Genomic DNA, 60,948 nt, shown 5'->3' on the forward strand with positions numbered 1-60,948 from the left:
TTATGGAAAATATTCAAAGAAAATTTATATGTCATCATATATCCGAATGGGTTAGGTTTCGTTTGGTTTAATTTTTTTTGCTGAAACCAAAAATCAAATTGAAGTCACTGTTCAATTCGGTTCAGTTTTTCTTTCTGTTTTCTTTGTTCCCTTTTATTTTGGTTCGGTTTTTTTAATAAACATTTCAAATTTTTAGTACTTAAAAAAATTCAAAGCTTAACAATTCCAACTAGAATCACAATAAAATAAACATTCCAAGGTCAAGTTTTCCACCTTTAAAAGTAAACATTCCAAGTTCAAATGTATTTAAAATAAACATCGAAGTTCAGATCTTCCACCCTTAAAATATACATTCAAATTTCAAGTCTTCCACGCTTAAAATATACATTCTTAAGTCTAAACTTCAAAGAAATATTTATAAACTTAAAAGTAAACATTGCAACTAGAATCATAATTTCAAGTAAACATTCAAAGTTCCATGTCTTGCACATTTCTTCAAGTCCTCAAGCTTAACACTTCAACACCAAACCATTTCAAACTTGAACGAGAGTTTGTTGCTAATGTTAGGCGGCCTAGGGGGCAACATAACACTTTTTGTTTAATTTTCACTTGTCATTTCTACATACAAATAAAAAATATATATAATTAAAACATTATTTTAAAATAATCTACCAAAACCAAATAATTCATGCAATAAATAAGATTACCTTTCTCAACCTCTTCACAAAACTCATTCTCCTCAATGGTTAACCCATGATGTAATGCAACATGGATAAACCTAAGCCAATTTTGGTTTATATCAAATCATCCACCATTTTTGGAATCAACGAACTATTTACGAATCAATTATCCACCCACTTGTGCTGAAGGAGGATTCTGAAGCAATGGTTGATATGTGAATAGTTAAAATATCTCTTGCAACACGTGTCAAAATAGGATATTTAGATACCTCATTCACCCTCCACCAATTCAATGCCTCAAAGTTTGCCTCTTTTTCCCTTTCATTAGGATCTGCAACATACCTATCCACATCATTGTGTATAATTCGGCATTTCTTTACTTTCCTCATTTCACATTTTTCTTTCAACTTTATTTTGGTTTCAGTCATGATTGATGAAAAATCTCTACCTTGTCGTTGCCATTTGAGAACTACAACCACCATACTCATACTTTGTTTTGTAGTGTAAGACACATCTTCATAATCTTGTAAAGATCAATCACGAAATCTTTCGCCGCATTTGTGGCACTTTCAACCTTTTGGTCACCAAATAGTATCTTAAAATAATCAACAACCTTATCCAATTTATGGTGAGGATCAAGCATAAGTGCAACAAAAACATATTGATTCTTATCCTTAATTGAAACCCAATATTTGTCATATTTTTCTTGCATCACCAAGAAGATCATAGACAAAAATTCATTATCTTTCTTTTATGCAAGAGACATTTGATCTTAATCAATTCACCAAAAGTATTATGAATTGTTGGAATATTGGGACAACATAATTTTAAAATGACTTCATAAAAAGGTCTAAAAACGTTGCAAATATCCCCATGTCACTCCAATTATCTGTTGAAGGTGGCCCCTTCCTTATATTATCAAGTCTTTAATAAAATAAGGAAGGTAATGATCATCATCTTTAAATCTATAAAAATAAATAAATAAATAAATAAAAATACCATCTCAAGCTTCAAAGCCGGTTCCAACATAAAAAATGTGGAATTCCACCGAATAGGGACATAAAAAAATCACAAGCCTTTTGATATCTATCCCCACTTTCTAACACACCTTTTAAAGCGCTCGAACCTTCGAGGGGAAGATCTTACATACCTATCCGCATAACGAATGTTTTGTATGGCCATAATCAACAATTTTATCCCAGTATTCACAACTAAATGAAGGATATGAGCAACACACCTCATATGCAAATATTTTTCATCATGCAAAAATGCATTAGGAAGTCTCCATTTATTTGATGCACTAAGTCCCTTAAACTGGAATCATCTGCGGTGGCATTGTCAACCATAATAGTTAACACATTCTTTATTCCCACTCCACCATACATTCCTCCAAAAGTTGAGCAATGGATTCTCCTTTATGATTTTGAGTAACACAAAAATTCAAAAAGAATTTATGTAACATCCAATCATTATCAATAAAATGCGCCGTGAGAACCATGTAATTTGTTTGTTGAATAGAAATCCATGTATACGTTGTTAGTCACACTCTGAATGTCTTCAATTAGCTTTTTAGTTTATCCTTTTCGTAATAAAACAAGCCAAGTACATCCTTAGCAATTGTCTTATGATTAAGCACTCTTCACATATGACATGCTTGCATACAAAAATGGAAAAAAACCTTCTCCCTTGATAAAAAAAAAGGTAAAAACTATCATCTCAACACAAGCTTAGTGACTTCCTCTTGGCAAAACCTATAGCTTCCAAATTATCTTTCTTGGTAGCAGAAGTTAAGATATTTTGCCTATTTGTGGCAAATATTTCCACATTAGAAGGGCAGCTTCTACATCTTGTTAATGATTACTTATAATGGTTGTACCATTTTACTTGGGTCAGCCTTAAATGTTTGGTTGCACTAATTGCACACCCCCTTAACTTTACCAGTTCAATTTTCTTTTCACAGTGCTCCCAAAAGCCTTAGACCTTTCATGACGTGTTAATTATTGTAAGAGAGCTTCTTCTTTACTTACTTGGTCACTTGAGTGACCTTCTTTTGGAGTCCCATCGAAGGTGTTTTCGGATCTCCCATGAGGACTAGGAGTTTGTCGATGGGCCATCGTGGAGAGTTAAGGTGGAGTTGATTCACCAACAATGTCCATATCATTACAATTAATTATTAAACAATTTGAGATATAAGAACCATCTTTTATGAGTTGAAGTAATAGAGATGACTACTTACTTGCGATGATATACTAGAAAAATGAGTTTATTTGATCATGAATTAGAAGGCTATTTGATCTCATTGGATTTGACTCACAAAATTGAACTTGTCTCCAGTTTACTCTTCATTTTTTTTAATATTATAATATTACACCGTAGAGGGGCAGAGTTGTTTTTGGGTAAAACCAAACAATAAATTATCCATAATAAATAAGTATCACACTCGTCATTTTTTAAAATTAAACTTTAGACCTGATACTTTTTTTTTTTTTAACAAATGATATTATCTACATTAAGGGAGGAGGTGATGGGTTTAGCCTCATAATGAGTTAGCAATAATATGGTTCAAACTTGCATTTGGTGAGAATCGAACCTAAAACCTTTCACTTACAAGTGAAAATGAATACCACTAGACCGTAGCAATAAACCATAAATCTTAGTTTCTATTTGACCGAAAAAAATAATTTTTTTTGTCTGAAAGGGCATGAGTAAACTCAAACAATGTTTCCTATGGAAGATAAATATCTCGTAATAATTTTTGTACGTAAAGTCATTTTCATGCTTTTAATCGTACTCGACTTAACAAAACTTTATGATTTTGTATATTCAGCTAGTATAGAGGGTGGATCAGAATAGACAACAACTTATCCATTCAAATTCCTCACGAATAGTAGAATTAGAAGGGAGAACTTTCCTTCAAGTCTAATCCCCTTCAGACCCCTCAACAATCATTCTGCTCTACCTTCAATATACCTCCAATTTGAAGGTAAACAATGAGTCACTCATAAAGAAAATGCGTTCATTCTAATCACTTCAAAGTGATAAGATGATAAGATTTGAAGGGAGAAGTTTCTTTCATGTCTAATCACATCCAAATTCTTCAACATGAATATGAATTCATTTAGGCTATCTTTGGGTGAGGCATTTTCAAGTCCTCATAAGGGATTAAAACCAAGTTAGTAAGAAATAGACTACAAAATGTTAGATGAAGAGGATTACAAGGGCCTTCCATGAGCTTTGCGAAGGCATATAAGAGGAATTTACAAATTACAACCTGAAAAGCGGATAGGGCGTCATAGGCGTGAAGAGAAAGCTTCTTCAATATATTTTCTTAGGAAAAAGAAAGTATTTCAAAATCGTCTCTTGCACAGATAGAAATGGAGGTCAGGGTTCCCACAGCACCGCGGCAATTCAATTAGCCAAAAAAATATGCTTAAGCAGGTTCTTGCTGAGCACGCCTGCTGGGCTTGCTTATCATGAGATTGGGTGAGGGAATCGAAAAGGGGCTCATAAACCGAGCGGGCGGGCTTTTGGCTACACGGAAAGAGCTATCTGAATCTTGGTCCTTCAAATGGACAACTATAAAAACAAATAGGCCGACTCCATTTCTTAATGTTTGTGCAATCTGACTTTTCTTTTTGCTTTTGTTCATCTTATTTTTCACCCAAACGTAATCATCATTTTTTTCCTTCATGTTATGTAATCAGTGGTCTTTGATTGCTGGAAGACTTCCAGGAAGAACAGCGAATGATGTGAAAAATTATTGGAACACTCAATTACGGTTGAACTCTCGGATGAAAACGGTGAAAAATAAATCCCAAGAAATGAGAAAGAACATTGTGATAAGACCTTAACCCCGAAGCGTCACCTAAAGTTCTTATAACTTGAGCACTAAAGAATCAATTCTGGACCATACTCAATCAGTAGAAGATTGAAGTTGTAAACAGAGAGGAAGAAAGAGATAGAGAGAGAGAGGAAGAAAATGTATGTATTATTTCCTTTTCAATTTAACAACATTAACACTGATTACATTGTGTATATATCTAGCTACATTGCTTAGATACTAAGCTAACATAAGACTCTTAAGATGTTGACACTTGTCACAACCTTACACCATAGACTCTTAACCAACTTAACTACCTCACATACATCCTAACCATCTCACACACATGCACATATTATAGTTATTAGAAGTACGCCATCACAAACATCGTTGACAAAGAATGGAAATGATTGGTGGGAGACGTTGTTAAAAGACGAGGATACTTTTGAAAGAACTACATATCCCAGTCTTGAGTTGGAATAACTTTTCACAAGCTTTTGGGTTGATAATATGCAACAGTCGGCAAGATCATGTACAGTCAGTTTTCCTGAAGGACCAAGTAAAAGTGATTTCTCCTTAACATGGAGCTTTGGAATCATTCAAAAGAAGAATAGCTAGAGAAAATGATTCGCACTTCTTTTGTATCATCTAACTTGTGTATAATTATTTTCCTTGCTCGTATTAGTTTAGTATTGTTGTATAAATGATTATAAAAAAATAAATAAATAAAAGCTCCCCACCTTAATTAAACATCTGTAGATTAAATCTTGATATCTTCATTTGAAAAAATAACATCAAATAGAATAAATAAAAGCTCCCCACCTTGCTCGTATTAGTTTAATATTGTTGTATCATCGAACTCAATTCGCTCGCGAAACGTAAAGTATTTGGATTTATCGTTCCTACACCACCATGCGTGAAGCCCGTTGGCTACAAGTGGGTTTTTGTGAGGAAGCATAATGAGAAGATTGAAATAGTGCGATACAAAACACGCCTCGTAGCGCAAGGCTTCTCTCAGCGCCCTGGGATTGATTATGAGGAGACGTATTCCCCCGTAATGGACATTATAACGTTCCGCTACCTAATCAGTTTGGTAGTTTTCGAAAAACTGAATATGCAATTTATGGACGTGACCACCACGCGTGAAGCCCATTGGCTACAAGTGGGTTTTCGTGAGGAAGCGTAATGAGAAGAATGAAATAGTGCGATACAAAGCACGCGTCGTAGCGCAAGGCTTTTCTCAGCGCCCTGGGATTGATTACGAGGAGACGTATTCCACTGTATGGACGTTATAACGTTCCGCTACCTAATCAGTTTGGTAGTTTCTGAAAAAACTGAATATGCAGCTTATGGACATGGTAACTGCATATCTCTATGGGGATCCAGATATAGAAATTTACATGAAAGTTCCAGAATGACTTCCATTGACTGGCTCAAATAGTTCTAGACCACGGAACACTTTTTCAATTAGGCTGAGGAGGTCACTCTACGAATTGAAACAATCCGGGCAGATGTGGTATAACCGTCTGAGTGAATATTTGACAAGTCAGGGTTATGTGAACAACGAACTATGCCTATGCGTGTTAATAAAGAAGTCACATTCCGGATTTGCAATCGTTGCAGTTTATGTCGATGACATGAACCTTATTGGGACTCCCGTAAAGCTTGAGGAAATTGCTGCACACTTGAAATAGGAAATTGAAATGAAGGATCTTGGGAAAACTCGATACTGTCTTGGCCTGGAGATCAAGCATTGTTCGGATGGAATCCTAGTACATCAATCGAACTACACCCAACAGGTGTTGCGTCATTTTAATGAGGATAAAGCGAAGCCTTCGAGTACACCCATGGTCGTTCGGACTTTAGATACTAAACGAGATCCCTTCCGTCCAAAGGAGAATGAGGAAGAGATTTTGGAACTTGAAGTTCCTTACCTAAGTGCAATTAGGGATTTATTGTACTTGGCTCAGTGCATTAGACCTAACATCTCATTCGCTGTGAATCTATTGGCTAGATACATCAATGCGCCCACACGCAAGCACTGGAATGGTGTTAAAGACATTTTCCGTTACCTCAAGGGTACTATGGATTTGGGCTTGTTTTATACCCACGAATCTCCGAGTAATGCCACCCCCTATAGCTCTCAGATTGATTCTCGCCTTGTTGGTTACGCAAATGCTGGATATCTGTCTGACCCACATAGAGCACGTTCTCAAACGGGTTATGTCTTTACCGTTTGAGACACCGCTATATCTTGGAGGTCTACCAAGAAAACGCTAGTTGCAACTTCGTCTAACCATGTTGAGATTCTCGCCCTACATGAAGTATCGCGTGAATGCTTTTGGCTGAGGGAAGTTATGGGACATATTCGAAGCACTAGTGGTCTTACATCAGTCGTTCACCTTCCTACGACGATCTTTGAAGACAATGCAACATGTGTCGAGCAGCTGAAGAAGGGATACATCAAAGGAGACAACACCAAACACATAATGCCAAAGTTCTTTTACTCACACCAATAGCAGAAGCATCAAAACATTGAAGTCAAGCAAATCTCTTCCCAAGACAACCTGACCGATCTCTTCACCAAGTCATTACCCAAGTCTACATTTCAAAAGCTCGTCCAAGGAATCAGTATGTGTAAATTATCTAAGTTGAATTGCTTATAGTTCTCTTATTTAGAAGTTATGTCTAATTCAGGGGGAGTAACTAAAAGCATACTCACATGATCTTAATGTACTTTTTTTCCCTACGATTATGAGCATTTTCCCACTGGGTTTTTGCTACCTAACGAGGTTTTAATGAGGCACCCATCCTGGGATGATCATACTCCATTGAGTTCATTGCCTTCGTCCAGTTTGACGTTCGTTTTTAGACATTATGCATACTTCTCACTTTTCTCCTTAGTGTATGGGTTTTCCCCATGCTTTGGGTTTTACCATAGCGAGGTTTTGTGAGTTTTGCTACAAATGCATACTTCACTTAAATTTGAGACTCGCGATCACCCATTGTACCGATGACTTCATCAATTATTCTATATCTGCTGAAGATCTGATGCGATGGTTTGTTAAGTATTTACATACTTAAGAGGGAGTGTTGCAGTCATATTTAGAATAGGAATGTGATTGTGTAAATCCTAGGGAATCTGAGAATGTATCTTATATTCCTATTAGAATTAGATTACCTATTAAATGTTGTGATTCTAAAGGGAAAGGTTTTACCATTCCTACTACTATAAATAAAGGCATAATGGGGTGAATCAAACACACATCACAATTAAATCAATCTCTCTTCTCTCTAATAATGGCCGGCCCCCTCTCTTTCTAAATCCTAGATTGTTCAATCAAATAGGCCTACATCAGTATTTTCATTTTCTAATAATATCTTTTAAAACGTCGTAATTAACGCAATAAGGCTATAGACGTCGCGATATCCTACACTATTAATTGCCACAACATGAAAAAGTACGCGTTTATATTTCAGCTTTCTTGGGCTCAGGTGAAACGATGGACATGGAAGTGACATGTTAACTAACATAGGGGTTCAGTGCTATTCACGGGTACCCGTTTCAACTTAATATAATATGAAAATACCTATTTAATAATTTTACATATGTTCCTTTAGCAAACTCATTCCGACAATTCTAATCACTCACTTTTTGGATCTTGGAAAGACGAATATTGTTTTTATAATGCACGATAATTAGAAGATTATAACTAGATTTTTTTATTGTTGTAGATTGTTGAGCATTTGACGGGTTGTGTCACCATTATTTTGACAGGTCTGTTTGATTTTGAATTTTTCATTAACTTAATAAGTAAACATGACATAACTCTTTAAGATAATATGTAAATCAAAACATGACATGTGACCCAAATCTAAATAAAGGACCAAAACGTAATTTGCATCAAACTAAAACATGATCTATTTGTTTATCATAAATAGAATATATTGTTTGTATATCACTGTATGGTGGAGGTCATATCACTACTAGAAATTGGCATTTGCCTGACTAAGGTTTGTTCGACTGAGGGGATTTCGTCAGATAAGCAATTTCGCCTGACGAAAATTAACTCTTAGTCTGGCAAATGTGATCAACATTTTGGTTTTTTAAGAGACCTTGGCCGGACGAACAGTATTCGACAGGCAAAGTGACCTTCGTCAGGCCAAGGTTTTGTGTCAAGGGAAACATTTGGTCCGTATAATGTCAACTTTTGCAAGAAAGTTTGCCAGTAGAGGTGTCGTTGCACGACAATATTTTTCGGGCTAAGTCCATGATTCATCGGGCAAATAGCTGTTAATCATGATAAACATATAAGATCTCACCAAGACGATACCTTGTAGAAGAAGATACAGAGAGAAAAGAGAGGGAAAGAATTGTATTGAATCTTTATATATTACTTAAATAAGAAAGTTATTACATGTATGAGTATTTATAGTTCATCTCACAATCTTAACAAACTATGCAACAGAACATGTAATCTTATTACAAGTGTCAACATCTCAACCATTCATTCTATTCTAACATCCCCCCAAAATTTCATGTTCGGATAAACCTAACATGAGATTGAAACAATGTGTAAGAAACAAAAGAGCACTTAAGCCTTTTGTCAGAATATCAGCATACTGTTCCCTAGAATTCACAAACTGCACAAGGAGCTTCTTCTTAGCAATTCTTTCTCGAACAAAGTGAACATCCACTTCTATGTGTTTTGTTCGCTGATGTTGCATTGGATTAAGAGATAATGCAATGGCCAAAAGATTGTCACAAAACAATGTGGAAGGAACTAATATGGGAACTTGCAGAAAAACTAGTAGTTGTTGAATCCAATCCAATTCTGCAACAGTTATGGACAATGCCCTGTACTCAGCCTCTGTCAATAATCTGGAGATAGTTTGTTGTTTCTTTGAACTCTAGGAGATTGGATTTGATCTCAGAAAGACTATAAAGCCAGTGGTAGAACGTCTATCATCCAGATTCCCAGTCCAATATGCATCACAGTATGTAGTAAAACTCAAATCACCCTTAGAGTAAGACATACCAACCTTCATTGTCCCTTTTAAGTATCGTAAGATACGCTTGACTGTAGTAAAATGAGAAACCATAGGTTCTTGCATGAATGGACACACCTGATGCACTAAAAATGCAATATCAGGTCATGTAAAAGTGAGATACTGAAGAGCACCCACCACACTTCTGTATAGAGTTGGATTGTTGTATAATTGTCCATCATCCTTAAGCAACCTGTTATAGGGAAGACATGGAGTATCACAGGACTTTGAGTCAAGCATCTCAGTTTTCTGCAACAAATCTTGTATGTATTTTGTTTGAGATAAAAACAAACCATGGGAAGTCTTTGTAATCTGAATTCCCAGAAAGTAATGTAAATCACCAAGGTCTTTGAGATCAAATTCAGAAGTGAGGGAGTCAATAACTTGTTGAATAACATCAGGACTGCCACCTGTGATGATAATATCATCCACATACAGGAGCAATATCACAATATTAGAACCTGCTATCTTGACAAATAGTGAAGAGTCTGAGTATGTGTCTTTGAACCCTATAGATGGCAAGAAAGCAGTAAATCTCTCATTCCAAGCTCAAGGAGCTTGCTTAAGACCATACAAAGATTTGTGCAGTTTACAAACCATTTCAGGATGATTTGGATCAAGAAATCCGGGAGGTTGGGCCATATAAACTTCCTCTTGAAGAATGCCATATAAAAAGGCATTTTTTACATCTAATTGCCTTAAAGGCCAATCAAATTAAGCAGCTAGGGACAAAATGAGCCTCACTATTGTTGGTTTCACCATTGGGCTAAAAGTTTCTACATAATTCAAGCTAGGTTCTTGACTAAAACCTTGTGCCACAAGTCTAGCTTTATGTCTAGCTATAGAGCCATCAGCATGCTTCTTTATCTTAAAAATTCATTTGCAACCAACCAAGTTCTTGTGTGCTAGTAAAGGCACTAAACTTCATGTTCCTTGTTTAGATAGAGCACTTAATTATTCCTTCATAGCATTCATCCAAATAGGAACCTTAAGGGCAGATTTACAAATGGATGGTTCAGTAAGATTAAAATCAATACCTCCAAAATCTTCCACAGTAGTGAGGAGGACCTTCTTCTTAACAATGCCACTCTTACTCCTTGTTTGCATTGGGTGCATATTCAAAGATGGTATTGAAGAAATTACTTGAAGACTGTCAGGTCTAAAGTCAAGGTCCACAGGGATGTGGGAAGATGAGTGTGCAGCATTAGAGATATTTGGAGAAGTAGGAAGTGGATCTGAGTTAAGGTTTAAATGATTGGACTTTGAGATAGGTGATATAGAAGAAGGAGAACCAATGTCATGAGGTAAAATTATGGGAGACTATGGATGTGTAGAGACATGGGTACTTGGTATTAAGGAAGCTATTTCATTGTCAAAATTCACAACTGGCAAATGTAAAGAAATGGAAGATTGTGTATGTGTCATATCAGTTTGTTTAGTTGCTGTTAATAAAGATATATATGGAAATTCTTGCTCATTGAACATCACATGTCTTGATATATAAAACTTGTGATTTGTGACTGCATAGCATATATAACCCTTATACTTGTATGCATAACCTAAGAAGACACATTTCATGGTTTTAGGTTGCAATTTGGAACTATTGTAAGGTTTAAGTCAAGGAAAACATGCACATCCAAAGATCTTTAAGTGAGATATCAAAGGAACTGCACCAAATAGAATTTCAAAAGGAGATTGGATCTGTAACACAGGGGATGTCATCCTATTAATCAAATAGTTTGCAGTTTGAACAGCAAAAGACCAGAATTAAGATGGTAATTGGGATGATTGCAGCAAAGTCACTGTTGTTTCAACAAGGTGCTTATGTTTTCGTTATGCTAAGCCATTCGGGTCAGGGGTGTAGTGACATGAAATTTGATGTGTAATACCCTTGGTTTTGAGAAAAGATTGAAACATATTCCTCACATATTCCTCACCCCATCACGTTGCAATGTTTTAAGTGATGTAGAAAACTAAGTAAGTATGAAAGAATGAAGGGCACAGAAGATATCAAAAAAATCTGATTTATTCATTAATGGAAAGATCCAAAAATATCTTGTACACTCATCAATGAAAGTGACATAGTATTTAAAACCATCTAAAGAAACACAAGGTGCTGGGCCCCATATATCACTATACAGTACATCAAAAGGTTTTGTAGCTTTATTGACACTTGACTGGAATGCCAGTTTACAAAACTTGCCTTCTAAGCATCTTTGACACATTACAGGTAAATTGTCATGACTATAAGGAATATTAGTTTTTCTAAGTATTAAAGAAACAATAGGTTTGATGGATGACCTAGTCGGTTATGCCAAATACTAGAGTTAACTAGTTGACCAAGCAAAGTTGAGGGTTGAAGTTGAAATGAATTGACAGTAAACAAGGATGGAATTGGGTAGAGACCATTACTACACACTCCTTTGTATAGCATCCTCCCTGTGGCATTGTCCTGAATCCATAAACTGAAAGAATCAAAGATCAGCCAACAATTGTTATCTAAACAGATTAGATTCTGAGATAACTTGGGAACATATAGAACTGAATTGAGTTTAAGTGGTTGAAATAGTGTTCTTATAATAGTGTTACCAATGTCAGAAATGTTCAGACCTTCACCATTTGCAGTTTGTACCATCTCAGCTGATGGATAAAGATTGGCCAAAGAAAGATTACTATACTCAAATGTCATATGATTAGTGGCACCCGAGTCAGTCAACCACATTTGAGGATTAAAGTGATGAGAGGACATGCCAGGAACACTTTGTGAGGACTGAGAAAGAACTGTATTCATTACTTGCATATGATGCGGAGATGATGATTGAGCAACAGTCATTGGGAATTATTGCTGAAACTGTGATTGAAACTGAGGTACTTTGTCTCTGTGAAAACAATGCTGAGCAGTGTGATTTGATCTGCCACAAATGAAACACTTGGGTTTATCTCAAGGGACATTGTTGCAATATGGAGCAGTATGACCATCTTGATTGCATAACTGACATGAAAGATAAGGACCAGGATATCCACCATATGCAGGCATAGGAAACTGACAAAGAAAACCAGGAGTTGGAACTGACAAAACATGAGTTTGAGTAGGCATATTTGGTCTAGAGTAGGCATACTTATTACCATGATAAAGCTTGCCCATTCCTTTGTTTTTTTATGATTATAAGTCTTGAAAGCATAGCTGGATTGACTAGAATTATTGCCTTGGTAATTCCCAGAATTAGTCACATGATAGCTGCCAAGATTATTCCTTTGATACGTGTTACCGTGATAATGATTGCCATGATGATTATTGCCTTGATAGTTGGCGCCCTGAGATGAACTTGCCTGAAAAGATGGACCTTTATCACTGGCATCAACCAACATAGTAGACAGGAATGGTGGAGTAGAATTAGTCTCAAGAATAGCCTCTTCAGCAAGCAATTGTGCCCGAAACTCTTTGAGGGAAATAACACTTTCTTGGTCTCGAATTACGCATCTGAAAGTGTTATACTTAGATGGTAAGCCATTGAGTGCTAAGATAACAATATCTTCATCTTCAAATTGCACTCCTGCAGCAGATAAGTAGTCTATGGATTCTTTAATTTTCTGAAGATACTGTGATACAGTGTTGGTACCTTTCTTGATATTATGTAAATCAGACTTCAACTGAAACACACCAGTCTTGGATACAGTCGAGAAATGTTCCTTCAATCTTGTCCACAAATCTTTGGAACAAGAACTACCAATTGCACATGAAACAGCAATATGAGACAAGGTAGCAGTAATCAATAGCATAATAGCCCTATCATGCATTTTCCACACTTTATACTCATCAGTTTCAAGATTACATGAAGAATTACCAGATTCTACATAAGAATTTGCAGAAATAGACGGTGACAAAACGAGTATGACATGGGTTTAAGCCATTAACAAAATCCATAATTCCATATCCTTCCAACAGTAATTCCATTTGAAAATGTCAATTCAAGTAATTTGCTTCATCCAATTTCACATTCATAGATGAAGAAACAGAAGAAATTAAAGCAGTAATCGGAGATTGTAAAATCTGAAGTTGCGATGCAGTTACCATTTTTGCAGAAGAAAGAGAATTCTTGATTGGAGCAATCAAACAAACACCTGGTGTGCGGCAACGAAACTGATGAAGAAGACGAAGAGTGGTCAGTCGTAGAACCACAGAAACCCCAATTCTTGAAGATGGCAGAAGAAATCAGAAAGTCGCCAGAGAAATAACAACTCAAATGAGAGAAAATGATCGATCAACTTTAAAGAGCAGACGAAGTTAATGAACGGAAGCTTGTTGCGGATCGGTTGTTGCACGAGCAAAAAACGGTGAAGGATACCATGTTAATCGTGATAAACAGATAAGATCTCACCAAGACGATACCTTGTATAAGAAGATACAAAGAGAAAAGAGAGGGAAAGAATTGTATTGAATCTTTGTATATTACTTAAATAAGAAAGTTATTACATGTAGGAGTATTTATAGTTCATCTCACAATCTTAACAAACTATGCAACAGAACATGTAATCTTATTACAAGTGTCAACATCTCAACCATTCATTCTATTCTAACAATAGCCACGATGACCCGCTATAAATCTTACCGACAATTTTTTGCTCGACTACCTCAATTCTTTAAAATAGGCCAGTGAAATACATGTGTAAATCATAAATCCCTTTGTCTTTCTTCTGTTTCAACCCACTCGGTTGGCTTTTTCCTTTTGCCGGTGAACTGCATGTGTAAAAATGGATAAGAAGTTAAAGGGTACACTAAAGACTACTGGGCTATGAAACCATAGTGGGGACTATTGGGTTGTGAAACTGAAATTTAAAAAGGACTGTTTGTTCTTCTGAAATTGTTGGAAGGGCTTCGTGAAGAGTATCCCATGGAAATAAACGCAAAGACTATCCCAAAACGGCGTGTCAAAATCAGATTACATACTTTAGCCTTTGACTTTTGAAGAGTATCCCATGGAAATAAACGCAAAGACTATCCCAAAACGGCGTGTCAAAATCAGATTACGTACTTTGGCCTTTGACTTTTTTGATGATTAAGACTACTCAACCATGTGCAGCGACAAAATCTAAAAATTAAACCTAATCGACCAAGAGAATGAAAAGGGAAAAAGCCTACGTGCAAATAGTACAGACAAGAGTTGGTTGCACTTGCTTGTTTCCTAAAAGCTTGTGAAGCCTGAGCATTAGATCCACTTACTCCTCTGTAAACTCTCATCTCTTGATAATTGGCTTCAAGTAGTTCAACCACCTTATTCTACAACTTTTCCCGCATCTGTATAAGCCTGAACATACAATGCAATATTACACAAGTACGTACATCATGTAACATCTTTTGATCTACACATGCATTGCCAGAAGTACGTTCAAATAGCAAATAGTTTGTTTTGTAGGGAAATATATACATACATATATGTATTTGTTTAAAAAACATTAATACCTACTCTTAGAGGAACCTGGTGCCAGTTTCCTTTTCCGTGCTTTTCAATGCACTGCTTCAGAAGATCATCTTCCTCTTTAGTCCATGCACCTTTCCTCACACCCATGTTACCCTCCATAATGTATTAGCAGTGGCGTATGGCATGCCAGCATAAATATGTTGTGCAACTTTGTGAGAGCCTCAAGAACACCCTATTTGTATAGTTAAATAGACACACAAACGGCTCTCCGACACTAAAGTACAGTACTAGTGTACACGACCGAAAGTTTTTATTAACATGCATTTAATCCCTAACCCCGCCACCTCCATCCATTTAATTTATAGGTGGTTCAGTTATTTTTACATATATATATATATATATATATATATTGGCAAATATTAGTTTACTATTCTAAAGTTTTTAGGTTTTTAACATTTGATACATCAAGTTTTTTTTATCCTAGAGTGGTACATGAAGTCATAATTTTAGGACACTTTCATAGATCCATTAAGGTTTTTGTTAAATCAGCTGATAACTAATGATGCGGTACCCACATGGACAATGACTGGACTCCATGTGTCAATATGGACCCACGTAAATATTAAAAAAAACTAAAAATAAAAAAAAAATTATTTTTTTGGACCATCTCCTACCTCACCCCCTCCTGATCCTCCCTCCCTTCTCCCTCCATTCTCTCATTTGCACCCACCCAACCCTCATCTTCTCTTCGACTCCTTGCACATCCACCCTTCCCCTCCATCTTCGACTCAACCCTAAACCTAACCTTCATCTCCTTATCAACAGCCCCACCTACCAAATTTGACCCAAAACCTAAATTCAAATCCATCTCGTCACCATCCTCAAAACCCCCAATTTCCAATTCGATCACAACCAGATCCAATCGTGGACTCGAATCGATGACTCAATCGATCTTCGACTGTTGCTCCGACCTGCGGTGGTCGAAAAGATCGGTGACAAAACAACTGACGTCATGGTCCGGCATAGGTGACGTCGGAGAACTAGTCTCAATCAGAAGAGCTTTAAGGATCAAGATGATCGACAGTGAAGGGGTTGCAGTTTTGGTCGGCGCCCTGTGGCTCTCCATCGTCGTCAAATCTTGTAGGTGGGTCTCAGAAGTTCTAGCTCACGAGGTCGTCGAAGAGGAGATGAGGGTTGGGTGGAGTCAAAGAGGGAGGGGAAATGGTGGATGTGCTGGGAGTTGAAGAAGAGATAAGGGTAGAGTGGGTGCAAAAGAAAGAAGGGAGGGAGGGAGGGAGGGTCATGGGGCGTGAGGTAGGAGACAACAAGAATTATTATTATTTTTTATTTTTACTATTTTATTTTTATTTTTATTTTTTAATATCCACGTGGACCTCAGTTCTTGTCCATGTGGGCACCACGTCTCTAGTTAACGACAACCTTAACAGATGTATGAAAGTGTATCAAATTATGACTTCAGGTACCACTCTAGGATGAAAAAACTTGATGTACCAAATGTTGAAAACCAAGATACTTCAGGGTAGTAAATTGAGATTAACCCTATTAATACTAGTATATGCCCACACACAAAGTGTGTGCAATTTTTTACTTTTGTTTTAAAATTGTAGGAGGGAGGAAGAGAGAGAGAGATAGATCATGGGAGAGGTTTATTTTAAAATTTGGGAGAGGTTTATTTTTTTCACCTACAGTAACTTTTGTTGTTCTTTGTGAGATGTTTTTTTTTATTTTTTTTTTTTAATTTTTTTTTAAATTAGAGATGAAAAAATTAATGTAGGTGAGGCTTAAACAAAAAACAGAAAAATTTTGTTTTGCAAAATTACGTTATTGACCTTAACTTTTTTGTTGTGATAGGAGATAAAAATGTATTCTCACCCTCTTTTGGTTGACAAAGAGGGTTTCATTAATTTGAAGTTTAGATATATAGTCCATTTCCTTTAACAATCCGACCATTGAATATTCAAGATCATTCTTGCAAAAATTCATCAAAATTGAAGATCATTTGACCATTTAATTATAAGGATAGCCATTTAGTGTGTATGAAAAAAAAAATTATGTTTGTCTATTTATCCATTACAACAATTTTCTTAATAATCTTCGATTTTGATGATTATTTTCGAGAATAATATATGAATTAAGAGATGAAATTTAACGGTGGGATCGTCAAAATTTATTGTAGGTTAAGCCCCACAAAGTATCTCTCAAATAAGCTTATTTGAGAATCCCTACAAAAAAAAGGACGGTATATATGTGTATGTCTATATATATAACAAATTTATTTATTTATTTAAGAGAAATGATATGAGCTTATTGGATATAAAAAGTCGTACAATCATCTAGCACACATCGCGGGTAACGTCCTGAGGTTCTTCAAAACAACAGTAATCTAAATCAAAATACATGTTAACTTGCTAAACAATGTGCCACATAATTGGCAAGGCGTCCGATACGTGAAACTACCGCACCATCAAAAGAACGGAGCTACAACTTGATGTCCTCGCTAATCTGATATTACATAATGAACTACACGTGCAGTCTCTGAAATTTTACATAGGTACAATTACTTTGTTCTCTTTTAATTTATAGCTAGAAAAATAAAATTATTTCATATGTAGACAGAAACCTGGTGCAAGTCTCCTTCTCCTTCAATGCACATGCATGGTGAAGGAAGTTAAAAGTTTCATCATAAAACTAATTGGTAATATAGAGAGTAACTCAACATCTTATAAGTCCTTCCATTGGTCTATCCGGGTAAGCAACATTTTGTCCTCTAACATTATCAACTCTCAACATGCCCCCTAATGCGCGGTCAATTTTCAAGCCCACACTTAAACAACAAATTGGGTGATGTATGAGCACGTGTGGCCCTTGGACTTACACACAAGGGACAACCCGGGCTGATACCATGAAGAAATTGGAGTTCTTCCACAAAACCAATTGACATTATCGGGAGTAGCTAACTTACCCATGCAAGGTCCCTCCTCCTGTTAATGGGGGATTCATCCTCGACACGCCCCTCACGTGAGGCGGTTTTTCAAGCCTAACACGTGAACAACACAAACAAGGTGTCATGGAGTACGTGTGCCCGTCAGATTTCACACGTAGAACGACCTGCTCTAATGATGTAACATTCAACGTCTAAGGTAAGGTTACACCAAAATGGTTTAAAATTACACTCCAAGGTTAAATAATTATCGTAATATTATAATTAATTGTTGGTATTACTATTACAAGGTTATGAATAATGTTAATTAATGTGGGCTATGATTTTTCAGGACCGGAGTAAGTATGATCCGAATACTGTTATCCCAAAAGTCAGGTAATGGACTCATTAGCTCTACGAGTTGTACCAGACGACGCATAGTGCCACAATCACTTTACTTCGGGGCACTGGGCGGAGTCCTAACGACTCCGTTGAATAACCATGCAATTCTGCAAGACAAGCGATTTGATTTGGATATAGACACAATAAGATCCTAAAAGTCATGGAGCCCTACAATCTAGAGATAAACGTGCACCACAAGTAATCACAACTCTTAAAAGGATGCAATATCTACTTACTAAATATCCTCTAGGATTCTCTCGGCTTAGAACGACCATTCTATCCTAAAAAGGTCTATCTTCCCACGGTATAATACACCCACCTAGAGTTCATCTACGGTAAAACAATATATCCACGCTACTACAAAATTATCTATAACTGACAGTCCAAAAACCGACAAAAAACGTAAATTACTGTCGGATTTTAAGCAAAATCAGACAAACAATGGATGCAGTGGCGGATATAATAAGCGACAGAATTGCCAGCGTCAGGAAATGAATTTTCCGACAGAAAATCCTCTAAAACCGACAGAAATTGTGTCAGATATAACCAACAGAGAATTTATTAATAATGAACAAATAAAAGCATTCTCTGTCGGATAAAACCGACAGAAAATACTCTAAAACCGACAACACTTGTGTCAGATATAAACGACATAAAATTATAATTTAACGCATTCTCTGTCGGATAAAACCGACATCAAATATATTAATAATAAAAAAATATAAAAAGGACAATTTAAATAAACATAAACAAAACTAATAATTGAATAAATAATACTAATTGATGTTAACACGGGGAAGAGATTGTAGCGGCCTCCTTTGCACTACTGGCAATGTGCGCAGCTGATGATGCTAGGCTCAAACGCCACTCTGTCACCGGGCACCAAATGCTTCACCTCGCTCCCAACTTTGTCTACGATCCCAGCACACTTATGTCCGATCACCATCGGCTCTTTAACCTCAAAATCCGCACATTTCATGGTCTTGAGGTAGTGAAAATCACTTCCGCAAATGCTGACATCCTTAATTCGAATTCGAACATCATTCGGTCCTAAAATAAAAAAAATCCCAACAAAATAAGGGAAAAACAAGTTAGCTATACATCCATGAAAACCAAAAAAATATAGAACTGCAAACTGAAACCGAAAACCGAACAGAACAACGAAATTAAAAATGAGAGTGATTATTACCAATAGTGGGGAGCTTGAAAGGTAGGATCTTGATGGTGTTAACATCAACTAGCCAAGCAACCATAGTGTTAAACACATCATACTTTTCTCGAGAAGGGTGGACATCAGCAGCACCACCAGGTCCACCACCGCCACCAGCAGAAGCATAAGCAGCTATATTCATAACCTATACAAACCCACAAGTCAAAACATATATATGCATACGTGTTATGTGGCTTGCTCATAAATAAACAATCTTAGAGATGCAAGAGATCGGGATTAAGCGTAGTTAACTAATGAGTTAGAGTCTGGAGGCAGTACTGCCTATGGTGTTTCTGATACAGAATTCTCCAAGGGAAACTCGGTGGGATTACCGGCAGAGAAAGATCAACAAACAAGTTTCAGAGACATAAAAATATGTAAGAAAACTTGCAGACGTTGAAACATTGAATGCAACAAAGAGATGGAGTGGTTTTATTTTGAAAAATTTTCATTACTGTCGGTTAAAACTGACAGAAACATTTTTTTTTAAATATAAACCGACAGAAAATTTTCATTACTGTCGGTTATAACCGACCCCAAAATTCACTCCCAAAATTTTGTTACGATTTAAAAAAAATAAAATAATAATTGTTTGGTTTAATAAATAAATAATATGTATTTAAATAGAATACGTTTTTAAAAATTAAATAAATAATTGTTTGGTTTAATAGATAATAACCCATATAAAATATGCGATAAAGAAATAAAATGATAATTGTACAATGAAAATGTCATCACACAAACTAAATATTGTCTAATCAATACTTGAAAAACATAAATAAAAATTTAGCACAAATTACTTTTCCCACTTCAAAATTTAGGCAAATTTAACAGAGATATGCATTCTACGAAACTAGTTTCAATGATCTAACTGTCAAACTTGTTTGTAGATGTTGCAAGATCGCATACGTAAAAAATCGCAAAAAAAAAACATTCAGAAATTAGGTAACGGAACAAAAGTTTTCGACGGTTATAAACGAAAAATCACAATTTAATGGTTATTTTAGCTTCGGTTTTGATGATTTTTTTACATCTACACTCCTCGACCCTATAAGAATGCAATGAACGAATTCGATCTTCACTTTAAAATATTTACACTAGTGGATACCACAAAATCTTATTTTATACTTAATGGAAGTATAATATTAAGTGTTTGTTTAATCTACCGTATTGACGCGATATGCATTCTACGAAACGTTTTTCAATGATCCAACCGTCAAACTTATTTGTACACACTCTGAGATTGCATACGTAAAAAATTGTAAAAAACCAACATTCAGAGATTACGTAACGTAACAAAAGTTTTCGACGGTTATAAACGAAAATTCACAATTTAACTGTTATTTTAGCTCCGATTTTAATGATTTTTTACAGCTACACTCCTTAATCCTATAAGAATGCAATGAATAAATTTGATCTTCAATTTAACATATTTACACTAGTGGATACCACAAACTCTTAAGTGTTTAATTAATCTACCGTTTTGACGCGATACACATTCTACAAAACTTTTTTTAATGATCTAACCGTCAAACTTGTTTGTACACACTCCGAGATCGCATACATAAAAAATCACAAAAAATAAACATTCAGAGATTAGGTAACAGAACAAAAGTTTTCGACGGTTATAAACGAAAAATCACAATTTAACTGTTATTTTAGCTCCGATTTTGATGATTTTTTACAGCTACACTCCTCGACCCTATAAGAATGCATTGAACAGATTCGATCTTCAATTTAAAATATTTACACTAGTAGATACCACAAAATCTTATTTTATACTTGATGGGGAAGTATAACATTAACTCTTAATTGTTTGTTTAATCTACCGTTTTGATGTGATACGCATTCTACGAAATGTTTTTCAATGATCTAACCTTCAAACTTGTTTGTATACACTCTGAGATCGCATACGTAAAAATTCGCAAAAAAAACAAACATTCAGAGATTAGGTAATGGAACAAAAGTTTTCGATTGTTATAAACGAAAAATCACAATTTAACGGTTATTTTAGCTCCGATTTTGATGATTTTTTACAACTACACTCCTCGACCCTATAAGAATGCAATGAATGAATTCGATCTTCAATTTAAAATATTTACACTAGTGGATAAATCTTATTTTATACTTAATGGAAGTATAACATTAACTCTTTAAGTGTTTGTTAAATCTATCAATTTGATAGGATATGCATTCTACGAAACTAGTTTCAACGATCCAATCGTCAAATATGTTTGTATATATTCCGAGATAACATGTGTAAAAAATCACCAAAAAAAAACATTAAGAGATTATTCTGGCGGACGTCCAAAATTTTGTTTTGTTTGTGTCGATTATATTCGATAGGGCCATGTGTCACAGCCCGTCCCGAAATTTCATTTATCGTTGATGTGAATTGACGGAATTGCCCTTATAGGTTGCTAAGGTATGTGTAACATGTTTATTTGAATAAAGCATACCTTCCTAAAGTCTTGGAAAAAGTTAAGTTGGATTAAAAATTGTGTGCATTTTGTGTGGTTAGGGACTTAGGAGGACTACACATACACAATCAGATTCTTCTCTCTCTCCCGCACGTTCTCTCTCTCCTTTCTCTCAGTTCATTCTCTTTCTCCCTTCGAACTCGTACGGACCACACCCAAAGACCATCAAAACATCACAGAGAGTTCGTGTGGTCTCCAGGAGCACGATGGTGGTCTCAAAAAGCTTGTCGTACGCCATTGTGTTGGTCAGAGGTTGGCGAAAGAGTGTTAGAGGGCCCAGAGATTGTGGATGAGACTACTCAAAATGTATAGATGATTAAGTCTAACTTGAAAGCGGTCCAGGATCGACAAAAGAGTTTAGCAGATAGACATGTCACTGATCAAGTATATGATGTGGGTAATTTGGTATTCTTAAAATTGTCACCTTGGAGAGGTGTAGTGCGGTTTGGAAAGAAGGACAAGCTAAGTCCTAGGTACATAGGACTTTATGAGATCACTGAAAGGATTGGTGAAGTTGCTTACAGATTGGAGTTTCCTCCGGAGTTCTCTAAGGTACATAATGTGTTTCATGTCTCGATGCTTCGACATTATGTTTCAGATCCTTCACATGTGATTCCTCCTCAACCTTTGGAGATTAATCCGGATTTGACGTATGATGAGGAACCAGTGACTATCTTAGATTGGAAAGACAAGGTTCTAAGGAATAAGATAGTGAGCTTGGTAAAAGTATTGTGGAGGAACCACTCAGTAGAAGAAGCTACTTGGGAGACAGAAGATCGAATGAGAGATATGTATCCGAGGTTGTTTTATGAGTATTAGTGGATTGATTGGTTGTATGAATTTTGAGGATGAAATTCTATAAGAAGGGTAAATTGTCATAGCCCGTCCCGAAATTTCATTTATCGTTGATGTGAATTGATGGAATTGCCCTTAAAGGTTGCTAAGGTATGTGTGACATGTTTATTTGAATAAAGCATACCTTCCTAAACTCTTAGAAAAAGTTAAGTTGGATTAAAAATTGTGTGCATTTTGTGTGGTTAGGGACTTAGGCGGACCACACACACACAATCAGATTCCTCTATCTCTCTCTCTCCCGCACATTCTCTCTCTCATTTCTCTCAGTTCATTCTCTATCTCCCTTCGAACTCGTACGGACCACACCCAAAGACCATCAAAACATCACAGATCATCGTGTTTGAGACCACCATCGTGCTCCTAGAGACCACACGAACTCTCTGGTACCCATTTCAGGTAAGGAATCGTTCAATATCATGTTGAAAACTCAACTCCGAGTTGAGCACTATTCATGAACTTTTGAATGGTTACGTTTTAGGACAATCCAAGTTCACAGCGAGCTTTAGAAGGTTCTCACGAAGCTCGGAGTGCTTTGTTTGAAGGTTTTGGACGTCAGGATCATGAGGTTCGAATGTGGCCGGTTTTGGTAGAAATTTCCCGACATGATTTCGAAGGTTTTGAGGCTCCAAAGAGGTATAACCTTCTTCCTTTTTTGATTTGTGACATTTTGGTGAAAAATTCATGGAAAATGGTGCAAAATCGAGCGAGACAAAGGCATTTACAGGTTTGCCCAGTTTCCAATGCCGGCGAGATTTTTCGGCGTCTGGAGGTAGGGGATGACGCGCGTGGGGGCGTATAGCACCGTGCCCCTCTCGACGCGTGGGGGCGCGTGTGGCGATGAAAAATTATTTTAAAAATATCTTGATGTCTGTGACGTCAAGTAGGTCACTGTGGTATATTCATATACCCAAATTAAGCAATGTATGAGAAGTTATTAGCTAGTTTTGCCTATATGTTTTAAAGTAACGTTTTTATAGTTGTTTCGCATATAGGTGAGACCTATCCCGAGGACGAGCGCATTCAAGGGTGTCACGGGGGTTACGACCCTTCGACATACCAGTGAATGGGCAGTTATTTTCAGTATATACCTATATACTACTGACTTTTCCCAGAAATTGAATTTAAATGAAAGTATGTTTTAAAATGCCATGCATACATATTATATGAAATATATGAACTAGTATTTGATGCATATATGTGAAATGGTGTTGTGGACACACAGGTGAGTATCAGGTGAGTTAGTTATTGTTTATTGTTTGATGTGATTTATGTTGAGAGCTCATAATCTGCACCCCCGGTGTCAGTGCTTGTATTATTCACCACGCACCACACACTCACCTTGGATCCAAGTAGGTGCATGTCGTATAGACCATTAGAAGTCCAGCGTGTCGTACAGACCATTAGAGGTGGTTCCGACTTGTAGATAACTTTAGATTGTTATACAGTTGTTGATGAGAGAAGCACTAGAGCATATTCTTACACCATTCTTGTCGTACAGACTACTTTAGGTAGTTTCGATTTATGTGCAGAGTAGTGCCGTACAGGTCACAGTTGGTGACTCCGGTTGGATTGGATATTGAGCTATAGAATTAGCCGTACAGGACAACTGCAAGGTCTCCGGTTGATTCCATATTTCACCTGTTATATTGATGCATCCTTATTATGTTTTGAAGCATAGCATGGCATATTTCCTGAAAAGTGTTAAAGACTTGTGATTTGAGTTATTTGTTGTTATATATGGTTATATATATATATATACTATTTTTCTGGGAAAGTATACAGGTTTTACAGCGAGGGGTTAGAAGTGTTATTAAATGAAATATTTTCAAAAAGCTTTGTTTTACTAACCCACTCAATCTTGTTTTGCGCCCCTCCAGGTTCTAGTTAGTAGTGTTGGTGGCTCACGAGAATTCCCATGGCGTTCTAACAGACTACTTAAATGTAGGACTCACCTTTGGGTGTTGTAATTTAGGAATGGTCCTACTTGATTGCACGTAGTACTTATGCTCTGATTATGTGTGTTTCACACTTAAACTCACTCTAGCATGTTATTTGGATATTATTGCTAGTAGATGGTTTTTATTCCTTTGTATTTCTTTTACCTTTTGCTTCCGCGTCGCACTTTTGGTTACGTTACGCCCACGTGACGGCCAGCACGCCCTAATTTTAGGATCGGGGTGTGTCACCATGAGTGAATTTTTTTTTAAAAACCTGTGCTTATTTATTTATTTTTAATCAATATAACATTTTAAAATAATAAAATCATACATGATAGAGTACACCAGATGTTCATGTGTGTTTATGTGCCAGACAATGTTCTTTGTGAAACATTGAAAAAATTTGTTTGAATTTCCTTATATCTTGTTGCTTGCCTGTGAGGGAGCATAATCCTTATTACAAAAATGATTGAGCTTCAGATTGTATTTTGTTATTATTATTCTCTCAGAAAATTTATGGCTCATGGGAATTGGGTTCATTAAACTTTAGGGTCATGAGTGAAAAAATATATATTTAAAATATGTGTTTATTTATTTATTTATAATCAATATAACATTTTAAAATAATAAAATTTTCATTTCTGTCGGTTATAACCGTCAAAATACTAAAATAATATCCGCCAGAAAGTAAAATAATAAAATAATCAATTTATGTTGGTTATAACCGCCACCATTAACTTAAAAACCACCAAAATGTGTCAAAAATATTTTTTTTAAAAAGATTAAAAAATACTGTTGGTTATAACCGACATGATTTTTTTTTTATATCCGCCATTAAATATCCGCTAGGACTTTATGTTGGATATAACCAATATGATTTTTCTAATATCCGTCACTAATTAAATGATGTATCGGATATAATTTATCTGACATGATTTTTCTAATATCCGCCATCATCATCCATCACCTAAAGCTAATATTGTAGTAATGCCACTTTAATTCTCTTACTCACTGCTTGAGTCTAAAAGCATTCACTAACTTGACCATCAGAGAGCCTTTGACCGGCACAACCCCCCTCTCGGCCCGGTCTAAGGCTTGCTCACAATTGTTTTACTATTTTGCAGGTTGCTTAAGTTTCCTCGGATTTGTGCTCAACCCCCACTCACAGAGGTGCACGAATTTGGTTCCAACAATTAACTTACCTGATCAAGAAGGGCAATTACAATTTATATATCAAAAAATAAAAATACTGAAAGATAAAAAAAAAAGCTCTTAACATTATATACTGAAAGTAGTGGTGGGCAAATAGACCTTGGACTTGCAGGGCGGGACGGGTCTAGCCGATTCAAGACGAGTAAGGGGCAGGACGGGTCCAGCTAATTCGAGGCGAGTACGGGACGGGTTCAAATATTATAAACACAAAATAGAGTGGGGTGGGGTGGGTCCATTTAATTGGCGTCATGATAAATAAGGTAGTAAATTCACATATAATATATGTATCAAATACATACGTACGTATGTTTTTAACACTCCTATTTTTTGTACATTTATAATTAACCGTTAAATTGCATGTATTATGATTAATGTAGATACGAACTTTTCACGTTTAATACATATTGTTTTGACCCATTTTTCATAATACCTATAAAATCCCCGATTAGTATTTTAATGTAAAAATAAATAAATTTTAAAATTTTAAAAAATTACCGAAATTTTCAAAATATTTTTTTAGCAAAGTTGCCTAACAATAAAGCTCGGTATTTTTCACATATTATACTAATTTCATAATTTATTAACTATGATTAGTATTGATCGAGCATAGTAGTTTGAACTTATAGCTGAATCTTGGGCTTATTGGATACAGTGTGTGAAATCTGTTCACTACCATTTAATTTGAAAGATCACATTAAGCACGTCAAAAATTACTCGGGTTAGCATAGCGGCTCATTCGGTACGAGTAAGGGCAGAACTGTCTTTTTCTAAAGAAAACTAAAACTTCCCGGTAATTTCCGATCGTTGGGCCTTGAGACGCGCACGTAGCGCCTCCAGCGGCCACCAATCAAGTCAACCACCTCAAACATTATCATCATCACAAACAACATTATTCCTCCAACTGCCAAAATCGCTAATCGCCAAATTAGAGTTACATCACTCCTTGCTCAGCGAACTGTCCGTTCAGTGCCCCAATGGCGGAGCCGTACGGAACCAACGGCGGAGTCCACGTGGACGTCATCGACCACGACGGCGAGGTCCACACCAAACGGGAGGAGACTCTCTACGGCGTTTTCCACCGTCTGATCATTGAGATCTTCTTCCCCGGCTCCACCAGTGCCGGCGCTACTGCTCCGCTGTTTCACCGGATCAAAACCTCCCTAGCCAAGAACGTTCCGCTGCTTCGCGAAGCTTCTAGAAACAGTGGGCGGAACGTTCTTCTGTGGACTCGGAGGGGGAGTCCTCTCCGTGCACTCCTGGTTATCTCTGTGAGTATTGTTGGTGACCTTAGCTCTTGAACTACTTGTACCTTGCGCTTTATCTAGTTGTATGTTGCAATCTAGGAGAAGATAGAGTTTGATTTTTTGTTGTTTCCAGAGCTCTGCGTGCTTATGAAGGTTGTACATTTTGCATCTGGGGTTTGTACATTGCTATAAAGACAACAGCTTGTTTAGCTCTCGAAATAACATTTGTTTTGTTTTAGCGAAAGTTTTACTATGCTCCGGTGTATGGTATGCACTAAACCAGTGGAGGGTTGGATGTGCATCAAACGGGTTCAATGGCCAAGGATCTCGGCGTTTAGTATGGTCCCGTGCATACTAGAAAATCCATTGTTTCAGTTATGGGATGTTAGTTGGAATGTGTTTGGTATGTTTTATGGATGTTGATGTTTATTTTGGTGATTGAATCAAATTACATTCTTTGTCAACAGTTTCGTGATTTTGGTCAATTAAATTAGATTTAGTTAGTTGAAGGGAAGAGGGGAAATGATGTTTCATAACTATGGTGGCGGAATTCAGCTGCATCAAAATTTGTCGGGTCAATTCATCAATGGGACACAAGAAAAAGCTCATGGATTTGGAGTCCCGCTGGGCATTCTGCACTACATTGGGTTCACATTGTATGGAGTTTTGCTTATGAGGGAATTAGGGATAGGGGTAGGAGTTGGTCTTGTTAGTGTCTTTCTCCCCATTGGTCTGTGATATGTACAAATACCTATGAATGTATTATGTCTCGATTATCTGCTGCTTTATTGTCCCATTGCATTGACCATGTATATTATGGTGATGGGGGAGCACATCAGTAGGGATACTTCCGTTTCTTGTGTTTCCTTATCGGGTGGAAGAGGAGCCAAATATCAAGTTCCTTCTTGTTGAACGGCTGTAAACCTCTGCCACTGCAGCTGTCCATTAAGGGAATTAAAAACCACAGAAAAAGTAGATTTAGTAGTAGGTGATGATTGCATAGATGAATAGTGCATTAGAAACCATAACCGTTTTCTTAGAGATGCCAGATTTGGATCTCATTTGCATAGGATGGTGATTGAATACAAAAAGGAGAGGAAACAAATGCTCCACGAGGGCTGCATGTAGAATAGATGAGGAAGACTTAGAAGAATAAGAAGAAACATAAAGTAGAATAGAAGTAGAAGAATGTATTGTAGTTAAAAAACTCAAGGAAATTCGAAGGAGTGAATACTTTGTTGGGGAAAAAGTTACCTGTAAGGATATCCCTTGTTCAATATGTGCTCAGTCAGGATCAACGTACTGAGATATTTCCCGGTTGTTTGGCTTCTGCTAGATTTCTTCTTTCGCACACCAAGTTTGAGGGGGCATGATAGACAACAGAGTTCACAGTATGATAGCTCAGTTGTACTAGTTGTGTTAGTCTTAGTACCGTTGTAAAGAGCAAACGTCTATTATTGTGCCGGCAGCATCTGCCTTTTTACCTCTGTTGTATTTATGTTTTATAGGCTACAGACCAGCTATTCTTGTGAATGATAAATCTGTTTCCATCATCAGATAAATTCATCTTGTATTAGCTTCTTAGTTGTTTGGTATATGTTGAGTAAGGATAATTTTTCTTTTAAGTTAAGCCTACATTTCCGTGCAATTTTCTATATCATGGATCTAAGACATTATGTTTAATATGTCTTCATGAATAATAACTAATCACCAAAGAAAATGCACTTTTGCTCAAATTTTTTGTCTTATTGTTCGAACTTTCAATTGCTGTGATTTGAACAAGTCTAATTTTACAGTTTGACTATTGATGATTGATATTATTATAGATAATTTCGAGGAGACACTTGAGTTAACAACTGATTCTTTTGATGCAGGTTGGCACAATTACTCTTGTTGCCTTGACAGGATTGCTTGTCTTCATGCTTTTCTTAATGGCAGCAACTTTCAATGCCGTTGTTATTTCTCTCCTACTGTCTTTGGCAGCTGCCGGAGGGTTCTTGGCCATTTTCTTTGCCTGTGTAACAGTTATATACATTGGAGCATTATCAGTGGCTGTTTTTGTTATTTCTGCCACAACAATAACTGCAATGGGAGCTGTTCTGTTTACTACAGGTAGGACGGGATGACCAATTAACCATTACTTCTGCTAATTCTCTCTAGTTTTTAATACTTACCCCTACATATCGAAGAACAACCTATATTGACTAAAAGTGTCGTATAAGGCATTTACCACTATGTTAGTGGTAGCTTTCTAAATTTGCGACAATCGTACTTATCAGGTCTACTAATACATATAGATGAGACAGTAAGTAATAAGTTTATGAAAAGAAATTTCCATTCAAAATTAACGACCCTAAGGCGAAGATAGTGTGTAAGGTTTCAGGGGTCCTTGTCTCTGTTCTTTGTGATTATTTAGGGGTCCTAGTTGTTGCCTTTCTTTTGGTTCTGTTGAAGTGTTTGCGTGCCCCATGGTTAAATGTATGACCTTGCAATCAGGCTGCTACTCTCTCTGATTAAATATACACCACAGTAACATTTGATCAAGATACAAACAATTAGTCTATGTACTTAAGTGCGACCAAGCTACTGACCGCAATTAACTTTTTGCCACTTGATTTTCTGTATGCTACATTATTTGAATATATGTGCACTTCTTACCGGAAATTCTGGGCTTTGCATCAAATTGATGGCCTGTATAATACAGTTCATCGATGGCTGATCGATCTATATTTTGAATTGTCTATTATTCCACTTCCCATTGAGTCAAGGTTCTTATCATATTTCTTTGTTCCCCTAATTAGGTTGGATTGGATTCTTTTGGATCGTGTTGCTGGCAACAAAGAAATCTCTGGGCCTTGCTAAGAAGTCATTTGGTGCGACTGGTTCAGCGCTTGCAGCTTACTCTTATACTAGGCATGCTCGCCATCATTCAGCAATCGATAAGGCAGATTGAAAAATAATAAAAAAAATAAAGTGTCCGATTGAAGCATATGCCAGGTTTCCAGACCCTTGTCGAGATATATGACAATGTCGTTTCTTATCTACAGTTTGATGCATATTTGTTGAATTATTGTCAAGGCAAGGGAGGCGGGGTATTGTATAGGTTTTCCTAAGTTTGTCTATTTTCTTGTCCATATAAAACTACTATATATCGGCCTCTTTTGTATAATATATGTGTTGCAGATGTTAAATTGCACAGAACATAGGCATAATGCCGTATATATTAAACACAACAACTCTTCCCTCGAGGAGTTGTGATCTGTTCATGTATATAGCAATCTGCAGCTGCGGTCGTTTATGTTGGCTTGAGGTGATTTGTAAAGATTCTAGGACTCCCTTGTTTTGGTAAGAAAAAGATTGTGTATATTTCTTTCCTTGTGAGATTAGGCATTGTGTATGTTTATACTTGGCATATGAGCCCAGTGCGATTCTAACCCTGACCCTAATTACCTGCACGGCTGTGATCCTGCTGCTGCTTCAAAGTACAAACTGTGATGTGCGTGCTGTATCTGCTGTACCAGTGCCCGTCTGTGCTTGACTGCTGCTGCTGCCTTCCTTTGTCAGGATGGTGAACTTTTCAGAGCTAAGTTCAGGGCAAAAGTTGAAAGAAGGGATCATTGGTTCAACAAATAGTTATGTATTGAATTCAGTTGTGACCCAGAGTGATGCTTTCGCTGTGCCTAATGCAATGAAATTGAGTGGATCAAATTATCCTCTTTGACCCAAGGTATTAGAGATGCATATGCAGGACATGGTAAGAAGGGGTTCTTGACGGGGAGTGTCAAGGAACCTAGTGAATGAAGTGTTGATTTCGAGACATTGGAGACTGGGAATGCCATTGTAAAATGATATTTAATTAACTCTATAAAGTCGGCTCTCATGGGTTTTTTCATTCACCTTTGAACTGCCAAAGAAGTGTGGGAGGAGGTTGCTCGAACTCACTATGACGGCTCTGATATATGCCACATTTATGGGTAGAAAGGTTAAGTCCTTTAGACTTTGACAGGAGGGATGTCCAGTTGGTGTGTGCTATGCGACATCAAATCTGTGTGGCAAGAGTTGGATCAACAAAGGCTGATCAAAATGGAATGTGCAAAACATTTGAAGACGCTGCAGGAGGAGATTCAATTGGACCATATGTCTGCTTTCCTGGCGGGCCTTGACGATGTATTCAATGAAATTCAAAGTGATATCCTGCGAACTCAACCCTGGTGTTTTATATTGTCCGTCGTGAAGCACAACGCCAAGCCACCATTATGGGTGAAAGTAGTGCTGTAGTGGCAGCAGCCAAGGAGTAGTTGTCGTGGCTATGGTGCCTCAGCCAAATGCAAATCCTCGTGCCAATGAACCTTCAAATTCCTCTTTGAATTCTCGTACATTTTCTCAAGAAAACAAAGATGATTTGAAGTGTACCTATTATGGAAAACCATCATTTGGGTATATATCCTAATCAGATGCCTATTGATAAGGGTAGATATTAAAGGCTTGTAAGGCAATTAATTTATTAGCTTATACTCATCTCGTTATTGCCTATGTTGAAGGCGTTGTTCACCAATTTATGCACTCACTGAAGGTGGGAGGAAATTTAGTTACATGGCATAACAAGAAACAAAAGGTGGTGTCATGTTCTTCGGCTGAGGCTGAATAAAGTGTTATGGCACAACAAATACGTGAGTTCCTTTGGTTACGTAAACTTCTTAAGAGACTTATGGTTAGACCAAAGAAGGCTATGAACCCAAGTCTGTACCTTCTAAAAGGACTTGGTCCCGTTGAAGTGATTTTACCAGATATAATTATTTGGTATAATTACCACAATATAGGGATATGGACTCAATAAGGTTCTCTAATATTTAGTGCATTCTATGTATAATCTTGTAAACAATGAAAAGTTAATTTGTGATTGTAGGGGACTTCCCTATTAATAGAGGTTGAGATGACTCATTGGAACACATACTTCTTCATGTTGTGCCAATGAATTGTGTAAGATTATCGCTGACGAAAGTTGAGATTCCACAATAAAATTAATTGGGCAACATAGGGAGTAGCCAACTTACTTATAAGACAAAGCAAGGTCCTTCATTCTTAAGACACCCCCTCACATGCGGCGAATTTTTAAGCCTAAAACGTTACAACACAACGGGTGACGTGGAACACATGTGGCCGTTTGGCTTTACACGTGGGACAACCTACTCTAATACCAAGAAGAAAGTTAAGGTTCCACCATAAAACCAAGTAGCAATATGAACTTTAGCCTAACTTATAAGTCATACAAGGTCCCCCATTCTCAACAATCGCCACATCTATCTTTATTGCTTTAAATTTTATAGCATGAACTGCCGATTTAGTCCCTGAATTATCACCTTAGTAAGAATTAAGTTCCTGAGTTATTTTTTGGATAAAATAAGTCCCTATATTAAAGGCTATTTTTTGGATAAAACAATCGCCACATCCCCATAATATTATACTCAAAGCTATTTTATCCAATTTTTTGTCAATTTATAAGTCACATGACACATTTTAGAGGATATTGCTGCCATTTTTTTGCCTATAAGCTTATAATGTTGGATATAGGTTGTGAATCAAACGTCTAATTTACCCTTTGAAGTTTACTCCATACACTATTTCTTCGAAGAAAATAAGTCCTTAAACTATGAAAAACTACTGGTCTACTCTCTAAAGTGTATCACATGCAAGTCACATGGCTTAAATTGATAAAAAAAAAAAGTTGAATAAAATAGTTTCAAATGTAATATTAGGGATGTAAATTGACTGGTTTCTTTTCGAAAAAATAGTTTAGCAATCTAATTTTCACGCAGATTATAATTTAGAGACTAAATAGACATTTTACCCAAGTTTATACACAACGTTTCGAAAAGTATTTTTTATTACAAAATGCAAATGCTACTTTTTTTTTCTTTTTGTTTGGTTTGCCTTTTTCACTTTTTTGTTTCTTTCACAACTTTGATACTGGGGAGGGGTGAGATGGAAGGTGGAATAATTCGCTAAACCACTATGATTTTTCACCCAATATCTGATGCATTCGTTCTGTTCATAGATAAGGTGGTCATAGATTGCTGGAAGACTTCCTGGAAGAGGTGGGAATGATGTGAAAAGCTATTGAAACACTCGAATACGGAGCAAGATAGCTTCTCATGCAGAAAAGGTATAAGTGAAACTCCATAAGATAATGAAGCCCATCGCTATAAGACCTCGACCACAAACATTCTCCAATAGTTCAATATGTTTAGAAGGTCAAATGGCGATTGCAAAACAAAATCAATCAGAAAACCACTAGCTAAAAATTCCAAGGACCCCATCCAATAGAAAATCAAACTGGTTGTTGAAAAACCTTGTTGGATGAGAACCCCCATAGTGTACTTCACAAAACAGCATTTTCTAGTCTTGGGTTTGACGAAGATCCATTCACAGACTTTTGGGTTGAAGATATGGTCCAATTAATTAACAAGATCACGAGGCAGTTTTGATTAACGTAAGAGCGGTAATGACTTCTTTTTTGTGGGTAACCTTTGGAATCTTTGAAATGGATAAGAAACAAGTACAGAAATTCTTTTAAGATGTTCGTTTGTATTGCTTCTAAGATTCAACCACAAAAAAACTTGGTAGTGGTAGTTGCTGATTTTATTTCATTTGATGTGACTTCTACAAAAAAAGATATCAAGATTTTACAGCTGTTGAATAAGGTGGGGAGCTTTTATTTATTATTTATAATCATACAATAATACTAAACTAGTACGAGTAAGGAAAATAATAGTACACATACTAGATGATACTAAAGAAGTGAGAATCATTTTCACTGGTTATTCTTCTTTTGAATGATTCCAAGGGTCCATGTTAAAGGAGAAATCACTTCTCCTGTCCTTATTCAGAAAACTGACGCATGATTTTGCCACCTATCGCATATCATCAACCCAAAACCTTGTGAAGAGTTCTTCCTCCAACTCAATGCTGGGACATGCAGTTCTTTCAAAAGTATATCCTCGTCTTCTAACAGGGTCTCCCACCAATCATTTTCATTCTTTGTCGACGACAACGTTTGTGATGGCGTACTTAAATCTTCTGCTGATTGAATATGGTCCAGTATTGGTTCTTTATTGCTCAAGTAATATGATTTTTTGGTGAAGCTCTAGGGGTTGAGGTCTTATCACAATGGTCTTTCTCGATTCTTGGGATTCATTTTTCACCGTTTTCAAGCAAGAATCGGTCCGCAATCGTGTGTTCCAATAATTCTTCACATCATTCGCTGTTCTTCCTGGAAGTCTTCCAGCAATCAATGACCACCTGAGCACATAACACGAATGAAAAAATGATGAATACGTTTGGATGAAAAATAAGATGAACGAAGTCAAAAAAAAAAAAAAAAAAAAGATTGCATAAACATTCTTCTTCTTTAGAATTAAATGGAGTGAACTAATTTTAATACAAAAATTAAATTTCTGTGTGTAATTATTACATAACAATTTAGGTCGGTAAACAATAATTAAGCATATTGGCGCTAGGGGTGGGCACAGTTTGGTTTGGTGCGGTTTTGAGTGAAACCGAAATCGAAATTTTTTGCGGTTTGGTTCAGTGCGGTTTTGAAGCCAAAACAGAAATGAAACCAAACCGTTTGGTTCGGTTTGGTGCGGTTTCAAACGGTTTTGGTTTGGTTTTTAAGAAAACAATGTACAATTTGCAATTTAACATATAAATAAGCATTTCCCAGTAGCAATAGGAAAAGGACATTTGTTATATAAACAATTAACATGTTGCATGCAGTTGTGATGTTAAAACATGTTTGTGCAACAAAAGGGTGTCCCGTACAAGGTATAACATAATACAAATTGAATAACTTTGAATTCATTAAACGTGAGCGAAACTTTCATACTAGAATATGTGATATCATGCTTCAAATGAGTGGACTTCATTAGATCATTGTTCGACTCTTGATAACAAGATTAGTCTATGTGTGTGTGATGATATAAAATAACAAAGGTCTTTCAAGTTAATGAACGAAAGAAAGTGATGAATGATGATATTCTAGTGTGATTGAATTCATACTAAGTGCATGGATTCTAACAAACAACCAATTAAAACATGAAATTTAATATGGACATTTAATTAAATGTTTATTAATATTTGCGGTGCGGTTCAGTTTCGGTGCGGTTTTCAAAAGTCAAAACCGAAACCAAACCGTTTTCTATGTTGCGGTTCGGTTTCAAAACTGAAACCATTCCAAAACTGCAAATCCAAACCGTTTGGTGCGGTTCGATTTTGTTCGTGTTTTGGTTTCGGTTTTCGGTTCTAAGTGCCCACCCCTAATTGGCACTATATAATAGTGACAAAAAAAATAATGTTTATACACCTTAGTGCGAGTTCAACCTCCAGCCCTCTCTCTCCCCTCTAACCACTAACAATTTAATCCATTACCGTTATCGTTTGTTAAATAATAATAATAATAATAATTGACCCTAAAATCTAATAATTTTAAGATAATTATTTGAATTGGCATATTGGGTTCAAACTCTCCCTCATTCGCTTAACGTAGAACATAGCTTGTAATAAAAAATATTGTTTGATAGAGGCAGCTGACCACTGCATCAATTATTCTCTAGGCGTTTCAAAATTAAGAAAGGGTGCATAGACCTGCCTAGGCGCTTGTATAACCCGCCTAGGTGCTTGGTAGCCCATATAGACCTGCCTAGGTGCCCAGTAGCCCATCTAAACCCGCCTAGGCACCCGTTTAGGTCACAATTCTCTCTTGGACATGAAAAAATATAACTTTCATTTTGCATTTTAATTTTTCAATAGATTGTAAGTGGCTTGTTAAATACTTAAATGAACACACATTATATGCTCGTTTCCCACGTTTTCAACATGTTCTAATACTTTATAATATATATGTCATTCCATTTTACAATTTATGTACCCAATAGAATTATGTATTTTAAGTATAAGTAGACATTTATTTCTTTCTTATATAATAAATTTAATTAAAATTAAAATAAAAACTGCCTAGGCTCCCGCCTAGGTTAGGACTATGCCTACCGCCTGACTAACGCCTGGCACCTTTTAGAACCTTGATATGGACTAACTTATAAGCCTAGCGACTAGTGCCTAGCACCAGATATTGACAAAAGAACTGTTCAATTTAATGGATGATTACACATTCAAAGAGGCATTTAACTTTCATGATCTATTTTGAAAATCATCTACCCAACTGGGCTGTCTTCTAAGAAAATACAAGTTCAAAATTTGCAACATACCAAAGCTACGCTCAGCTCATTTCTTTAGGGAGCCTAACATGTATTTTATTCTAACTCAACTCATTTCAGGTATAAATTGAACTTGAACAAGCCCAAAACAAGCTGAAGTCGAATTGCTCAAGCCGATTTACAACCCTAGTTGGAGCTTAAAAACCATATTGGAACGGTTAATCCAATATTATTGTGTTTTTTTATTTTAAAATTTTGATTGTTTTACTAGAAAAAATGGAGATTTGGGGATTGGGCTTGCTTCTAAAATAAAGAACAAACCAATAATATCGGATAAAAAAAAAAACAGTCCATTGGATTAAGAAAATATTTTGAATTGGAAAGGCATTTTAATCCTTACTTTATGCTGCAGTGCCAACTATTTTTTTGAAATACAAGTACTTAATTGGGCAACAATAGAGATTCAAACTGAAGAAATACAAGCTCTGTTCATTTCTGATGAGAAACCCCTTCCCTACTTTTACAAGTATGATGTTATAAACTCTCATTTATCTAACACGGAAAATCACGATTTTCCCGTCGAACTTACGATGATTCCTTACACGGAACCAAAGCTGGATTTTACCCTGAAAATTCCCAGTCTCTGTCAGACATGGATGGCTGGGATATACATAGCCATAATCGAAATGAGGAGGCGAACCAATCCACCATTTTGATGTGAATTCTCTTCCCCTCTATACACACCTTTTCTTCTCTTCCTTGTTCGCCCAGTTAAAGGACTTAGGAAACTGAAGCAGCTACGTATAATATAGCTGCTCATAACAGTCCTAAAAGAATTTCTATCCACTCAAATAACTCAACTTAAGCTCTTCTAACACTTTGATTCCAAGAAAGTAAACCATGAAAAGACAGAAACTGAATCACTCATGTGCTTTGCCATTCCAGTCCGGTCTGCCTAGCGTGAACTCCAAGCTTGGATGTCTGGTATCAAAGTTCGATCCCAGATAGCTCTTCAGGTTGTTTGAATCACATTCCTGTACGGCATTCAGACAACCTTTTCCAGATTAATGCATGGCTTAAATGTATGGTAAGTTATAACCAAATAAATGCATTGAATGCAGTGGTGTGCATGTGAAGAGATGCTCCATATATGTATGCATTATACGTACAAGGTGGGAGAAACACTTTCAACGGACGACCACACGAGGCTTTGTGTTTATTTCTCTCATCCCAGACTAGATCATATGATGAAAATTAAAATGTATTCGATTATAATGTTTTTGTATAAAAAAAAATAAAATGAAATAGAGGTGGATGAAGGTGGCGATGTCGGGCTGGATGGAGACCTTAATGACATTGGGCAAGGGGACAGCTTGGGTCTGGCCGGTGGTCATGTTGCCGTCCAGAGACTGGACTGTGACCAAGGGGTGCACAGTGGCGGCCGTGGCCATTTGGGAATGAGAAAATGAAGCGAGGGAAAGAGGGATATACCACTTTTTGGGTTCAGAAGGAAGCTAGGGTTTTATGTTGACTTTTAGAGTGTAAATGTGGAATGTGGGAATTGAATTTATACTTTGTTATGGTCTGGAAAACAGAAATGGGTTTTTCTCCCACTTTTTTTGTGGTTTATAACTATGATTTTTCATACGGACATTTATTTTTATATCATTTTATATACCTGTCAGATTGTGATTTGTTTGTAAGAGGGAATAAAGAGCTTTTTCATTCTAAATGAAAATCAAGACAACTTTTAACTTTTATAGGTGCCTCGGGCTATAAATAATGGACCACTATACATGCTCATGCATGAATGCTCGTACGGTGGATGTTCTCTGTACATGCGATATTGAATTTAAAATACTATAATCTGTTGATCAAATACATATGAAAATTGAAAACATTGATTTAGTACCTGAATTTTATGACCAGATATTTTCTGTAATTGGGAGGATACTGCTGGTGTTTGCCCGTCCATGTCATGAGAATTAGTATGTGGAAACGCCTCTCGACTACTCAGATTAATTTCATGGAGAAAAAAAAAAAACAACTTTAGCAAGAAATTTAAAGTTAAATGTAGAAACACAAACGATCAAAATATAACAAAATGTCCCGTTATATCATGTGGTGAATTTCCTAGACTTCTATGTCGACTTAAACTAAACCTTCCTTAAAGTTGAAGAGAAGGTCTCCAGTAAAAAGGGCCACTCATTAGGCTAAGTTCTAGGTTCACTATGCCACCACCAGCCATTTACAGAGTAAAATGACACCGTATTACATGTACCTGTTGGACTACTCGTGGTTATCAAAGAATTAGCATAAATATGGTTGTCTTGTAACACACTTTTCACAATCATCAGCAGCAGAATAGCACATAGTTCCTTCTTATAAAGTACGTCCCACTATTTCACACTCAGCCTGCGAAAAACAATTCGCTCCAAAGGTTCATGGCAATCCTTTCCAATTTAGCTAGGTTGGATCCTTCAACGACCATTGCTTTCAGTCTTTTATATAGAACCTTGCTTCAATAGTAAATGTTACGAAATTCATGTTCAACAACTGAAAACCCTTACCCAAATATCACAATGAGCGAAATCTAAACCCTAAACCGGAATTGGGCTGAACCCACAAGCGATGATCAATTCACAAACGAAGGAGAACATTGCAAATTGAAGAGGAAATGAATGCATGTCTCCAGAATTCTTAAATAATCTACCTACTCTAAACACAATTCTTAATGGAGAATCCTCAATACACTCAATTCTCACAAGCTTACAAAAATCAACCTCTACCAAATATAGGAGACTAAACTACGGATTGACCTATTTATGGGTGCACAGTTAAGTCAAAAACATCACAACTTTAGTGTAATAATTAAAACTCCAAAAGAACTTAGTGAACATAGCCGTGATAAATGATCAGACAACCAATAGACACGATTTCCCGAACAAAATGCCTAATTAGGCTTGACTTAGTATCAAGTTAAAATTAGCCACATACAAGCTACCATATGGGTAAGGCACGAGCATATATATATGATCATGCTACGCCTAAAACTACGGCAGAATGTTGCATACAATTGGGATATCCCTGGGGAAATCCAGGATAAACCCAAAACTAGCTAGACAAAATCAGGCATGATGAGGCACAAGAACATTGTCATGCTTGACATGACACGAGAGATGATCTTACCTCTAGTTTAAATGAGTTTCAGGATTTCTTCAGTCATCGTACATACCCCACCATTTTTTGGTCATTGATAACTCAAGCACTAAGAGAGTACATCTACTTGTCACATGTATGGTTTGTTGTTAATTACTAGTTTGTTATAATTAGTTAAACATTAATTCATTAAATCTCTTGATTAGTTAGAGTTGGTTGCTTTAATATCTGGGTGTATACTTACTCATTGATGTACTCATCACTGCCATGTAATCATTCTTTTCGGATAATCAAATATAGAGCTTTCATTTTCTCTCAAGATTTTCTCAATCTGCTTGCTTTCATTCTTCAAGTCGCCATGGTATCAGAGCCTAGGAAAGATTTATTCTCCTCACTCAAGGCGAGGATTACAGAATGCAACTTAAGTTCCCTATCTAACTTTACAATTGACTCATCTAAATCCTCTATAAATTACGTATAAACCCTTCTCAATTCATACGACTTATCTTCTATTTGTTGAACTAGTCAAGTTAATTAGAACATCGGATCATGTTTAGTAGCATCCACAAGTAACTCTCCTCTATCTAGCTATAGCTGGTGGGATAGAAGTTACAGTTAGCTCTCTAACCAAAAGGCCATGACTCCAGGCTACGCGCACTAGTCGATCCACATGCCAAGAGTCGCATTGGAGCAGATTTTTCCGTTATTAGTTGTCATCCCCATTCACATACTTCCTCTCCACAATTCACATTCCTGCCATGTATTGGTTACTGTCCTCAGAATACGGCACCTAGTTAGATAATCCCAACAGCCGTATGAGGCACAGGCACGACTCAAATTGCTACTGTTGGGTGTATGATAAGTTGGTATAAGTGCGCACAGTTAGGGTGCGTTTGGTACGCAGACGGGACGGGATGGAACGAAGGTGTAATTTTTGAAAAAGACATGGGGTATATTTGTCTTAAAATGGTAAAACATTGTGTTCCACAGACGTGGAACAAACCCGTTCCAGGGGGGGAGGCGGGACGCAAAAACACCCAAAATCTGTCCCGTGGAACAGCCCGTTCCACCCATTTTTGATTCACCAAACGCGGGAGGGAACGCCTCATCCCGTTCCGTCCCGTCCCGTCCCACGTACCAAACGCACCCTTAAGGAACACTTCCCTGAAGAGTTTGTTGCTCTGAAATTTTAATTTGTTTATAGAAATAAACTAATAAAAGGAAACACAAAAAGAGGACTTTATCTTTTTGTTTTAGTCAAAGAGAAGCTAAATGACATTTGACATGACTGGGTATATGTCAAGGGTGGAGTACAATTTATAAAATAACATATAGTTATTCGAACTTTGGAAAAAAGGGGGGAGCAAGAGCAAGAGGGAATGACATTTTTGGTCATATATTGCAACGTCCTCTTGGAGAGAATAGGAACCAGATTATAATATCGGTAACATAAGGAATACCAAAAAACAGTTCCAAGTTTTATTTAATAATTCTCAAGAAAAAAGAAAAAGTGTTACCATTTGCTTTCTTATCTCAGCTAACGATTCTGATTGTGTTTGCTACTTTTTCTTTAAAACCCATTAATGTTTATGCCACAAACCTCATCATTTGCGCAGGAATTATTTTAAAAAAGGAAAGAATATTGATCTAAAATTGTTTCTTTAGTTTATTTGTAATTTTGTGTAATGGAATTTATTGTTTAAGTCTTACCTTGAGCATTATTAGTGCGATTCTTAGCTATTTTATAAGATTTCTTAATCAACCAAAGAAAATCTTGCAGAAGAGAAAAGACGAAGAAAGAGGAAAATAACCAGCAGAAAATAAAGCAAAAGCTGCTTGGCCACAGCCCACAAGGAACCCTGTTATTTTGTTAAAAGATGGTGGACGTGATTTTACATTAAGCTACATAAGGTACCATGCAAAAGCATAAAAAGGAAGCAGTACTAGTACGCTTATAATTTAAGTTCCCCCAGAAAAACTATCATGCACTATTTAAAAGTTCAGGTATATATATATATATATAACATTAGAGAGAGGAAGAGAGTGATGAAAACCCTACCTTGAAGAGTTACTCCAAAGAGTGGTACTGGAAGTGTAGTCCGCCTCTGGTTGCACAGACCGATCGGACGGTCCACTTTGCTCTGGAAATTGCTGAGTATTGCGTAGGGCATGCTGATCCGTTGCGCTGCAAATCGGAGAGAGGATGTCGTCCTCGCCAGATCCATCGGATTGCCCTTAATTTCAAAGGAAAACAAATGAAAGTTAATTAAGGTCCATCCATATAAGAATCATTTCTAAGCTACATATGTACAATGTACATTTATATTATTTGTATATGGGGTACATTAGTATTATGTGTATCATGATTCATGACATAGTAATGATGTATGCATGGAATGCAAGCATGGGATGCATGAATGCATATATGTATTAGCTAGCTAGGTGTTATAGTCAAATGTTGACTACAAATATATGCAGCTAGCTCTGCTAGGTCGATCTATGATAGGGGTTAACGTACAATTAAAAGGAAAACAAATACCAACAGGGAAGGAAAGCAAAACTTTTCCAAATGTGTGCGGTAAAAAATTAGGGGTGTGATATCCACACACCCCTTTTTACTTCTCACACACCCTTTTAAGTTTTGGCCTTTGGATAGTGTGAATTGAAGAAGATCAAATGGTAGAAATTAACAAGGGGTGTGTGAGAAGTAAAAAAGGGTGTGTGGATAACACACCCCTAAAATTAATGTGAAGTGAAGCGTAATAAGTAAGAAAAAGTTAAGGCTGCTAAAGGAGCAAAAATCAGAAAAAGAGGTAAAGGATTAGCAATACGAATTACCTGAAGAAGCTGCAGGCTTGTCGGTGGTCTTAACAGTTCGATACATCTACAAAGTCATTGGCCATTTAATTAATTAATATTAAAATAAGGAAAATGTTAGGGGTATCATCTTAGACCATATTTTGTAAACCAAATAATGTATCAGTTGAAGGTTTGACTCATTTTGTTGATGATTTTAAGAAGGAATTCAAGCATCAACCCGCACATCATATAGTTTAAAAAATATAATCTGAAAAATTGTTCTCAATCAGCACTCATAATATAAATTCAGAAGTCTAAATAAACATACACATAAAAATGATAAAACTATTCTCTTTCCATTAATTAACTAATTAATTAATACAATTCAGATCTCTTAATTTGTAGCTAGGTTCCTCTCTCCGCGGGCTTCTGGGACTGTCTTGGTTTATAAATTAATAAAGATGGAAGGACGAAACATTAATCACGAGGTTCATGTTGGATAAGGAAGTAATTATGAACAATTCTTCATTATTGGGAAATGATGACACTTTTGCCTGTTTTATTTTTTATCATCCATTTTTAAAGTTTTTCTCTGAAATTAAGCAGAGGGAGAGAGAGAGAGAGAGAGAGAGAGAGAGAGAGAGAGAGAGAGAGAGTAAGAGGTCAGTGTGTAGTAGTTCAGAAGTTTCAGACAGACTCAATACAAATATTATAGCTTACTACTCTTTTCATTCACAGCTCCCCATTGGTAACTGTGCCTCGTGTAACAGAGAGAAACACCCCGCCCCACATGAGTGTCAGAGAGAGAGAGAGAGAGAGAGAGTAGCTTGCTACCTGTAAATGGCTCTTCACATGAGCTAGAGTGAGATCCTTGACATCCATGAGCTCAAGAACTGACTTTGGAGTAGCTCCTAAAAATCATAACAAAAAATTACGCGAAATAAAAGGAAATTAAGAACAAGAAATGAAGGAATTAAAAGGGGAATTTTCTTTTCCAAATATATCTTAAGAGATGAAGAAAAAAACAAAAAGAGGAGGTTTTGAATTATTGATTACTTTCATGACCACCAAGAAACTCAACAGCATGAACAAATCTGGCATGGAGAGTGCTTGTCCATCGCATCCTCGGAGCTCTCATACTCCGCTTTGTCGGCAGCTTTGGCAAAAACCTCGACCTCATGATACCCTCAGACATTGGTCCAACCCCTCCAATACCATAGTGATTGTGATGATGAAGTTGATGAAGATGATGGTGGTGGTGCAGTTGATTGTTAGATTTAAACACATCCACGGATGAGAACCTGGTAAATCTCGACATGGGATCCAAACCGCCGGCTCCTCCTCCGAAATAAGGCGCAGACGGCGTATTAGGGGAACATGAGGCAGCTGAAGGAAAAGAAAGATGGTTATAGGAAGAAGGTGGAGGAGGTTTTGGGTAGAAGCACATCCTTGAATCCTTGTGATGATCTCTTGTGATCATATTGTCCATAGGCAAGAAGGGGAATGAGCGGTTCTGATGATAGACCGGAATCCCTTTAATCGGCCTTAAACCCTCTGATGACGAGACATCAAGCAGCGAAACACCGTGATTTAAGTGGCTTAAATGACTGTTGGAACGGTGAAGATGAAAACTTTGTTGTTGATAAGGGTTTTGTGGTGGTTCTTGCTCGTGAGCTCCGCCGGTGAAGCATCGCCCTAGGGATAGCTCAGTGTGAGCTTGGGAATTACTAGTAGTGGGATTTTGGGTTTCACTAATGGTGGTATTGTAAATTGATGATGAATTAGAGGAAGTGTTGGGAGGACTAATGTGAAGAGAAAGATCAGGAATTGGACAAGAACTAGTCGTAGTTGTGGCTGAAGAGGGTTCTCTGAAAATCCCTTCCAAGGGCATTTTCTGATTCACTACTTTACCAAACCAAATACTAGCAAGCTACCCCTCTTTTCCTCTCTCTTTTGCTTCCCTGCTGCTACTCAAATCCAACTTGTGAGTGAAGAAAGTTGAGGAAAAGAGTTAAAGAAAAAGGTGGAGGTAATTGCTTTTGAGATTGAAGATATTTGGGGGAGATTTGGTTCTTTTTTTTTCTTCCAAAGAATATTTGGAAAGCTAGCTATCTCAATTAATGAAGAACAAAGAAGAAAGCTTGCTGTTGTGTGAGCGTGCTTTGAAGACCAAATTATTGAGTGCGGGAACAAGTTAAAAGGGATATTGAGCTAAAGCAAACAAAGACAGCAATCTTCTGGAACAAACAGACATGCTCACGAGAGAGAGAGAGAGAGAGAGAGAGAGAGAGATAAGTCGTGGAAAGAAAAAAAAAGAAAAAAGAAAGGAAGAGAGAGAAAGCCATAAGTTGTAGGGTTTGGGTTTGGTTATCCTCGAGAGTATATCTTGGAAAATGACACTAGACGGAGAAGAAAAGAAAGAGCACATAGGTCTCTCACTCTCTCCTCTCTCTCTCTGGTCAAAACCCATCAAATGCACCAAAAAATATGGTCACTTCAGATTTCCCTGCTCCGGAGACGACGGGATAAAAAATGTTAGAGAGAGAAAGACACCCTCGTCTCTGATTCCTTTTCCCCCACCCACTTCGCTCCATGGTCCTCTTCTCTCTCTATCTTTGTAATTTTATGTACAATTTTGTTTTTTCTCAGTACAGTACTCAATAGAAATGTATATATAACTAATACAGGGTTTGAATTTTATTGCTTATATTTCTACAGATTGGACGTACATAATATATAATAGTATAATGACATAAAATTCTGTCTCTGGGTTTTCCAAATTCTCGTGAGATTCTGAAACTGTGTGTGTTATAAGTTAATATTTTAAAAAGATTGAGGCATTGACCTTATGATATCTGAGTGAGCTAGCTAGAGACCCACAAAGGGGTTTTTGTTTGCTTGCATACTGTACGCATCGCAAACCCTAATCCCACGTTAATTATTTTACCTTCTAATTCTTCCCTTATACCCCTCCCAGATATTTCCTTCTAATCTCTCACCAACCTTGTTTGGCACACATGGTTTTTATAATCTTTCTCCACATGACTCTCCTCTCCGAGCCCACCATCCTCATCCGTCATTAACTATCTTCACTCTTATGCTTGCAGCTAGCTAGGGTTTTCAAATCCAATGACATCCTTCATCATATCAGTAACGCAAATTTAGATTGGGTAATTTTAGGAAGACTAAATTTGTAGATAAAATATGTAAATTAAATGATTTGTCACTAATAGGAATAAACACGTTTATCAACGCTCAAGTAATAACCCAATCATCAACTTTCATGTCATTTGATTTACAAAATTTTATCTACAAATTTAGTCTTCATAACATTAACCATTTGGATTTAATCAAGTTAGTTAAACTAGTGTATATCTCACCCCTCACCCTCACCCTCCCCTTCTTCATTGGCATATGCACCTGCATAAAAAAGTATAATATTGATAAGTAATTATATGTTTTTTTTAGTGACATGATAGCGTTAGTGGGCTAAATTGTTACTTGTTAGAGAAAAGGGAAATCGTGACAATCAAAACCGCACCATAGTACATAAACATAATTATTTTTCGTCATTGTAGTAAAGCGTGATTTGCTATTACTTATTTAATTAAATAGCTCTTTCTTTGTCATGTTAATTACTTATTTAATTAAATAGCTCTTTCTTTGTCATGTAAGGTTTCCAGTTCACTACTGAATTTGAATCACTCATCCATAGGTGATGTTTTGGATGGTGCATTAAATGATGAATTAGGTAATGTAAATGTCGTGGTTTTGCTTTCTAGGAGCACAGTTTCTATCACATCCTCCTCCAAAAAGAATTCCACAAAATAATCACTTGTGTTGTTACAGAAGAGAGATGTATTCTATTAAATTTTGTTTGGATAAATGCGGGAAGTAGGTGATATGCATGCATACCTCATTGTCTCCAGACCTTGGGGTTCGTATCAAACAACTACCACGGCAATATTAGCTGGAACGAGTAATTAAAAAAGAAAGGACAACACCTAGAATGAAAGTAGTATCTAGAAAAATAACACTAGTAGAAAAAACAGTTTGCACGACAAACACAAAATGTCATCACACAAAACAGAGAGGAAAGGAAAAAAAAATATTGTGCAGAAAAGCAACTTTACTCGACGAAAATGCCTTGTCATCGCGCAAAGTGAACAAGAAAAACACGCGCAAGATTAATTTGGTGCGAGAATCTTGCGCGACTAAAATTGGACTTTGAGCGACAAATATTTCGTCGCGCAAGTTCCAGCTAGCTTTATCTCCAACCATTCACTGCAAGTGAATCAGGAATCAAATGAGGAATCAATATTGCATTTAGTACAGATGTTTGAGCGACGAAGAATTCGTAGCACAAGGGCCTCATCTTTCCTATAAATATGCGTTTGTGCTGTCCTTATTTTTCACAATTCTATTCTCCTTATTCATCACAATTTTGTTCATGGTGAGATGGAGGATAAAAACAAGGATCATAGCGTGACCGACATTGACTCGAATGATTTGAGGCAGCATTTTCAATTCGCACATGCGATTGCTGTAGCCATGGGGAACAATTGTCCTACTGCTGAGTGGCATTCTTGGAAAGATGTGCCCAAGAATGCGAAGAAGGCCGTGATGGAAGAATTATTAGTAAGTATATTGTTGATGGATCAATGATTAATTTAGTGAAATTTTTTATTATATGTTGGAATTAATTATTTGCATATATGTGTAATAGGGTAAATATACTCTTGATGATGATACGAACGAACAGGTGATGAAGTTGACGGAGGATGCATTGGAGGGAGGATACCATAGGTGGCGTTATGAAGTCCAGCGGAATGGAGGACCATCGAAATAGCAGTTTTAAATTTATGTTTTGTATGACAATATTTAAATTTAAGGGGTTTTTTTTATAAGTTATGTATTTGAACTTAATTATGGTTTAATTCATGTATGGGTTTTTAAATAATTGAATGGATTAAATAAATTTATTTAAGGTTTTAATTATTTGTAGAATAAATATTATAATTGAATATTTGTTTGTAATTATTTACTGTTTTAATTATCTTACGGAAAGTTTTTTTTTTTTTGTCTTCCTATGTTTGCGCAACGAAAACTAGTAAGCATCGCATAATGGTTCTTTGAGCGCCGAATATATTCGTTGCGCAAAATTGCTTTACGCGATGACTACGGCTATTCGTTGCGCAAGACGAGTTTACGCAACAACAACTACCATTCATCGCGCAAAGTGTTCTGAAGATATAGTCAAACTGGTCAGCCAAGCATTAAACGCTAACATTTATAGCGGGTAGTTATAAGAACCTTGAGCGACATACCATTGGTCGCGCAAAGTGTGTGGAGTTTTACATAAACACGATTTCAGAATTCTATTTTGCAAAGGTTTTATATCAAACGATGACCGATTCAGTTTTAAAGTCAATGAAAGGTTTGGATGGAGAAGGCTCTCATAAGGGGAAAGGTAATAATAAATTATTGTTGACTTAATTGTTTTACAGTTGATATGGTTGAAATTGTTGTTTTAATAGGCTATATTACGTTTTTAATATTTGTGGTAGGAAAAAAAATGAAGAAAGCTGTGGTGACAATAGAGAAACACCGACGTAAGCATTTGCCTTCGTTTGCTGATAAAAGTTCGGCTGAAGCATACGCCGAACTTAATTATGATATAGGGGGATTGGTGCGTGATAACTGTTCTATCGAGTTTAACTCTTGGAAAATGGTGCATGTGGACGTGAAGAACTCGATGGTGTGGCAGTTATCGATAAGTTTATATTATAGAATGTGTAATTGTTTTTGTTTAAAAATAATTTGTTTGCCATATTTAATTTAATTTTCTTGCCATTACAGGTTGTTTGGGATGTTGATGAAACTGATGAGAAGCAGCAGAAGTATGTGGACGAGCTAATGAAGAAGAAGTTCCGGAAGTGGAAGTTCGATGTACAGCAGGCTGCAATCATGCACAAGTTGATAATGCCATTGTCGATGCACATGCTGATGACGCAGAGGAAGAGTGACCAAATTTGAAAAAAATTTTATGAAATAAAATTTATTTAAATGTTATGTATTTGAACATTATGTTGGAGTTTATTTTCTGTTACATGCATGGAAGGCTTAAAGTTTACATTAGTTATAATATATATTTTAGTTAATAAATTAGTTTAATAAATATTTTGGTAATATATAAGTTGGTTTGATAATTTGAATTGGATAAAAAAAATTACATCAATAAGAAATAAAACGGAAAAAAACAGAAAAAAAAAAATAATAATGCTTTGCGCAACGAATCTTGTATTTGTCATGCAAATGGATTACATTAGTAAAGATATAAATAAAACGGGGAAAAACACCTGCACGATGAATTATGTATTTGTCATGCTAAGATAACTTAAGCGACAAATTTTGTATTCGTCGCGCAAAGTGTTCATCCCAAAAGTGATCTTTATAACCTGACATTATAAGTTGCAGAGGGAGAAAACCGAGAAAGCTGCAGTTTTCTCCCCTGCAAATTATTGTTTCGGTTATCATGAATTCGGGATCCGTCGGTCCCATTTTCTCTCAATTTCTTCCTCTAAAACTTCATTCATCTCAATCTCTAGGTTCATCAAGGTATTTCGTTGTGTTTGGTAAGGGTTTTGTTTTTTTCATTTAAAATTTTCAATGTGAACTCATACTAACACCTTAAAATTTAGGGAACTTTAACGAAAAGTACCCGGTACTGTTCACTTTAACGAAAAACCACATTTTTACACTAAAAAGTCAATCCTGGTACTATTCACTTTACCCTTTATTTTGTCCTTATCATTAAAACTCAAAGTTTTCAAGCCATTTTCATTAGTTTTCCTTAAAATTTATTGTGTATAAGAATATTGTGTGTGACTAGCGTGCGCTCGGTGGATAATGATTTTATTTAAAAAAATATATATATGAAATAGTTAAAGTATATTGAAAATATGTTGTTAAATTTGTTTATATTAAGTTGTTAAATTATATTAATTTTTATGTTATAATTATTTATAATGTTGAATTGTATATGTACAAATTTGTACGTGATGTACAAATTTGTACGTGATATACAAATATGTGTTGTGATGTACGGAGTTAATTGAAATTAACTTCGTACTTGGTTGTTTTAGTAAAACTTAGTTTTCCGTTTGAGGATTAGTTGGATGTCGCACATGGATGTGACAGCATGACTGCGGTCCAATTGATTCTTGAATTGTCCCATTATTTGGATAGTTTGGGAATGCAAAGTTATGCCGCGTAGTTTACGGTTAAAGGATTAGGTTTCGGTTGTGGGAATTTCGGTGGCATCTCTGTACATTCTTCTAGTGGCACATAGGTATTTCATATCTTTGTTATGCACTTGAAGAACTGTACAGACATGCTGCCGAAATTTGTCCACGTCGAAATCTAATTCGAAGTAGCTGTAAATTACGTGCCATAATTTTGCATTCCCGAATGGGATAGGACCCTTACCGAAGGCATAAGGTGAGAAGATAATGTAGAAGTTGTTGTGATTGTTGTACTATTATTGTGGTTGCAGGAATGATGGACATAACGTGGATGCATAACCCTAAAAAATATGCCAACGAATACTTGAACGAAATCAAGGATTTTATTGACTCTGCACGTACACACAACCAAGGTGCAACTAGAATCCGATATCCTTGTAGGAGGTGTAACAACACGTTAAGGGAAACTTTTGAAAATGTTTAATTTCATTTAGTAAGGAATGGAATGGTAAAGACCTATAATATTTGGAACCATCACATGAAACAATTACACAATGCTTCGTCTTCAAACGTGACAACAATGGGCAATGTTGAACCTAATTATATGGATCCTAATGAACAAGTCATGGAAATCTTAAATGACGTTTTTCCATTTGCGTTGACAAATACCAATCAGGAAGTGGAAGATGATGTGCCAACACCAATAGAAAGAGGAGACTTCGAAGAATATGAAAAATTATTAAAAAATGCCAACCAAGAGTTATACCCGGGGTGTGATGGATTTTCCGTTCTCGCAGCTATTGTGGAACTGATGCACGGGGAAATAAAGTATCGTATGTCGAACTAATGTTTTGATTATTTTTTGCGGGTTTTCAAGAGAATGCTACCAAATCACAATTGTTTGCCGAATGACCATAGAAACGCTCAAAAGGTGTTGAATGGTTTTAGATTGGGCTATGAAAAAATTCACGCTTGCAAAAAACAATTGTGTATTGTTCTATAAGGAGAATAAAGAGTTGGATAAATGTCCTGTATGCAATGAGTCGTGGTTCAAAATGACATCTCAGAATAGATCAACGAAGATCCCACAAAAAGTCATGCGTTATTTGCCTTTGAAGCCTAGGTTGCAGCGGTTGTATATGTCAACGCATACTGCCACGGACATGGGATGGCATAAGGAAAAACAGGTTGATGACGATGTCCTGAGGCATCCTGCAGATAAAGAGGCATGGAAAGAGTTCGATTGAACGTTCCCTGATTTTGCTGCTGATTCTCGTAATGTTAGATTAGGACTTGCCACTGACGGATTTAATCTGTTTGGGGTTTTAAACCAACATCACAGTACTTGGCCGATTTTCCTATTTCCGTATAATTTGCCGCCATGGAAATGTATGAAAAACGAATACATGATTATGACTCTATTGATAACTGAGGATCCTGGTAGGTCAATCGATGTATACTTACGGCTGTTGGTGGATGAGCTAAAAGATTTACGGACACACGGTGTGCGCACATATGATAAATTGCCTTGGAACAGCTTAACCATTTGGATATTGCTCATTTCGAAACCAATGTCGATAGAACCAAACCTTCTACACATATTAACCATTTGGATATTGCTCCTTGTGTTTTTTTTTTCAATGAAACCGAATGACAAGAGAGAATTTTTAAAGTTTTTATCGTTTGTAAAGTTTCCTAATGGGTATGCTTCAAATATCGCACGTTGCGTGAACGTTGACAGGGGTAAATTAATTGGCCTAAAGAGTCATGACTGTCATGTGGTTCTACAACATATACTTTCCTATGGCTATTCGACATCTCTTGCCAGCCGATGTAGTGAAGCCAATCATGTTGTTGTCCAGTTTTTTTTTTCGCAATTGACGTAAAAAATGTTATGAAAAACGGACGTTAATCAGTTGCGCCATGTCATTGTGCAAGTTCTATGCAAGTTTGAGATGATATTTCCTCCAGCTTTCTTCACAAGTATGATACACGTGATGGTTCACTTACCAGAGGAGGCATTGCTTGCTTGACCTGTCAACTTTCAATGGATGATCCAATAGAAAGGTATATATTCCTTGTCTTTTTTATTAATCAATATTAAATATATTATGATTAGTAATATGTGTATCATATCATTTTATTTTGGTAGGCTTCTCTAAGATTTGAAGAAAAGTGTACGAAACAAAATGAAGCCCGAATGATCCATTATACAAGCTTAAGTGGCATATGAGGCGCTTACATTTTGTGGAATGTACTTGAAGGATGTTGAGACAACTTTCAATCATCCTTCTAGCAATAATGACGGGGGTGTGAGAACTGAGAAACTTTCAGTTTTTGCCCAAATCACTCAACCATTCGAAGATCCGATTTGTGGCGAGTCGTTTTCCAAGAAGGACATGGAGGTAGCACATTGGTTCGTACTCAACAATTGTGATGAGACACTGTCATACCTAGATGAGCATGAAATTATGATGAAGCAGGCACATCATTCACATTTGTGTGCCAAGAAACATAGTGAATTGTTTCCACAGTGGTTTCTCAAATATGTAAGTTTGAAGTATCTTGTATTGGACATATATATTGTATCAATTAATTTGCTCAAGCTAACAAATTTAAATGTTTGTCTAATATTAGGTGAATCAACTGAAAGCATCGAATTCCCCTGCGTATAGTGAAGAGTTATATAACTTGGCGTTCGAATTGATTTGCGTTGAATTGTCCTCAGGTTGCCATGTCAACGGCGTCAAGTTCTTAGCGGGTGCATGAGATGACAAGTTGTGTATGCAAAACAAAGGTGTTTATGTCCCCTGGGGAGGCGAAAGTACTGACATTGAATTCTATGGTAAACTAACAAATGTGGTGCAATTTCTTTACAAAGACCGGTGCCAAGTGATCCTATTTAAGTGTCGATGGTTTGATACAAACCCAAATAGGCATGGAAGTGTGAAAAGAGATCATGGATTACTATCAGTGAACACTACAAAAACTTGGTACGATGACGACCATTACATCTTAGCAGCCATGGCAAAACAAATTGTGTATCTAGATGACCCTAAAGCCGGGAAGGGTTGGAAAGTAGTTCAGAAGATGGATCATAGGAACGTGTATGCTATACCAGAACAAGACCATACTTATGACGACATCGACAATGTTGTTGACCAACGTCTTGAATCTTCGATGGAAAGTGGTACGGAAACACTTTGAGATACTAATCTTATCCAAGAACCATATCTTTAATCGAAATACCGATTTAGTCGATCACAATTGACCTTGGTAATCTTCCATGATACGATGGTCCAGTGTGCATAAACGATGATGGTGACGTACCTATCGATGATGAGGAATGGGACACTGAAAATGATGATAGCGACGAAAGTGAAAGTTATTCTAGTTCGGATGAAGATTAAGGCAATTTATTTGTAACTTTTTTTGTAAAACACACAAAATGGTTAATGCATTATATGGAGTGATGGACACAATGGTATGAATGATTCCTATTTTATATGTGAATTACCTTGTAAATAAATTTTTTTATTTGTATTTTATAATAAATTGTAAACAAAATTAAAAAATTAAAAAAAATCATTTTAAAACATAATTGCGCGAAGCATAACAATTTTTGGTCGCGCAAGCGTTTTAATTTTACGTGGGAGTATTGAATTTTCAGGCACTTGCACGACAAATACATATATTTACGCGACGAAATATATGTATTCGTCGCTCAAGTGCCTGAAAATTCAATCAAGGATCTTTTTTTTTGGGGGGAAATTTTAAAAAACTTGCGCGACGATTGTTTAGCCTTGCGAGACATAGCCTCCGTCGCGCAAGATTCTATATTTTTAACCCCGTCTCTCTCCTTTGTCCCCTCACTTCCCTCTTCTTCCTTTTTTCCCCGCATGATGCTGTAACATCCCATATCGACCAACGAAGAGGGGATGATGTGCCTTATATGTACATACCCACCTCCCTATAGCACGAGGCATTTTGGGAACTCACTGGCTTTGGGTTCCATCGAAATTCTGAAGTTAACCGAGTACGGGCGAGAGCATTCCTAGGATGGGTGACCCACTAGGAAGTTCTCATATGAGTTCCCAGAAACAAAACCGTGAAGGCGTGGTCGGGGCCCAAAGCGAACAATATTATGCTACGGCGGAGCTGAGACTGTGATGTGATAGAATAAGAATCCCGAAACCAGTAAATTCCCAAAAGGCCTCATGCTATAGGGAGGTAGGCATGTACATATAACGCACATCACCCCCTCTCCATTGGTCGATGTGGGATGTTACAATCCACCTTCCTTAGGGGCTCGACGTCCTCGTCGGCACACTCACACCACACAGCAGAGTGGATTTGATACCATTCTGTCACATCCCAGTCTCGGCTCCGCCGTAGCATGATATTGTGCGATTTAAGCCCCGACCATACCTTCACAGTTTTGTTTCTGGGAACTCACACAAGAACTTCCCAGTGGGTCACCCATCATGGGATTGCTCTCGCTTGAACTTGCTTAACTTCGGAGTTCCGATGGAACCTGAAGCCAGTGAGTTCCCAAAAGGCCTCGTGCTATAGGGAGGTGGGCATGTACATAAAAGGCACATCACCCCCTCTCCGTTGGTCGATGTGGGATGTTATAGATACCCTCTCTCTCTCCTTCCTCTGTATCTCCATCTATCTCTCATTCACTCACCTTGTCTCTCCGTCCCTCTCTCCGGTCGTCGCGTCTTCGTCTTCAAGAGGTAATTTCCTCTTCAGTTTTTATTTTCAATTTTCTTTCTTGACCATTTTAATTAGGGTTTTTTTTGTTTTTTTTCTTTTTCTTTTTCAAATTGGGGGTTAAAATTAGGGCAGTCGGGGTTAGATTTAGGGTTCATAAATTGGGGGTTACATTTAGGTTCTTAAATTAGAGTTTTTAGGGTTCTCAAATGGGGTTAGATTTAGGGTGGTTCACTGGGGGTTAGATTAGGGTTCTTAAATTAGGGGTTTTATAATTTCAAGTAAAGGGTTAGAATTAGGGCCGTGGAATTAGAATTAGAGCCTTGTCTCGCTCTTGATTGAAAAAAGGGGAGAAAATTGATATATGTACCTCAGAAACAAATGCATTAACATGGCAAGTCATTCTGTAATATATAAAAATACAAATCCAAGACATGAATACCGATAATTTGATAGAAATCCTACCATGTGTATATAATTCTGATCAAACTTTTTCATCGATCAAATTTTTCTTTCACTTTTTAGTTAAAAAAAAGAAGAAAAAAAATCAGTCTATTGTGATCCTGCTCCCTCGCATTCAAACAATATTGATATTAATCTTTCTGTTTGGTACAAGTGCATTGACGTGTTGTTTTGTTTATACTCTTTCAGCCAAGGTTTTACTTCAATATGTTACATTATAAATAGGGTAAAAGACTGTTTACTACCCTCATATTTTGTGGTTTTCAACATTTAGTACATCAAGTTTTTTTCGTCTCAGAGTCATACCTAAAGTGTAAATTTTAGGACAGTCTCATACATTCGTTCGTCAAACTGTTAAGTCTCCCATTAACTGTGACGTGGCACCCATGTAGACAATGATTGGGCGCCACGTGTCATCCACGTGACAATTAAAAAAAATATTTATAAAATAAATAAATAAATAAAAATTACATATATATATATTTAAAAAAAAAAAACCTTCATCTTCTCCAAATTCGGAGGAAGAAGAAGAAGAAGAAGAATGAGAAGGAAGATGAAGAAGAAGAAGAAGAAAGAAGGGAGAAGGAGGAAGAAAAAAAAAAGTTGCAGTTGGAGGAAGAAGAAAGAAGAAGAAAGAAGAAAAAAAAAGAAAAGAAAAACCGAATCTGCGACCCAAATTCGGAGGAAGAAGAAGAAGATGAGGAAGGAAGAAGGAGGAAGGAGAAGGAAGAAGGAGGAAGAAGGAGGAAGAAGAAAAAAAACAAAACAAACCTTTATCTTCCCCAGATTCAGAGGAAGAAGAAGAAGAAGGAGAAGAAAGAAGAAGGAAGAATGAGAAGAAGGAGGAAGAAAAAAAAAGAAAAAGTTGCAGTCGGAGGAAGAAGAAGAAGAAGAAGAAGAAGAAGAAGAAGGAAGAAGAAGGAGGAAGAAGAAAGAAGAAAAAAAAATGTGGATGACACGTGGCGCTCAGTTATTGTCCACATGGGCGCCACGCCACAATTAACAGTAGATTTAACAGTTTGACTAACGGATGTATGAGGCTATCCCAAAATTTACACTTTAGGTATGACTCTGAGATGAAAAAAACTTGATGTACTAAATGTTGAAAACCACGATCATGAGGGTAGTAAACAGTCTTTTACCCTTATAAATAAATAGATGCATTATTATCAATTAACTGTGTTTTCCTATTCTTTGTACTATGTTTTGTTGGAGTTTATCAGTTAACTTGTAGAGATTAATGTAAAAAAGTTTCTGGGGATATGATTGCATTATTATCATGTTCTAGCTCTATAAGCATAGTGTTAACATGGACTATCTAGAAAAGACTACAAAATAACTATGTGAATTAATAACTAACTTTGTTATTATACCAATTGGGTGGAGTGTTGAGACTTGTTCGATAATCATTTTAAATTTTTGCTTTATTTAAAAAATAAAAATAAAAAGTTGAAAAACATGCAAGATACTTGTCTAAAATCTGTTTGAAAGTTTTTTGCTACCTTGTTTAAGTTTTAAGTTTTCATTTTATTTGGGACTTCAAAAATGAAATTCTTCTTGAGGTCACATTGCAAAATTGAGGACATATATAGAATGTAAGAGCATTTGACTAAGAGTCCATAGCATTTTTGCATTCAAATTTTTAAAATGAGGATCATTTTTGTATGAATATTATGTTGGTAGTCCTAAGGCAGGTCCGAGGTTCTCCAGATGGGTTTCTGGCTAACAAACTAGTTGAGCGACAAGGTCTAAGCTGGAAGATCCAAGATACCGGTTTCAGAGAGTGGAGTACGATGTATAGTTTCAAACATTCCTCCCTCTCCTTAATGATAATATTTAAAAAAATAAAAAATAGAGAAGTTGCTTTTAGATAAAATGTGATAACATATATTTTAGTGAAAACTCAAGCTAGAATTGTATATTTTCAAATTAAACACTTTAACCAGCATTGAGCTCAACATGATGAGTTAGATTATAAAAAACCCAAGAATTATTTAACAATGCCATTTTACATCATGCGTGGCTAGCAATAAATTAGTGTGCTTAATTAGTAGCTGATAGGTGAAGTTTTAGTTCCAAGTCTTCTTCATATATAAATTAGTGGTAGACCAATTAAACCTGTAATAGTGGTAGACCAATCATAGGCTATGATTTTGCCTCCAGCTACTCCCTTATGCTAGTTTCTTCTTATAAGTTATAATTGTTGGGTGTATATCCTATATGAATTGATTAGTTTGTGTATAGTATATCAGTTTTAAGTTTTGTTTCTGCCAAACTTGAATTGGGTTTACAATTAGGGTTTTTTAATTTGGGTTTTTAAATTTCGTTTTAAATTTAAATTGAAATTATTAGCATATGTACGGTAAGTTAAATCTTTGTGTACGAAACAAATTGATTTCCAATTTTGTAGATGTCACACCTCATTAGAACTCGGAGGGTGATGAGTCCTTCACCTAGTCCGACGATTACACCTATTATTGCCGCCATTGCTCCGGCAGAGATGGACCATAGGCCGGTCAATCCGGTTGACCCAGTTGGTCCTCTCGTCCCACAGGTGCAGGCATTGTCAACTTCTTCGGTGGCACTACCTGTTAGCGCCCAACGTACTCACCGGTGCCCCCGCACTACGGACCATATGCCGCCATCAAGATCCACAACCGATGCATTGGATACACGGCCAGGTATACAATCCTAATTCACTCCCTCATTCCCATGTTAACTAAGTTTTGTTATTTTAGGTTTAATTTGTTAAGTTATGTCATGTAAGGATTAAAAAGTTGTCATCGTTCCAAACCTTTTATCAAATTGTTGTGATCATTGTGTTGGATACGTATATTGTTTATGTTATTTTCAGAGTTTTGGGAAATGTTTTAATTATAGGGGAGGTTATGACGAAATTTTAGTAGGATTTGTTATTAGTTTTGGGTTAATGATTTTTTTTTTCATTTCTTTGTAGCGAAGAAAAACACCCGGGGACCTTGTCGGCAATTGAAGAAGGCAAAGGTCACCCGGGTGACCAACGGTCGTATCCCAATCGGATACGATGAGCGACATCGGGAAGCACCAACGGCGAAGCAGCATAGTGCATTGGCCCACGATATTGGGCATGTTGTGCGAACCTTTTGCCCTATGCGGTGGAAGTCTTGGAAGGTGATGTCGGAGAAGACGAAGAACACGGTGCGCAATCAATTGTCCATAAGTAACGTCACCTTTTTAATGCTTTTCATGTAAAATTTATATATTTATATTTATTACTATCTTTTATTACTAATACTTTCATAATATTTGTTACATTGTAGACAAACTACAATTTGGAGGACATGTTGGTGTACCTCAATCGGCTCTTCTCCGAACGCTACAAGCAATGGAATAGTGACCTGCACCAATATTTTCAGCAGTTTGATGATCCGCAGGTTGCTCTCAGGGAGGGTTGCCCGAAGGCGTTTGAAGACCGACAAGATAGTTGGATTTGGCTTTGTGGTCATTTTCAAGAGGCGGGCTATGTGGTGCGTTTTTAATTACAACTTCTTTCATTTTACTTTTTTTATTTTTTACTAATGTTTATTATTATTTTTTTTAATTTTCTTTAAGTATTACAACTAATACGTTTATTTTTTGTATAACAGAAGAAAAGCGAAGGCGAACAAGATCAATCTGGAGAAGAAGACTCTTCTCCACCATTCGGGTTCGAGGCATTTCTCCTATAAGATGGAGGTGCAGCGGAAGGTATATATTACATCTTTCATTTCCAAATTTAAAATGTTGCTAATAAATTATTTTTTTTCGTACTAACATTTTCCTTATCTTTTTCGATTTCTTGAGGGTTCAAAATTTCTGGAGATCAACGTTTTTGCTGATGTTTATGTTCGGCCTGGGGATGAGTTGGCCGAGTCTTTTCATGTATGTAATTTCTTATGCATTAAACATTTATACTAATTATTTCAAATTGTTTTCTATTAATAATCCATGTTTTGTTTTCACAGGAGACTATGGTGGAGAAGAGTCAGTTGGTGCTTTAGGAGTTCACCTCCCAGCTTCTCTTGGACACGTTGATCGAGTCTGTGGATCCCCCTGAGGATGCAGGGTTTCACATCCTGACTGAGACGTTGGACCAGACTTTCGGTCGGAGGCCAGGGACATATTGTTGAGGGATGGGAAATGCCAGGCGGTAGGAAAGTGGAGCCTCGTCATCCTCGCAGTCAAAGGGCCAGGTTATGGCTTTAACACAAGAAGTCGCTGGCCTGAGGAGTGAGTTGGCATCGTACAAGTCTCAAATGTCAATGCTTATACAAGCCCTCAGTTCCTCCGAAATATGTCTCCCTGGTTTTTCTGCACCATCACCCTCAGAGCCCTTCCACACCGAGCATGCACAGCAATCAGGCCTGTCAACCTCTGACCTCCGACCTCCGACCCCGTCCCCAACCCCACCCCTTACCAGTAGCAAGATTACGAAGCACCACCGAACAACTTGCCTATAGATTTTTCTGCTTTTTTTTTCATAGTTTAGTTTCCCGCTTTCTTTTAAAATTTTATATTTTTACATACATTTTTATTTATATTATAAATAAAAATTATTTTTTATTCATTAATTTGTTTTTTTTCATTAGTATGAATTTTTTTTTTAAAATTTTCCTTTTATTCTATTTAATTTTTTTTATTAAAAATTGTACTTGCATGACGCCGACTGTCGTCACGCAAAATTAAGCGCGTCTTACCTACTTCGTTGCGCATTACCACGGGCCTCTTACATTTTTCATCGTGCAAATTTTTTCAAGACAAATTCATGACGTCCCCAGAAATTTCTCGTCACAAAGCGCACTTGTACCCTTTTATATCGTACGACGAAAGGCTTTGTCCGTATAACTTTAGCGCGACGAGTAGTAAAGCGTCACGCAATTGTTTAGATGCATGATGAATTTGAAATTGTTTATCGCGCAATGTCTTTTTTCACGACCTTTGCGCAACAAAATATGCGTGACGATTTGCTGGTCGCCATAGTTTTTGTGCGACCTAAGAATACTTTGCATGACAAAAGCTCCCTCGTCGCGCAAATTGTTTAATTTTGTAGTGTAAGGGTTTGTGTTGGTCACATTTTGCAGAATAGGTTTTCGTTTTACACATCCATTAATAAGTGTAATATGTTTTTAGTAGGTTATATTTTAAAAGCAAACTCTGGAAATAGAATACGTAGAAAATAATATTTAACCTAAATTCTAAAAGCATCAGATTAATGTTTCATGCGTTTTCAAGAATAGAATTAGAAAAAAAATTATATAACACAAAATCTGCATGTAAAAAATAGAGTTAGAGTTTTAAGAAGGAAAAAAACTTGAGTATGCCGCCACAACCTTATCATTGTTAGAATTCATTTGTTCCACATCGGCCAGAAGGCTTGAGAACAAGCCCTTTAAATAGAAATACCCTTCTCTACCAGAAGGCTTGAGAACAAGCCCTTTAAATAGAAATACCTCTCTCTAACTTGCATCGAGGCCTTTTGTATTAAAACCACACACTTGACGGATTGAGCAAGTGGCCAAATAGGGTCAGTATCAGTGTTGTTGGAGTGGGCCCATGGCCCGTCTACCTAAAATTTAAGATGGTATCAGAGCCAGTGGACAGGCCCATACTGCCACGTGAACAGATGGATTCCCTTTGGCCCCGCACGAACGGGTGAGCCCCGACTTGGCTCCACGTAGGTCAAGATATGCCACGTGAATGGGTGGGTCCCCATTGGCCCCGTGCGAACAGGTGAGCTTTGCCCGAATATGGACAATATCGGTGTTGTTGGAGTGGTGGGTTCATGGCTAATCTACCTAAAATTTAAGATGGTATCAGAGCCAAGGGACGAGTGAGCCTTGCCCGAATAGGGACAGTATCGTACATTAGATACTAATTAAGAGCAAGGCTTCACCATAGCAGCTGCAAACTCAGGTGGAGGAGTAAATTATATTACTTCTTACTCCACACTTGAATCTCATGTTTCCAAAATACTTTTAAATTATTAGTTAATTAACACACGATAGTGGATGAATTTATAAATCGCAACCAGGCCTTTATGTAAGTTACAAACCCTAATTCTTCTAAAAAAGAAACCAAATCCTTATGA

General features: G+C 36.7%; 4 protein-coding genes, 1 long non-coding RNA gene and 1 pseudogene across 8 annotated transcripts in view; 4 read left to right on the plus strand and 2 right to left on the minus strand.

The window, feature by feature from the left end:
* The window catches only part of LOC103405833 (transcription factor MYB114-like), a 13,443-nt gene extending 1,979 nt beyond the window's left edge, over positions 1 to 11,464 (plus strand). The window contains exon 3 of one of the 4 annotated variants that reach the window (XM_008344840.4): positions 2,641 to 2,938. In XM_008344840.4, the coding sequence (XP_008343062.2) occupies positions 2,641 to 2,677 (37 nt within the window). In that variant the 3' untranslated portion in view covers positions 2,678 to 2,938. 4 annotated transcript variants of the gene reach the window in all.
* A 15,193-nt stretch (positions 11,465 to 26,657) lies between these two features.
* On the plus strand, positions 26,658 to 30,520 carry LOC103416766 (uncharacterized). Its single transcript, XM_029097082.2, has 3 exons — positions 26,658 to 27,274; positions 29,125 to 29,362; positions 30,052 to 30,520. Exons 1-3 carry the CDS (start codon positions 26,981 to 26,983, stop codon positions 30,201 to 30,203), a joined length of 684 nt encoding a protein of 227 aa, XP_028952915.1. The 5' UTR covers positions 26,658 to 26,980; the 3' UTR covers positions 30,204 to 30,520.
* Positions 30,521 to 34,068: 3,548 nt separating this feature from the next.
* On the minus strand, positions 34,069 to 37,173 carry LOC103415380 (transcription factor MYB113-like; annotated as a pseudogene).
* On the minus strand, positions 36,904 to 45,019 carry LOC103405834 (transcription repressor KAN1-like). Its single transcript, XM_029097174.2, has 6 exons — positions 43,477 to 45,019; positions 43,255 to 43,331; positions 42,460 to 42,505; positions 41,681 to 41,855; positions 38,375 to 38,471; positions 36,904 to 37,496 (listed from the first exon to the last, which is right to left on the minus strand). Exons 1-6 carry the CDS (start codon positions 44,309 to 44,311, stop codon positions 37,383 to 37,385), a joined length of 1,344 nt encoding a protein of 447 aa, XP_028953007.1. The 5' UTR covers positions 44,312 to 45,019; the 3' UTR covers positions 36,904 to 37,382.
* A 1,815-nt stretch (positions 45,020 to 46,834) lies between these two features.
* LOC114822728 (uncharacterized) lies at positions 46,835 to 47,380 on the plus strand. The gene is made up of 2 exons (XR_011578303.1): positions 46,835 to 47,058; positions 47,147 to 47,380. It is a non-coding gene; the product is annotated as an uncharacterized lncRNA (long non-coding RNA).
* Positions 47,381 to 47,746: 366 nt separating this feature from the next.
* LOC114822501 (uncharacterized) lies at positions 47,747 to 48,580 on the plus strand. The gene is made up of 3 exons (XM_070816627.1): positions 47,747 to 47,890; positions 47,988 to 48,178; positions 48,280 to 48,580. Exons 1-3 carry the CDS (start codon positions 47,827 to 47,829, stop codon positions 48,454 to 48,456), a joined length of 432 nt encoding a protein of 143 aa, XP_070672728.1. The 5' UTR covers positions 47,747 to 47,826; the 3' UTR covers positions 48,457 to 48,580.
* Positions 48,581 to 60,948: the final 12,368 nt, after the last annotated feature.

Source organism: Malus domestica, chromosome 17, assembly GCF_042453785.1.
Source record: "Malus domestica chromosome 17, GDT2T_hap1".
Lineage (NCBI taxonomy): Eukaryota > Viridiplantae > Streptophyta > Magnoliopsida > Rosales > Rosaceae > Malus > Malus domestica.

What these genes read in the sequence shown, in the direction of transcription:
- LOC114822501 (XM_070816627.1), top strand. Translation starts at nt 47,827, where the DNA reads ATGACCGATTCAGTTTTAAAGTCAATGAAAGGTTTGGATGGAGAAGGC. An exon ending in AGGCTCTCATAAGGGGAAAG is followed by an intron (nt 47,891 to 47,987) that starts GTAATAATAAAT and finishes TATTTGTGGTAG; the next exon opens with GAAAAAAAATGAAGAAAGCT. An exon ending in TGGACGTGAAGAACTCGATG is followed by an intron (nt 48,179 to 48,279) that starts GTGTGGCAGTTA and finishes TTGCCATTACAG; the next exon opens with GTTGTTTGGGATGTTGATGA.
- LOC103405834 (XM_029097174.2), bottom strand. Translation starts at nt 44,311, where the DNA reads ATGCCCTTGGAAGGGATTTTCAGAGAACCCTCTTCAGCCACAACTACG. An exon ending in GTTTCTTGGTGGTCATGAAA is followed by an intron (nt 43,332 to 43,476) that starts GTAATCAATAAT and finishes TATGATTTTTAG; the next exon opens with GAGCTACTCCAAAGTCAGTT. An exon ending in TATCTGGTCATAAAATTCAG is followed by an intron (nt 37,497 to 38,374) that starts GTACTAAATCAA and finishes AATGCCGTACAG; the next exon opens with GAATGTGATTCAAACAACCT.
- LOC103416766 (XM_029097082.2), top strand. Translation starts at nt 26,981, where the DNA reads ATGGCGGAGCCGTACGGAACCAACGGCGGAGTCCACGTGGACGTCATC. An exon ending in GTGCACTCCTGGTTATCTCT is followed by an intron (nt 27,275 to 29,124) that starts GTGAGTATTGTT and finishes CTTTTGATGCAG; the next exon opens with GTTGGCACAATTACTCTTGT. An exon ending in AGCTGTTCTGTTTACTACAG is followed by an intron (nt 29,363 to 30,051) that starts GTAGGACGGGAT and finishes TCCCCTAATTAG; the next exon opens with GTTGGATTGGATTCTTTTGG.